At 39.1% G+C, this 72089-nt stretch overlaps 1 protein-coding gene across 2 annotated transcripts; it reads right to left on the reverse strand.

The window, feature by feature from the left end:
• Positions 1–9137: 9137 nt before the first annotated feature.
• On the reverse strand, positions 9138–50000 carry ANKRD50 (ankyrin repeat domain containing 50). 2 transcript variants are annotated; one of them, XM_071555557.1, is made up of 5 exons: positions 49838–50000; positions 47781–49040; positions 26308–26537; positions 14419–17966; positions 9138–12134 (listed from the first exon to the last, which is right to left on the reverse strand). In XM_071555557.1, exons 2-4 carry the CDS (start codon positions 48257–48259, stop codon positions 14422–14424), a joined length of 4254 nt encoding a protein of 1417 aa, XP_071411658.1. In that variant the 5' UTR covers positions 48260–49040; positions 49838–50000; the 3' UTR covers positions 9138–12134; positions 14419–14421. The 2 variants fall into 2 exon arrangements, with proteins under 2 accessions (XP_071411658.1, XP_071411659.1); XM_071555558.1 differs by lacking the exon at positions 47781–49040.
• Positions 50001–72089: the final 22089 nt, after the last annotated feature.

Here is a 72089-nt window from a genome sequence, read left to right on the forward strand (position 1 = left end):
AAGAGAGCAGAGCAACGAGCAACTGGAATATGCCTGTTCATACTTCCAAGTCATTGGATCAAATAAAACAAGCTAAAAGGAAGCAAAACCCCACACCATGGAAAACCTGGGACATGGTAGATTTAAGAAGTCTGCATGGTGAAAAGACAGGAAAATTAAAGTCAGGTGAAGATTAAACTTTTGATGTTTGAAGACTTTGGGCTGAACATCTGAAAGCTACCCTGACCCAGAAATCTAAAGGGGAGGAAACTGCATCAAATCAGCTAAAAAAAATGCTGACTGGTCATCTTAAGCCCTGCATTTTTATGCCTGCCTTTTACTTCTGTAAGATTTATTTTAAAACTCTGAAGTAAAAAAATTGTAAAAGAAAATGCTTCTATGAGTTCAAACTTTGCAGAAAATTAAAATTGGAGTAGTCTCTGCATCTTCTTCCTGCTGAACAATTTAAATTTAGATGAATTGCCACTATTTTCACATATTTATTGTAATATATAACATACGTAGTATATCTCCATATAATTACTACAAAAAAGACCAAGACACTCATCTTTGCTGGTCCCAAATGCCTCATTAGAGCAGTTAGAAAAGAAGCTTTTTCTTGTTTGGAGGTAAAGATAGAGGGAAGAAAACCTCACAGAGCTTTGCCAGTGAGCTTGGTCCTGCATTTGGCAGTCAAGTCTGCGAAAGGGAGGATGGATGTGTCCTGCAGAGTGTGCCAGTGACTGCACTAGATAATCACAGAGCTAATGGGGAACATGTTCAGAAACCAGCTTGCACTACAACAAAGAAATTAATCACAATTTGTTGGCACAAGCCCAGTTTCTCTGGGTCTGTAATGACTGCAGTTATATCAGACTCTCAGACTCATCAGCATCTCTAGTAATCAAAATACTGTACTGGAAGCATAATTTCATGGGGCCAAACTTCCATTAGATGTAAGATCCATGAAAAGAGAGCATATGTGTGTGTGTGTGTATATATATATATATATATACACACACACACACATATATATACATATATATGTATATATACGTATATATACATATATATACACACACACACACACACACACACACACACACACACACGTGTATATATATATGTTAAAAAAAAGCAGCAGCAATTTGCCAGCCATGTCATTAAGGAAGCTGCAAAGCCAAACGAACATAAATACAGGATGGGGAGAAGACTGTTATCATGCCTTGGGATTGGGATACAGCACAAGCTTAGCACTGTGCCACAGCCAGGGACTAGTTCATGATAACAGTCAGAGCATATTTAATCTCTTAAACATAAGCATCTTTTATTCTCCTTAAACCCAGCTTGAGTACTGGATGGGTCCAAGAGCAGGAGAGGATTGTGGCAAGAGACCCTGCAGTCAGTTTTTCATTTGTCCCTTAGGATGAAAGAAGAACATGTGAGTCATTCTCTGGTACAATGGAAAAGTCTGAATCCCCCTGCATCTATTTAATGCCAAGGACTGACCAAAGAGTATTCTATTGTGATTTGTCACAGATAAAATATGATTGTGAAGTATTTTTTCATGGGTTTTGAAGTCAGCAATAAAATACTGCTCTTTCAATGGAATTTCAGTTACAGAACTCCTATATTATTGCCTAGTAATAAAGCAATTCTGTCAATAAGTTATAAATGAATGACATTCTTTCTGTACCTATACAATGAACAATGAAATACTGAAGGACAGTGACAGAGTCATTCTTGTGAGCTTAACTTTATTGTTGTCTGGGTCTTTTCAAACTCACGTTTTGAGTCTTTATATTTCATAAGCTGCTATTGCAGCAATAAAAACAGAGATAGGGAAAACATTTGGGAGTTATGACTGCATTTTTACACATGATACTGCATTATTCTTTCCAAGCTGCTGCAGTCTAGTGGGAGGAAAGGGGCTCATGGTTTTGCTCCTCTTATTTTATTAAATTTTTTTAAGCAATATGGAGATTCTTGCTGTGTGAAGTAGTTTTCCTTTTTAGTCAGCCTGTTCCACGTTCATAAAGATCCTTCACCCACTGCCAGCCAATGCAGTAACAGTTTGTGATGCAGTATTCCATCATGCTCCATTTGGATTACCCCAAAGTAAACTAATTCTCACTTTGCAGTAAACTTCAGTCCGAACAGGTATTTGGGGATTAAAGTGGTTGTGGAAAATGAGCAGATATGTTGTTCTGAAATCTCCTAAACAATCTAGTGCTAGAGGGGAAGTTCTGCCAAGAAGCTGGTAACTACCTATCTCAGAAAGAAAGTGGAGACAGGCACTGTGATAATCATAGCACACACCTCCTGCTGGAAACTCATTTTGCTTGTGAGGCACTAAAACATGGATGAAACTGAGAAAAAAAAAGACACACTGCAAAGCCTACAGAAGATGGAGGCAGCAGCTCTTCACATCAGGCCACCAGGGTCTGAGAGGGGCTCACCACTGCAGGCACCTGGTGCTGCTCCATTACCCCGAGATCAACACAGCAAGGACTGATGGCTTCCACTTGGTCACATAAACCGAATTGGAAGGCACAGAGTTGGTGCAGATAGGAAGGGCATATTGGCTCAGGCACAGAGCTGAACCAACAGGTCTCCTCTGCTTCAAAGGACAGCTTGGGATCATTGCCTGGAGGCAGCTCCATCCAACAATGGGCAGGAGACAGAGTGCAAGACAGTGGAATATAAACACTGTTCGCTTGTCCTGGCCCATCTTGCTGCTGCTTTCCTACCTGCCCCACAGCACTTGTGAGTGTTTCTCTGATGTGGCACAGAGACCTGCAAAACGCAGCACAGAGGCAGTCAAACATCTTTGCACAGCAGCAATGCTACAGCTAGAAGGGCCCTGGCGATGGGCTGAGATGCGTGGAGTCTTTCCACTTGGTCCTGTCTCTGAGGTTGCTGTGAGAGCTCATGAGCAGCCCTGGCCTCAGCTGTCTCCTCCTGCCTGCTCAGTGCCTGTATTAATTCACCCTGTAGGAGCCAGAACAGGTCAGGAAAAGCCAGTGTTGCCCTGGGGCTAATAAACTTGCTGGCCTGTGTGTGGATGTTTGCACATGGCATTCCCACACAGATCCTGAAGTACTAACGTTTGAGGGAGTGTACTTGGAGACTCCCTTATTAATCTTGACTAACAGAGAACGAACTGTGTCATAAGCTGACTGCATTTCATATTTAGAAAGAGATTCAAGGCCTTTGAATAGCCCTGAACATATTCCCAGGGAGCCAACCCTGTCTGCAGTGATCAGTCAGGGAGGTGAGTTGGGAGTTATCCCTGGGAAGGCTGCTCTGCTCCAGCGCTGGATGCAGTGACCACACTGCAGTCCCAGCAGCGCTGCACACAACCTATTGCTGGTCTTAATTGCACAACAGACTTAGGCAAACCATCTCCAAAACAGAAGAAATACACTTAAATAGCCTTATGTAATTTCAAACTAATGAATGCATGGATTAAAGTCCTCCTCTGAGGGGAGTGGTCACACTGTGCTAGCCTGTTTTCTACCTTAGGGCTATGGCAGCACCCTGATATCCAAACAATGTCCTCAGATCAGCCGCTCCCACGCAGGGGATAGTCCAGACTGCATTAGAAGGAAGATGAACACATTCCATCACTAACTTGATCTTCAACTCAGATCTTCCTCTTCAGGACCTCTTCTGTCAGTCTCAGCAATGTCTTGGATTATCTTCTCTCACAAGGTAAAACTCCCATACCTTACATTCTGGGCTAAATCCATCCAAAGTCAAGGTTCAACAATTCTTCTAGGATGGTTTCTTGCTATGCCACCTTGCTCTGAAGTGGTAGCCCTTCCTCTGACATATTAAAAATGAGCCACTTGTGTGCTTCTTAAGGCTTTGATTCCCACTTTCATTTGTCAAGAAAGGGCAGTTCACAATGGAACTGGGTGTTCAAACAAGGTATTCCGTGCTGTCCCTTGGGCAGTAACAAACATCCATGTAAAGATCAAGCCTCTCTCTTCCACATCCATCCTCTGTCCATCTCCACAATCTGCACCACCTCACCCCCTAATTAGGATATCTAAATGAGAACAGAGCAGATTTAATTGAGACTGGTTTTGCCATGTGAGGCACAGCACCCACAGCCTAGCAGTCCTGCCAGAGTGGGAATGCTGAAGGAGCCAAGGAATACTTTGACCATGGTGTTATCTAAGTGTGGAAACCTGTTCCATTTCTCAAGCAGTAGATTAGGAGTATGGGGAATATCACGTTTAAAGCAGTCTGACACTACTTGGCAACTTCTAGTCACTGTCTATGTGATCTGTGAAAATCACAGAGTTAAATGAAAACAGATTGAAAAGACAAACACAGTCATTACTTCTGCAGGGTAAATGCTTGATCCTGGGAATACAGTTTGGCAAACAGAACTTAGGAAATGCAAGAGGGAATACATCTGCTAGATTAATTTTCCCTTTTCACCCAGTTCTGGCTGTGCTGAACGGTGGCAGTGCTGGGAAGCATGATGGAAATACGCTCTTGCACCTGTGCTCCCCTTTATACCCACTTTTAATTTGGAAAACACTAATTGTTGAGAGTATGCATTCCTTATTACCAGCATCTGATGGCTTTGACTAACAGCTGGAGAGACGATGAATCAATATTCAAGTTTGTTCATGTTGCTAATAAGGAAAGAATAACTCTGATGTTCTTGGGACTGTCTTGTCTCTATGCAAAAAGACCTGTCAAGTCTTTTGCGTGGATCTGGGGCAGAGCAATGTTTTTTCTTGTTTGTTGCAAAACAGGTTTTCAGCAGATGTAGCAAAGTTCTTTTGCCTCAAATAATATCTTTACTTTCTGCATTGTATAATGCTAATACCAACTGCTCTGCATTTATTCCAGACCAAATTTTGTTTGACATTTAGAGCGCTGGTATAAATCTACTTTGGGCTTAAAAATTTTGTTCAGTAGCTGATTGTCCAGTGATCTTAACCTTCAAGAAAAAATATTAGATACTATGTATAAATGACAGTGTGGTTTTTCCATCTCAGCCACTTGTTCCTGGCCAATTTAGTTAATATTGACAAACACAGAAAATATTAATGATAAAGACACTGTCTCTAGGTTTGGCAAACCCTGAGCCACAAACAGCTGGAATGCATTTAGAAGAAAAATCATTGAAAATTTACCCTGAACAAATAGGATACTTTTCTAGTCACATCTGATATTGGCCGTTGCTAATGATAAGATTGCTGGGCTGGATGAATTTCTGTTGTGTCCTGAAATGGCTGTTCTTAAATCCATCATCCCATCTTGGCAAAGGGGAAAGACTTACCCTTTATAGAAACAGGTTTCATGTAAATGAGCCAGCAGTGTAAGCCAAAAAGCACTTTAATATCAATTTAGGCACAGATTTTGCTACCTTTCCTCAGGTGAAGGCAAGCACACTGTTCAAGTACTGCTATGGAAATTGATGTGACTGCTCAAGGAGGCAGTCTCGACCCCATGTAAATAAGAATGTCCCTGAATATTTCTGTTCACTCATTTCACATGTTACAAAAGTAATTAGCAAGAGCATTTCAAAAACAACTACATCCAGTCCTCTGGTAGGAAATCTCAGCAGAAGACAAGTAGAGTGAATTAACTCTGGTGTTACCAGGGCAAACATTGCAACAGTCAGAGCAAATGTGCTTCAGCTTCATTCCTCGTGTGCAATGAACACCTTCTGAGGACAAATGAGGACTCTTAATTATGCACCTTCTAATCATCTCAAGATTTGTTTCAGCAATAGAAAGTTTTCGGATATGTCAATCAGTGAGTTGCATTTTGAAGACTTCTGGGATGCCATGAACCTTTCCTCGTTTTCTCTCCTGCAACCAGATCTTGTACATCACTGGTTCTGGAGCCTTTTGCTCCTGCCTTCCCAAAAAGTACAGCTGGAAGGATAAACACAGAACTTGGTCCCATCCAGCTTCTGAAAAAAATCTCTGCTTTTAAAATTGTGCCTGTAAAAGGATCTTGTCTCTCTATACCATGAATACCATCAAATGATAGCCTTCAGAAACAGGCATCTCCATTAAGGCACAAGGGAGATATTAAATGTTAGCAGAGACAGAAACATTCATGTTGCTTTATCTTCCATTCAACTCAGAGTATTATATTAGCAGAAAACTGGCACCAGGACATGAGGGATTCATGCTCAGGATTGTTTCTCACGAAGTCCTCACCTGTCAACCAGGCTGCTGGATAAGCCTATTTTTTTTTTCAAGAGGGCTTTTGAAAGCTCTGGTTGCAGCAGCAAAAATGAGCACAACTTACACACAGAGCTTGGCAAGCTGTCCCACGTGCCACGCTGCTCAGCAGAGGCCAGATGCAACGAGGTGATCCTCTGCCCAACCCCACAGGAATCTGCTTGCTGAGGAGCCTCCAAACTGGAGCTGTCTCCTCTCTGCCACAGATCAAACAGCCAGCCAAGAGCTGGAGCTGCAGGCACCCAGCTGCATGCACTGCCTCCAGCGAGTTATCCTGCAAATGCAGAAAAAACAACTAAAAATAAGCAGGAGATGAGTTAATGCCAGGCAACAGGTTATTCAAGGCAGCAGAGTTGCCTAGCACTGGGAGAGACCCAGGGACTTTTTCCTGATGTTGTTTTTAGCCTGTGAAGCGACTGACAGGGCACATGTATCTTTATCTCAATATTCCTCATCTTTTCTGTAAAATGCTCTGGGATTCACTGGCAAAAAGTAACGCCTATGAGAGCAATATGGAAAAACAGCAAGGTAACTATTACATTATTATTAAAGCAGAGTAAGACTGGAATGTTTTGTTCTTGGGGAAAATGCAATGGTAAACTGAATAGCCAGTATAATGGAAGATGACAGAATAAAAAATAATAAAGATCCATTCTGCAATTTATAGATATATCTTTGAATTTTAAACAGTTTTCCTATGAGGTTGCATAACATTCAACAAGACATAACAAGCACACAAAAGCTTTGCTCACAGCCTTAATTCAGACAGGAGAGAATTTTATTAGTTACCTAATTTTTATTTTTTTTCCCCCTAGGAGTATGAGACTGAAAATAAGTTACACCAAAGAAGTTATAGGTGGAAAAAAAACTCCAACCAACCAAACAAACTCAACAAACCAAGCCTCAACAGCTTATTTTTTTTTACTCCCCAAACTCTCCTCTCTGGAATCTTGTTATTTCCAGAGTATCGACTTCATCTAGAAAACTGTAATGTCATTGGGAAACAGGAGGTTCCTTCACTTGGAGAAAGGCACCAAACATCTTGAAAAGGATTCTTTAAAACTTTCCTGCCCTCCCTGGCAGCTCCAAATAAAACACCCAGTGGTGCAGGGTTGCCTGCCCAGAGATCCAATACCCTCCTGCCATCTGGCTGTTCGCAATTCAGACATAAAGCCTGAATTGGGGATTCAGCAGAAAGAAACCCTTAAACCAGAGGTAATTGCTTTAAAACTGATTCGAACAAGTGACAATTCTTTTTCTGATTAGCCCTATCTAGCACAGCTGTTCCCTTCAGCCTCCTCCCCATCTCCTGTTGTTTCAAGCATACATAAGACCAACAGCTGAAAGCTACCATGGCAATGTCAATCCCCCGTACAAACACCAGAGCAAGCTCTAAGAGGCAGATACTGAAGAGACTGGGGAGTCCAAGATGAACTAATGAGCCACAGAGAAAGAGAAGGAAAAAAGGTCCCAAAGCAAATCACTAAATCCTTTACTGTGTTTTTAATCCATCTGAAAAAAATGACTGCACACCACCTACATTCCTGAAGATGCATGATTTTGTTACAGGAGTCCAACAGAAGCTGTTTTTTTCTAGCTTAAACTCTAGCTGTAATTGTACTTTGGTGCTTTCACAGGTCTAATACAAAATTGCAAGAATAGAAGTGAGAACAGCAAGTCTTTCTGGGACACCAGCAAATTAGATTTACTTGTAAAGTTCAATCTGTTTCTATTACCTACATATACACTTGGAGACTTCTTTAACAAAATGATTTGCCAAGTAGATTTATCAGTCCCATATCCTATTTCTGCAACTCTTTGCAGCATAAAGTGATTAAGATTTTGATCAATGCCAAATTGTCATTGCTATCTCTCAATGGGCTGCCAATTGAAAACCTTTAATTCGCTGTGCCAACCAGCCTCAGCTTTCTTTTGGAAAATACATGTAATACACAAGTCAAATTGTTGTAAAGATCTCACAGAAGATGTGAAGTGCTATTCAAAGTGATTGTTTATATTCCATAGAATAAGAGATTTGAAACAGGTGTTGGACGATTTTATTTAAATATTATTACAGTGATTATCTGAAGAAAATGTCTGTCTCTGAAACATAACTTATTCAAAGACTAAACTGGTGAAAATGATTCTTAGCCTCAATGAAAAATAGCCACTGAATTAATGCATCTCATACTTTGCTGTTTTAGACATAGGGAACTTAACAAAAGAGGGTCAATTATTGCTGTGGGAAACAATAGAAATACACAGAAAACAAGTCAACAACTAATGACAATTTTGTCATTCTCCTAATCTTAGAGATCAGTTGACCCATGGCCACCAACCACTGAAATCTGTGTGAATGAAAATACTTGGAGGTAAATCTGAACCATCATTTGCAGAAGGCACAGCCAAACTCGTTCACACTCAACAACACTCTGCAGAGAAATCAAAGTGTCTTTTTAATCTAAAGCAGAAGCGATATAAGATCACAAGGGCAAAGGGGATTATTGCAATGATCAGAAAACTTTTCTCTCCTACCTTTTCCAATAACAAATTCAAGAAAAACAAGTAGACATCATCAGTAGGAGAGCTTTGGCTTAAACTGAAAATACTATAGGGAAACACTGATCAAGGCAATAATTAACAAAATCCATTTGAAGTGATAAAGAACTTATGCCAACTGAAATAGTGAATTTATTGGCCCTCCTGGTCTTTACAGTACATAATGTTCATTTTAAACAGAAGGATACAGCAAATTTTCTCCTGCAAATGCTCAGGGTCAGAGGAATGAATGCTGAGGTCTGAGGTTTGCTAGCCTGGACTGCTTACTGGACACATACATCATGTTTCATTTATTACTATACAAATATTAATCAAGTTTAATAACCTTTTCCTGAAATGTCCCAGGAAATGAGGTAGAAAAATTAAAACAGTTAGATGTCTGCTGAAAAGCAAATATATTTATTATGCACTTTAATATACACAGGGATTTTCGCTTAATATAATACAAGGAATAAAATAAAAATTTTACAATGTGAAATTCATTCAATGTACATTAAAGGCTATTTACAACCCACTCCAAGAAAAAACAGTCTATCTGCAATCCAAGTTAACTGAGGAGTTCAGACAGGGAATATTAAGCATAACAGACATTTGCATAGCAGAGTAACTGAGGAGGGAAAATACCTTTTTAGTTTTAAAGAAATGGTAACGTTTTCAATACTGATCACAGAGAAGACAAAAATGCATCAATTGTGCCTCTGTATCTCTTAATGCATTTCTCTTCTGATGAGTTTTTCCACATGCACACAGTATTGACATCCATGTCCACAAAACAGTCTTTTTCCCTAGCTCTCCCATGAAGAATTTTAGACATCTTGCAGAAATGACCTCGGAGGGACCAGCAAAATGGGATGAAGAAAAAGAGGATTCATGTTTTATTCAGGTTTTTCAGGCTGTGAGAACTGTCACATTGGCAGAGGGAACTGTGCTGAGTCACAGCTCTGCACCTCCACTCACCTCCACTCCATTGTATGGATACAAAAGAGAAGAGCAGAGGGAACAATGTGGGGAACAGCAACTTTGCTTGGCACACAAAACCCTCACACATGGTGGTGCTAAAAATCACACGCAACAGCAACGTGGAATTACACAGACCTTCTGAGAAAGTGGATGATTTAAAGCAATCCATGCTCTGCTCCAAAGTCATATTCAAAGTGTGGAAGAACTGTCATTCTGAAAACATTTTTTGACAGGTTTACTTTCTGCTGATTTGGGATTTCACCAGCAACTCTTTCAAATGTAAATATTATTCACAAAAAACCCACCAGACTATCTATCTATAAGTTGTGGCCCCTTGTGAAACTGGCCATATTTTTATGTCCTCTGTCCACAAGGTGCAATTAATAACAACACAATAAAATTAAATAAATATAATTCCAATGACAGTCAAGGTCAGTAGAAAACTGTTGGCATTCAGGATCCCATTCTACAGAACAAAACATACATATAATTACTAAGAAAAGTTTTTATTCTTGCACAGTATTGCAAATGTACTATACTTGAGGTTCGGAGCAAGTTTACTGAAAACATTTTGGTACTTTCTCTTTACTGAGCCACTACCCTCTTAAGGCCATTCTGCCAGACTCCTGTTATGTTTATTTTATAATTGTCCCACAGGGACAAGAAATTCAATACATGAAACATTCAAAATAATCAATATTGCTGTGTATCAACTTCTAACATCTAATTTTACTATTTGCTGAATGCCTGACTATAAAAGATTCTTTTTACATTTAGTAACAAGCAAATAAGAATGGTGGTGCAAGATTTAAAAAAACCCAAATGTTTTGATGATTGTTGATCATAATAACCAGATATGGAGCCCTTTCATGCCTCAGAACATGCACTACATCTACATCCAGGGGCCACTTTTTGAAGCCTACAGATCTAATTAATCATCTATGAAAAATAACCTTAGCCCTCTATCATCTTATTTCTGGAATGATCAGAATTAGAGTATGAAAAAGATGAAAACTAAGCCTTTAGAAGAAATACTTGCATACAAAAATAGGCTTATTTTCTAAAGAGCAAGGCTGTGTAATGGCGAATAGTAGAATATAGCTTGCATTTGTATGAGAAAATAACCCATTTGTTTCATTTTATCACTTGCAGAACTGTGCAAGTAAGTTGTGCACATTCAAAGGAAAAACTCACATTGTTCACTTTCACAACAATGACCTTGACTTTGCTCTCTTTCATGTAAGTAAAATTCTTTTGCTGTAAGAGCAGGAAATCAGCTTTCCATTATTTGTAGATGGACTATCCAGACTGCTGATTAACCAAGCTCCAGGTACAGAGACACTCACACTGGCTCTACCTAAGCCACCTGAAGCAGCAACCACATTCATACAAGTTTGTGCTTTAAAGAGTTATTGTCTCAGGACAGAGCTAACTCAGTAATCTCTGTACTCCCCAGGCAACACTGTCACTAACCATGTGCTTTTCCACTGTACTCTGTATATTCCCTCAGCCTCATTAGCAAAGTGTCTATGTTTTCCATGGTTTGTATTACTGACATTCTCAATACAGTCCTTGGAGAAAAGAAAGAGCTGTTTCTACCGTATAAAGATATACATGAAAGCAGGATCAGACCTTTAGCACCTCAGACATACCCATATTAGTTACCTCATTACCGTGACAATAACGGAGGCTATTGAAGACCAAGTGTCCAAGGGAAAATTCTCCTATTGCTTTCAGTGGTCCCAGTCTGCCATCCAGATTTGATGCTGTAGTACCAGAGAGTGGATTTTTGCCTCTTAATAATCCCAAAGACACTGCAGATGGTTGCAGTCCCGACTCCTTTGCTACCACTGAAAAACTATTACACAGACAGAACACACAAGTACAGTATTTATAAAATACTGTTACAAGACTTGTAATTCTGGAAAGAACTTTTTGAAGTACACAGGGAACTGACCATACAGGACAACAATGCAAATGTGACAAACTCTTTGCTTATTTTCTTTGCTTATTACAGAAAAATAAATACAAAAAGCACTGCCTCTCCATACACAGTTCACTGTGGCACATGCACCTCTACCAAGCGATCTGGAATAGGAAATCAGAATTCCTGGTTCTTACCATTTTCAGCTGTGGTCAGGGAAATACAGCATATATCTTTCTGCAATTAAAAAAAGTGCTCATTCTGTGTATTAAATACAAAGTACACAAAATAAAATTTCGAAGCACAGAGGGTTATACTGAGAAGGCAGCCTGAAAATGTAGGCACATTACAGTAATTAAGGTAACTGTACTGTATTAATCACATTCTTGAATTTCTAGGTGGACTAAACAAGCATTGTATGCTTTCATCCCATCCAGCTGATAAATCATTCAGAGCAGAAGGGCTTCTGTTCACAGCATCATGGAACTGGCCTGGAAGGACAAAAGAAAAACACTCAGTTTTGAAATAGACCATAATACAAACAGTATTGTCAGAGAGAGAGCTCTATCATCTCTAATTAAAGTTAAAAGCATACAACAACAACCTGATGATGGAAAGCACTTCCTGCCTAACCCAAATCCCATGATTGATTCCCTGTGCTCTCTGCCATCCAAAGCAGCTACAAGGTCCCCACAGCAGGAGAGCTTCCTGAATAGCACTTGGAAGTGGCAGCCAAGGAAGGAAAACCATTCCTCCGGTGCTCCCGTAGAGTATTTCTGATGGGATTCTCCACAGGTGACTAATTTATTCACCGGTCAGGGAAATTACCATTTCTTTGAGACTTGGCAAAAGAGGAGGCAAATTATAGCCTGTGCCAAGCAACTAATAATCCACACAAAATTGTTTTAAACTTCCATCTTTACAACAAAGATATGAAAAATGGTAAAGAGAAAAAGCAAAAGAAGCCATTTGGTTATTCATACTCTTTTGTTTAGCCATTTGCTAAATGCTATTCTTAACCAAGAACTTCACAAAGAAAACCCCTGAACTTTCAATAACGTACCATTTGTTCCAGATAAAGCTGAACCCAATCTTAAAATTTTATGTTGACTGTTCAGGATTTTTTTTTATATGCTTTTTTATATTTTTAAATCAACAAAGATGGAAAAATTCATTAAAACTATCTTTTCATGACAGGTCGGGTAGATCAACACATCCTAGGTCAGAATGAAACAATGGATTTACAATAAAGTGTAACATGAAAGCAAGCAGTGAACATCAGGTGCAGCTACAGAAGAGTTAGGAAATACAATTCCTAATTATGTGCTTTAATGTTTTATGGAGGCAGGAAAAAAATTACAAGCAAATTTAAATCCTGTCTGGGCATGATGTACAACTGTGGGAATCTCAAATCTTTATTAACTTTTTAGGAAGATTTTGGGCCCATTCTCTCTTAGCTGATGATTCCTTTCTATGCCTGTTCCTGCTGTCCTGCCTCATCACTTCTGCCCCACAGCTCATCTGACCCTTTGCTAATATTTGCATTTTACAAACGTGCAGGCTCTAATACATATGTTTTTGAAACACTTTATTGTTTCAACCATTTGAATTTATCAAAAATGCCAACCCAAACTTAGGGTCCTGCACAAGATTCTAACGCTCTGCAATTCACAAGCGCCCTCAGCTATATTTGCAGTTTTTCCATTAAAGTGAAATAATTTTCCAGGAGATTTTGGGAAAACTCCCGTATATGTGTTTTTGACAGATGAAAACCTCCCATTTCTGGATTCTGCACCACTTCCAATTGTCCTAGAAACACGCAGTCGTTGATGACCTGCAGCACAACTTAGCTGGCAAGAACACTCTTGTTCAAAGGAACAGCAGTTTGAGATGTTCAAAATGCTGCATTTACACATGAAAAATGTTTTCAGAAATAAGCGAATAAGCAATAAGAGATGGGAACACATTTCATAAAGATGCTGCTTTCTCTGAAATTCAAATAGAAAATACATTAATTATTAACGCATTCCAAATACCCTAAAAAAGATAAAACTCAATAGGAAGAGGGAGAAAACTATTTTAGCTGACTCACTGACAGTTCAGATCTAAAAAAGCTACTTATAATTACCTTTTCAGCTTAAAATTCAGCATGGGAGAGAAAGTCAGAAATCTAAATGACCTCCACATATTAAGAACTACAGAATAGTCTGAAAATCTTGCTCTGAGAAAAGCCAGCTCTTTTATAGGAGCGTTACCTTTACAGCAACAAATATAGAACTTTGGAATGGCATTTTAACTTTTTAATTTGTAGATAATCATGCTACTGTGATTTCACCCTTGACATCCACATTCAGAAAAGTGCTTGCTTGTAACTTGTAAGAACCTTCAGGAGCTTCCTGAAAGGTATTTTTGTAAATAATGAAATAATGACTGTATCTGAAAACATCACATATTAGAATTTCCATCTGTCCTTATGTTTGAAAATTCAAAATCAATGCTACATGAAAACTGCTCTTTTATTCATTCACGTATCAAAGACAGTGGGGCACAATTTCAGCAAACTGAATTCAACAGAAAACATGCCAGCAATCCACTTCCTCTACAGCTGATGCTTTTAAATGACAGCAAAACAAATACTGGCCAGGTTAACATTTTAACATTCATGGTTTTCTTTATGAAAGCAATTAAGAAGATAAATGATAATAAAATGTAATTTTAGCATGTTTAGGTGCACATGATGAAATGCATTTGGTTCCTTTGTGACTGGTAAATTACCTTTTATAATGGTGTTTCCTTCTTGTAGTTGAAACTTGGGTCACTACCTTCAATCTGAAGTTTTAAGGCTTGCTTAAGGCTGAGTTCTGTCTCTGCAGGAGGATAACCTTCCAGTACATCCTGATGCCCTCTATCCTGCACTGTTCGTGGGACAGAAACCCTGCCGAGAAAAACCTGATTGCTCTGGAGATGGTAATTGGGATTCGTCATAATCCCATTCCTCTTCTTCTGCTCTCCACTCTGTTGGTGAATTAGGAACTGCTGCTGAGATCGACCAACTTCTTGCTGAGCTGGTGGGACCAAAATTTTGCACTGTGGCTCTGCCGGCATTGATTTAAGTGGCATGCTTGTGCCAGATTTGGCAATGGGTACTCGCTTATCAAACTGAGTCATTTCATATTCTAATACTTTGGGTTGGGAGGAACTACTCTGTTTTATTTTTTTTCCAGCTGATCCAGACTTGCTGGAGTTGTCTGTTTTTCCCCCCTTGTTAGCCTTAGCTGATTTCAAACTAGGTTTTACTTGGCTCCATTCAAACTCACTACTTGGCGAATTATGATTTTGACTTAGGGAGTGAGTTGTGGAAGAAGGAGAAACAATGGACTGCCTGCTTCTGCTGCGGGGCAGGGAATGCTGCTGTATTTGCTCCGTGAACGAGAGGCTGTGGAAACTATCAATGGGCACTGTCTGAGCAGTTGCCGTCGAGGACGTGGTGCGGAGGGAAGAATTTTTGGAACTTTTCAGGGAATTATTTGATAAAGATGACTTTTGACGGTCAACTGTAGAGTCAGGGGACTCAGAAGGAGAACTGAAGGCATGTGCAGGCCCATTAGATAATCCCCGCATACTGGGCTGCATATCTCCACCAGTACTCCCTGAACTATTGGACTTCATTGTTAAGGACTGCATTTTAGAGGAGACTGACTGTAAGGGTTTTTGCTCCATTGTGTGGACTGGAGACGGAGTGCAACCATTCAGAGTCGATGCACCATATTTTTCCAGTAATTTAATAATCTGAGAGTGTCCATTTTTAGCTGCAACTCGCATAGCTGTGCGCCCGAATTGGTCAGCATGATTTGGATCAGCACCATGTTCCAGTAATATCTGGACAACATCAATATGCCCTTCTTGGGCTGCAATGCAGAGTCCAGTAGCACCTTGATTACATGTATGGTCAACCAGAGCTCCATGCTCAATGAGGAGCTGCACTACCTTAACATGACCCTGCCATGCAGCAGACTGCAAAGCAGATCTCTTCTCGTTATCTGCAGCGTTCACATCAGCGTGGTACGTTATCAGCACCTGTACCATCTCCAAATGGCCCTGCCAGCAGGAAACATGGAGTGCTGTTCTTCCTTCAGCATCACTTGCTTCTACGTTTGCACCATTTTCTAAAAAATACTCAGCCATTGTAAGCTGGTTTTCTAATGCTAAGATATAAAGGGTTGGCCGGCCATCAGCATCTTTGTAGTTCACATCTGCTCCATGGCTGAGCAGTAGTTCAACTATATCTCTGTGACCTTCTAAGGCAGCAACTCGGAGAGCATTTCTCCCATCATAGCCTCTCTGATCAATGTTGGACTTATTTTCCAGTAACATCTGCACACAATCATAGTGACCTTCTTGTGCAGCTAATATGAAAGGTATACGTCCATCATTATCGATTTCATTTGTTCTAGCACCTTGTTCTATAAGAGCTTCACATATCAACCTGTGACCTTCAAAAGCTGCCATATGCAAAGGTGTCCAGCCTGCATCGTCTCTATGATTTTCATCTAGCCCCCTGTCCAGCAGAGTCCGTACTACTTCAACATTGCCCTGTGCAGATGCTATGCTCAGAACTGTTCTACCTTCACTATCAATGCTATCAACCGCTGCACCCCAAAATAAGAGAGTATTTACAACTGAAGCATGGCCCATGGAGGCTGCTGCCAGAAGTGGCGTACGACCATTGTTGTCTGTGTGATCAACATCAGCTCCTCCTTCCAGAAGCAGATCAACAACATCTACATGTCCTTCATAGGCAGCCACCAGCAGTGGAGTCATGCCGTCTTTGTCACAATGGTCTACCTCAGCACCGCGGTCGATGAGCAGACTGACCACTGAGGCATGTCCTTTACTGGCTGGCACACAGAGCGCAGCAACAGATAGGGCAGTTCTTCCATCCACGTCCTCGTGGTTCACCTCTGCACCATGATCCAGCAGGTGCTCCACGATCTCTTTATGCCCCATGTACGCAGCTGCAATCAGCGCCGTTCTGCCCTCATTATCAGCTTTATTAACTTCAGCGCCGTGTTGAAGCAGATTCAGCACAATATCTTCGTGTCCCCCCCACGCTGCTGCTCTCAGCGCCGTTCGACTATCAGCATCTGCACAGTCCACTTTGACTCCTGCATAAAGGAGCGCAGATACCACCTCTGTGTGCCCTCCCCACGCCGCAGATCGCAATGCCGTCCAGCCATCGTGATCTGTGTGATTGACATTGGCCCCGCATCCAATCAGGCAATTGACAACCTTGGTGTGTCCCTGCCGAGAAGCCAAGGTAAGTGCTGTTTGCCCATGAGTATCTTCTATCTCTAAATCTGCACCCCTCGAAACCAGCAGGTTGACGACATCGAGGTTGCCACTGTATGCTGCGTTGGCCAAGAGCGTTCTCCCATTGGAATCGCACTGATTTACTGATGCTCCATTGTCCAACAAGGTGCGAATAGAGTCCTCCCTCTCCAGAGCCTGCCGAACAATGCAAGACGTGTGGTCATCTTCGCTGTTGACGTGAGCACCAGCTTTTACCAGCAGCTGTAATACTTCCTGTTCTTTAGGAATTAAGGTGGACAGGGAGTCTTTGACAGGTGTGCCATTCCATATCATCCATAAAGCCAGCTCTGAGGTCTCTAACTGCAAATTTGAATTAATTAGATGCAATGCAAACTCCTGAGCTTCTAATGGTGTTAAATCCTTTGCTCGGCAGGTGTAGCTCATTGCTAGCATTCTGTGTCCCTCAGCTGCATTACATAAGTATTTCTGTGTACAGTGCTTTACATCCAGCAACCATTCTGCAAAACTGTAATGAAACAAGATTTTTGTATTTCCAAGGCCATCGATAAGGACTTTTGACAGGACATCCAATTTGCGTTGAAAGTCTTCCATCGTCAGTGTCATGTTTTTGGTCCACACTGCATGATACAACTCCGTGGTGGTTAAGGGTCTACAGGCTGCAAGAATTACATTAAGAATAGGCTGGACCTTTGCAAACTGTTTTCTCACAAAAAGTCTTTGGCAGAGCCAAAGGTATAGGCCGTTTAACGTTCCTGGAATATCACGGATCTCTCGCAACATAATAAAATTCTCCACAACTCCATCTAGGACACGTTCCAGATATAAAAAGCAACCACTGCTTTTGATGTGAAGCTGATTCAGCATCTCTGCTGTTTCTTTTGTGAGATGTTGTCTCAGGGCTTCTTCCTGGTCTAAACGATGTAGAATGTATTGCTGCACATCTTTCACAATATAAGCCTTTCGAAGGTCATCCAGACTTATTTTTCGAAAACCTATTAAGAGGAAAGAAAGTTATAATTATTTCTGATCCAGTTCTGCTTAACTTGATGTTAAAAAAAAACAAATAAAAGACAGAAATTTCTGGGTGGGGAACACCCACAATACAATATTCTTCCTGTAAACATAGTGAATCAATTATAGAAGCAGAAAACTTTGATAATAGATGCATTTTATCATCATCTACCATAAGATGAAATATATGTTATGAACACAGAAAATACTGAAACTCACTTTGAGTTAGTCACTGTGTGTCTACCTTGGATGATTTTAAATACCTAAGCAAAACTATCAGAACTACAACCAAAATAAGATTATTAAGTATTATTATATTATTAAGGAAATAAACCCTTCCCCAATGTGGTTAACAATAGAATTCCAAATAATTTTCAGCTATTTATATTAAGATAATTATTATGTTAATTACAGAAGAGGTTATTCACACCTGCTACGTATGCATGATGAAATGTATATAAAACACTAACTTGACCACCACAGTTTCTTTTAAAAGATTTTATGATATTAGAGAGACACTAAAAATAGTTTCATACAACTTTAGATCTCTGTTCACCAAAAATCCCCTACTTTTTTCAAGTGAGGACTGAGTTTTAGATAAACACCCTGGTTCTTTGGTAGTTGACTCATTGCATAAGGAAACACATTTTCTCACAGTTGTATGATCTCATTGTTTTTCCAACTTGTTTACTCTTCAGAGGAGAAAGGGAAATTATTTCATACATGCAGACTGTGCCTGTCCCCTCCCCTCTTAAAGCAAAGAACACTATTCTTAGCAGCACGTGCAAAGAATTCCCTACGGCCACTTCAGCGGCCGCAAGATTCTTGGGAATAAGGTGGAATAAAGATGCAGTTTTATGGATACACGGCTATCTCTGCCGCTTGAAACATTTGCTTTGGTAGGGCCAAGGAAAGCATGTGATGAAGACCCACCCTCCAGTGACACATTATATTGTTTGAACGCTGCTTTTCTGGAGGCTATGAGAAAACCACAGAGGTCACAGACACAGTGGCTTCAACAACTGTGTTTCAGGCCAGATCTGTACCTCACTTCTGCAGGGACAGGCTGTAATCCCTTCCTCCAGAGTAGCACACTGCACACATTTTCTTACAGTCAGCTCAGCTAGTCAGGGAAAAAAAAACCACCTTTGCTTTTCAAATGTAAGCAGTTACCAGGCTTCCAAATTATACTAAGGGAAAAGCAACCATAGATCAATGTGGTCAATTCAATTTTGGCCCCATCTCCAGAGAAGAAATCATTTTAAGTGAGCCTCTGAAGAATGTTGCTTCTAGATCTATGTTTTTTTTTATATTTAAACACTCTGTGGATCAAACTGCTCGGTCTGTGAGCTTGTTCTGACAGCAAATTCAGACTGATAACAGAGCTGTTTTTTGTTTCCCAGTGATTTCAACAGAAGTTCTGAATGTCCCATTAAGTTCACTCTTTTAATTGTTTAGTCTACATGAGCACTGGACAAACACAACAGATAAGAAGTGAGAGGCAAACTATGGAAGAGTTACTAAAAATATTTCTGCTTCCCTTATTAATTATGGAAGCATTACAAACTGAACAGAGCTAAACTGATAGAATACCTGAAACAAAATCATGCTTCTTTTCAAAATAAAATCACTGGAGAGGATTTGCGCAGTCAGTTCAGAGGCTAAGACTACACAAATAAGAGTGACTACTTGAATATTTATGAATGAGAAGGCCAGGAGGATGATGGTAATTATTTTGAGGGGGATCTTTCTCCATTCCAGAGTTTTGGGTTTTTTTTGGCTCTCAAAAGAAACATAGAACCATCTTTATCCACCATAATTCACCACAAATTCAAGTAATGTCCTTACCTGACCTCTGGAATGGCATAATTCATTTATTTACTATGTATATTATTAAAATATTCTGTATGTAACTTTGTAAAGCCCTTAATTCTTGCACATAACCCAAATAAAAAACTTTGCTGAGTAAGAACAGACAGTGCCCTGCAATTCTGCAGATCCCAAGCTTCCACTTGAAGTGAAAGGCTGTTTCTAGGTCAGGATCCTTCAGAAGATACGTAAGTGAAAAAATGACATTAAAAACAGGGCATTGCTTGGTGCATGGATTCACAGTCATAAGCATACCTGGAGCTGTAATCAGAGACAAGTGTCCCTTTGCTTGGCTCATGTGCACAGGGAACAGTTCTGTTTTGCTCAGTTTGGAGCAAATATAACCACCCCGTTCACTCACCTTCCTTTGAACTGCTCTGCTTCTCTCAGTACTGATTTGAACCTGTCACTTGGCTGAGGGGGAACAGGCAGAGAGCTCTGAAAACTCATTCTCTTAAGTGTTTAGTCCTAAGTGACCCTGCTCACAAAATCCCCAGCCTCTCGTATTAATCCCATGCCCACATCCTTCCTTCCAATATATACCTGCAAATGTAAGCTATTTCTATTTTTGCATTACTCAAGTGTTTTTTTCCAGTAGTTTCATTTTGCCACAACAAGAAAACCCCTGATGGACTCGCACAACAGCAATTCTGGGATTTCAGCTGATGTTCAGTGTTGCCTGCCTAATGACTACACTTCACCTCCCCTGACTCCCAGCCTTCTCAGGAAAATTTGCAAAGTGATAACTGTTTAAGTGCCTCAGTCCCTGTGTGCTTCAAAAGAAAAAGACTTTCTCATCTTGCAAGTGTTCTTTGAAGACCCAGTTTTCATTTTGCTTCTCCAAATGGGTGGGAAAGTGAACAAAATAATTTTGGATGTGACATAAAAACCTAAGCACTCCAAAATAAAAAGTAAAAAAAGGAAAGGCTTGTGTGTTTGGTTCCCCCCCCTCCCATCTACCTTTAAACAAGATTGTATCATTGCCCAGGGAAATTGTGGATGCTCCACGAATGGAAGTGTTTAAGGTCACTCTGGATGAGGCCCTGAGCACCCTGGTCCAGTGGAAGGTGTCCCTGTCCATGGTTGGGGGGGTTGGAACTATATGGTCTTTAAGGTCATCCAAATCATTCTATGATGCTCTGATCACTTTGTTCTATATTAGGGCTATAAATATTACACTGATCTGTACTTCCCTGAGACATACTAATTATCAAAGCACTTCAGACAAGTAAATACATTTCAGACAACTTCAGAGTACTTTTAAAACTATTTGAGTGGCTGCATGTTTAAGAAAGCTAAAAATTGCTTGAGTTTTTTTGTTGTTTTTTTTTTTTTCCTGCAATATTCCTATATATTCCTTGTAAATGAGAACCTACACTTTATATTGGAAAATAAGTTTGGATACCAAGAAACACAGTACACTCATACAGACTTTCACACATTGCAGGGATGAAATGCTCTTTAAGGGCTGGGATTAAGAAGCTGCCATTGTAACAGACTTTTGGACAGAAATAGGTTGTTAACTTTAACCACTGCACTATGCCATATTATAATAAGCAAGTAACTCAAACAAGGCCTTACAGATTTTTCTGAAGTCTTAAATTCTTTTTGCTAGCTTGAAGAAGGGAAACAAAGCCATGGCTTTTTGCCCCAAATATCTATCTAAATGCAGTCATTTTACATTTCCAAACAAAGATCCTGAAAACTTGCTTTTCAACCCTGCCCCATACAATAAGTCACTTTCATGGATAAGAAGCACCAAAACATTAAGAGAAAGCTCATTTTGTTTCAGATGCATTCCCATGAACTACTTAAGCTCAGCAAAACAGGAGTTGAGTAGACAGAACTTGCAGTCCCACGACCCTGCTTTTTGCATTGTTAAAATTTTTCATACAACACATCACTTTCAACCCAACGAGAGCTCCCAATATAGATTGTCCTAATTTATTACATTTCTGGCAGTTCTGTAAACAAATCAGTTCCAAATGTATTTCTTGGCAAGATCTAGGGCCATTCAAAGGGGGAGAAAAAAAGTATTTTGGCTATAAATACTTTTACAGTATGTCAACCTTCTGAAACTTTAATAATAAAAAATAAGCTATTAAGAAGCAAGTTCCAGTAAATGCTTAAAAATATCCTACTTCCATACCTCTAGATGAATTTATGTAAGTATATTACGAAAGTTTAAAATACATTTTAATATATTTAACCAAATTGTTAACTTTAAAATAATCTAAATGATTACAAACATGGTAATGATTTTGCATTAATAATTTACACTGCTGATCTAACATATACTAAATTAGGTATTTTTGTGGCCACTTATTGACATCTGCTCAAAAAGAATAACTTTTCCAGCAGAGTAAAATGCACCTGGTAACTCAAGCAGCATATTTAGCTTTTAGTGCTTTTGTAGTATATTGTGCATTGCAAATTTCACTGCACCTACTGCTGATGCTACAAGACATTGAGGATGATGTCTGCTGCTCTCACTGGTCCATGTCATTGCACAGAAGTTTATTTAATTAGATTTACAGGTAACAGTTCATTTAAAACAATTTATTCTTATCTCTTTAATTACAAGGCAATTAAGTTCCAAATTCACACAACTTTTTAACTAGGAAATATGAAATTCCCTAGTACAATGCTTTCAAAATGGTAATGAAGAGAAACAGAAATTAAAAGTGTTCTGTTTATTTCCCAAGCTGTTTATATTTTTTTTCCAAAACCCCAACAAATACACTTTTTCAAAGCTTTAATATTATAGAAGCAAATTTTACAACTACAGAAATATATAAAATTTATCTTTTATAGTAAGAATCCAACTCCTATAAAGTCTTCAAAGTAGCATGATGTAATGCAAATAAATTCCACCCTACAATTTAAAATTAGAGGGCAACTTAGATTTTTCACTTTTAATGCAATCTCTCCTGAACTGTTCTCATTTACTTTCTGGAATGGCAACTAATAAGAAAGGCTCAGCTCCAAATCAGGCAACAGCTTTGATTCGAGGACTCGGCAACATGACTGCCTGAGTAGCTTTAATCCTCAGAGTTTTTTGGGTGCAGAGAAGCTGGGTTGTGATTTTTTATTGTATTTCTTTAAAGTTTTGCTTATATTTTTGTTTTTGGAAAGGCTGTAAAGAAAAACAACCCTCCACATCTTATTCAGATCAGAACCAGTAAATACCAGTGATATGAGAAAGACATGTACCCAAGATTTCTAATGAAGAATCAATTTGGGTAAGTATCAGCTCTTAAAAATATCTGACTGCCTGGAACAGAACAATAGATAAAAGGAAGAGCAGAAAATGAATGACACTATCTGGTTTTGCCTATGAACAAGTGGGTGAATGGAACTTAAGCTGCCGCTGAGGCTGAAGCAAACCCTTTCACCTTCACTTTTGACTCTTTTTATTGCAGTTTCCAGAATCCTTCTGGTATTTAACATTAAATTAATGAAAACTACAGCTCCCTGAGATGTGACATCTGCAGGGGTTGTGCCTCACTGATGCATTCATGCCTCATCCATGAGAAGGAATTCTTTGGAAGAATGTCAGTGTTTAATTGAAGGGTATAATCACACCAGATGCCACAGATACTTTAGTTACGTGTGTAGCAAAAGGGAAGAAATTAAGTAAAAATGCCTATTAAAAAAAGCCTCTGTGCTTTTAAAGCATTTGTACATAACCACTTTTGTCTACTCACCTTTGTGCTGTTAATGAGAAATTACTGTTCACTCACACTTACCTAAATAAAATTGCCTGATTTTAAAATGCCTCAAGTTTCACAGCTACTATGACGGACTTTTAAGAAAGGAAATTAGCTTTGTAAGAATGACTACTATGCTTTCAAGATTTAGTCTCGTTTTAGAAGCATTTTAATTAGCTCATTAGCTGAAGCTTAATGAAAATTGGATGTTCTGTGCCATGTTCAGGTTGGAAAGACTGTGTTTAATGCAGCTGCTTGTCTGTCCACACTTGTAGCCAAATGATAACAAATGATGATGTGGGAGACAAGCATGGGTAACTATGGGTGCAAGACAGAATTGTTACATTTGGGGAAAAAGTCATTAGGAAATACAAACAGGCAGGATTGGGAGCTGGTGACAGTGCACATGCAAGCGAAAGCCTTGTCTGTACCCCTCCTTTTTTAACTCACATGGCTGGCTTTTGCTCACTGTGGAGGGTGACCGCAGACTTATGCAGGCAGCATTTTACATTTGGTTCATATTTTTGAGGTTGTCTCTGCAGCCACAAGAGGCAAAACCTTTTTTTTTCCCTCCTCCTCTTTCTTGCCTTTTTTTTTTAATTTTTTTAAATTAATGAAAGCTGAGAATCTGTGTAAGGGATAAAAAATCTGTAGCACACTGTGCTACTACAGAATTTGGGAATTCAGAAGGGCACAGAGCACAATCTGCAGCAGATGCAGACACAACTATTCAATTTTCATAAATAACTCACTAACAGAAGTGAAAGAACAAAGAGGACCAGAATAAACTCCCCTCCTCCTTTTCTCATTCTTAGAGTGTTAGGGATGATTATTCACCACTAGGATGACAGTGGATGAGAAAGACTGGACTCTCTCTTCTATGTCATCACTATTTTTGGCTCAGGACATGCTTACAGAACTCTCATCTGTACTGGACATCCAAAAAAGAGCATCACCAGGACAAGGCCAGTGCAGCAATCCCGGCACCAGTCATCAATAACACTTTGCTGAAATGAAAGCTAAACCTATTTGTCAGAGAGATCTGGAGGAACTTTTCACTGCATGAAAATTTTAAGTGAAACAGATATAAACTTACTGCAAACAAATTAATATTGGTAATAGGTATTTCATATTGTACTCCAAAACTTTTTTAGCAGAAAAAACTACAGATGGGACACATTTTCCTAAACAATCCTAAAAGGATTCCAATCTATCTTACAAAGATATAGTGAAACTGATTTTTTTTTTTTGTTCCAAATACTTACTGTTGATGTTCAACTGTCTGCCCACCAGCTAAACATAAATAGCTTTAAAAACTGGCTCAGCTAAAAGCAAATATTCAAAGAATAGTTTTCCCCAGTAGAAACTTTAATGTTAGTGAACCCTTTTTAGGCTAGAACCAGAAAAGAAATCCACGTTATCTCCAGATGTACAACACAAAGTTGCAACGTTTCTGAAGTTAACAGGAATTTCAGCAATGCTTCTTATATCCTCACTGTACCTTCTGCAAACTTGAACAGTGGCTGCTAGCAGAAAAATCATTCAACAGTGTATTAAATGGGCAGCCATCACACTGGCTGCAATGTCCCATTTTTATTTCATAGTGGCTAAACCACCACTTCCCCCAAATAGACCCTACAATTTCTTCTCAATTTGTGTAGTATCACACACCAACTTCCTTTATGCTATTCATCAAGTCATGCTCTGTGAAAATGAGAAATTAACTCACTGAAATTAAATTTACTTTAAAGGCATATCCATCAGTTCTGCTGATTTTTCCTAACAGGAACTCCATGTGGAAATACACTTAGAAGACAACAACAATTTTTCAGGACTAGTCTGAAACATTATGCGATTCAGTGAAAAGGAAATACAACTGCTGTGAAGAAAGGTTTGTCTGTTTTTCTGGCAATGGCAACATATCTAATCAGCCAAACTCTGACAAAATTATCCTTGTATGAATGTCCAATGAAGCCCTGTGAAGCTACCTCAAAGTTTCTTTCAGTTCTCACATACTCCCAAATACCAGTCTTCATGTCTGCTACTGATTAATACATTACTTCATTCCAAAACACAATTATCCCATTGACCTTTTGCCACTGTGGAAATGAGCAAGCCTATGGGTCTAAGTTCTGTAAATCACATTTTTGTCCTAATTGTATTCTTAATACACACAGACTTCATACATAGGCCTGGAATCCAGTCTAGATATTGCCTTTTATTTAAGATTTCAGAGAATTTCCAGTAACAATGTCATTACAGTGAAGAAATGTTCTCATGACACAGTGAAGTCTGGATGAAGGAGCTGTAAAGAATTTTTTTACTGTGCAACCTTAGCCAAAAGCATGCTCCAAGAATCCACATCTACATTGTTCCTTGCTCCAACTCCACCTTCAGAGATTATTACCCACTTTCTGCAAACACAGGGAGAGATTTTAATGGGAGATGAAAGAAAAACCTTTTGAGGTTGTAAGGAATGGGTGTATCCAGCCGACATACTTCTGTACTTACACATCACCGTCATTGTTTCAAAGCCTTATAAAATGAGCAAAGCAAGAGGAAAACTCAAAGCAGCCCTATTCTCTGCAGGTGCATTGCAAAGACAGAACTCCAAAATATTTGGCTGATTTTTGCCATTTTTTTAGAACCAAGCATGCAGCAGTGCTTTCAACCATCACCCAGGGTCTGGTAAATACAAGGTCCCAGGTAAGGATACCAAGCACTTCCTACACTCTGTACTCACCTGTAAACATTTTTGTAATAGCTTTACTCTGCTTGCGGGCAGAGCAGAGCAGGAGCAGCCAGGGAGGGAAGAACTCAAAGTGGCTTGCTAAAATCTCTGCAATTGTTCCAGACAAACTTGTGGAAGTCTGTTCACCCTCAGAAACGTTACAGCCCTCGTCAACCGAATCCACAAGAATGAAGAGGCTCTGCTGAGGAGGCTTCATTCCCAGGAGAGGGAGCAGAATGCACCTGTTGAGGAAGAGGAAACAAAATCAGTATTTTAAATACATTTAACAATAACAGTAATTCAAGTCGAAGCTATGATCAACTTAAAACGCAAAATTATTTTTTAAATAGTTACTAAAGAAAATACTGAAGCAGACCAAATTAACAGAGACAATTTGAGCAGGTAGTGATTTAATTCCTGTTTGGGCAACATTACTTTTTCACTAACTTAGAATTTACAACAATAGTTTAAAACTATGTAATGGTGTTCAAAGCTAATCAGACAACTTGGAAAAATGTTGCTTCACTCAGAAAGAAGCTATTTGGCCTAAAAGTTTAAGACCTTCACTATTGTTGTCTCTGTCAAAGCTGTTCTTCTTGCTTATCACAAACTAATATTGAACAACAGTTGATCATGAAACAAAAGTCTAAAAGACAAATGAAATACCAAAGCTCAGAGTTCAAGTCTGAACAAATAACAGGTTTACAATGAACAGAACTTCTGCCTTACCATCACAAATAAAATGCAAATTAGCAGCAGACAGACATTTGGTAGTGACTTTGATGTATTACCTTTTATTTATATTGAAGTTGCCCAGCTCCTATTACTGAAAAAGAATTATCTGCATCCTCAAGATAGTAGGAGCTCAAACAACACATCTGGTTGCGTGGCTAAAAATTTCAAATTTGCATCTACTGTTGCCCTCCTTAAGGGTGTTTCTTACAAATATCTGTAACTCCACATTTACAAGTACCTTTAAATAGCTAGTACCTAACCATCATGCATCTATTCAGTTATTTCCATGCTACACTACTGTTCTTTGTGAAACTTCATAGTGACTTAGGCCCGTAAGTTTCATTAAGGTCACTTGAAATACATTTGGCAAGTAAACTTTGATGTTCTGGTACAACGATTTGGAAAATTAAACAAGGTGAGAAAAATGCGTATCTAACACTTGTGTAGATTTGCTATGTCCACATGTCCAGAAGGCATCCACATCAGAAGCATTTTTTGTTTTACTCAACACCATAAGAATCTTTTTTCATTTGTTTTACTGAACAAATTTATCTTCAGAAGACTTTGGTCAACACGTTGTCACCTACCAAGTACTCAAATGGGGATACAGGCAAATCTTGCCTGTTAATGGAAGAACAAAGCCCACTTCAGAAATTATTCCTAAGCCCTGTTAGGGGAAGGTTTGTTATTTTCTGGTTTTCTGACTGGGAAAAATGCAAAATGGAAACAGGAGTGCACCTTTCATGTATGTCTGACAGTAACAGCACAATCTAGCAGAGCAAATGAAAGAGAAATTTCCTCCAAGGTATGAAAAGGAACTATAAAATACCTGTGTTCTCAAAGCATTCATGATTAGATGGATTTTCAAATCCTAACACATCTCTGCTCCTCACCTTAGTTTTTTTTTTTTCAGAAGCACAAGACTACTGAGAATTCTTTGGTACTTCCCCAGGTAGATACCCTTTCAGAAGACACCTGAAGTTCAACTAAAATCACTGTTAACTAAGCTGGGAAGTTAAGCAGCTACCAATTTACAGAACAGGAAATTAAAGCATCCATAAGGTTAAAATTACCTTCCTAAGTGATGCCAATCCCACAACGAAAGGAGGCAGTTGGAACTGACCACATTTTCCAGCCCTTCTCCCACCACAATTCTGCCTTGCCCCCTCAGCTATTTGTGTCAAGGCATTTTCCTCGCAACATTTCTTTTTTTATCAAAACTAATTTTCTTCTCACATAGTTCTCTATATGAAACTACTTTGCCAGAATGAAATGTTACTATAAGAAGAAATGGTATCTTAAATTAAAATCTCCCTTATAATCTGTGTGACCCTCATGAAATGCCTATAAAGTATCTTAGGAGCATCTGAAATTATTCTTATGTCAGTATTTACCTGTTGGGAATACCACCAAGAAAAGGTAACTGGGAGAGTCCCAAATCACTATTTAATTCCTGCAGCCCATAGTAGTGGGCTGTCTTGGGTCAAGTCAAAAGGTTCATCCTGCCTCTAGAAATCTGCTTTCAGCCCTGTTTAAGGAATAATGTAAGCACTGGGCAAGCACTAGACCACATTTTCCCATCACTCTCAGCAACCAGTGCTTCCAGGGACTTTCTGAGTCTGATTCAGCTTTTTCCATTTAACACCCTCTAACTGATTACACTTCCACAGGTTTGTCCAAATCTTCTATGAACTGATTTAAGACTCCAGCATCCACAACATCCTGCAGCTTAGCTACACAGTGCATGAAATAACCTTCCCTTTTGTAGTTTAAACCCTCAAATGTCCTTGTTTCACTTGATATCCTTCAGCTTCTGTACAAAAAGGGACAGTGAGCAGTAATGTCATATTCGCCCTTTCCATGTCATTTGTACCACAGCCTCTCTGAGCCATTCCCTTCCAGGCAGAAGTCTTAGGATATTGATGGTGCTCCATAAAATGCTGTTCCACAGGCCCTTGTCTCCCTGTGCTCTGCTTTTTTCCACTTCACAATATTTGTATTTCTGAATCCTAATATAATTTAAATTCCAGTAGGAAAAATATATGCATATATATTTACACGTATGTAAGAAATGAGGCACAAAGACTTCTCCCAGCTTATAGCAGTATTAATAAAAGTCTGACATTGACAAGACATTGATTGAGCTTTCTCTTTAAGTGGCCTTTGAAACTATTTGATAAACTTCTATTGTTCCTAAACACTTTATATCACAAGTTCAGAGTGGATGCCAAGTGACATCAGTGAAACTTTTCAGGAAGTGCTCTGCTAATTTGCCAGAAGTCACATTATGTGACAGTCAGGAGATCAGGCCTGACAGCCCAAGGTTATGAAAGGCAGGTCCAGCTTGACCAGCCTGATCTCCTCCTATGGCAGGGTGACCCGCTTGGAGGATGAGGGAAGGCTGTGGATGTTGTTTACCCAGACTTTAGTAAAGTCTCTGCCGTTTCCCTCGTCATTCTCCTGGGGCAAGTGCCTGGATGGTCAAGTCCAAAGGAATGTGGTGAATGGAAATAAGTCCAGCCCATGGCCAGGCACAAGTGGTGTTCCCCCAGCTCAGCACTGGGGCCAGTCCTGTTTAGTACCTTCACTGATGACCTGGACAAGGGCACCCTGGGCACCCTCCGTATGTCAGTCTCTTCTCCCAAAACTTGGTTTAGTGGTGGACTTGGCAGAGCTGAGTTAACAATTGGAATTGATGATATCAAAGGTCTTTTCCAACCTAAACAATTCTATGATTCTTTGTTTACCCCTGTAACCTGACTTCATTTCACTCCCCGACTATTTCTTGCTTACATAGGAAAATAATATAAATCAACACAGAATTAACAATGTCTTAAAGTACTTCCCTCAAGGGTGATTCATCTACAGATTGCTGTAACAGATTGCTTAATGTGCAGAGTGCCTCTCAAAGGATTAGAAGTTGATTTTCTTTACCTTCTGAAAGGGTAACAGCTTTATCTTTATAACTTATATTCAATACAGATATAAAACTGGTTATCGCCAAAAACAACAAAAATAACTAGTCAGTAAAAATACAAAATCTCCAGGGAAAACAGCACTATTAGGTATTTTAAATGATGGAATTCATTTTAAAGGCAATATAATGACTTACTTATGCAGAGCAAAGATGTTTTACATTCTCAGCAGCAAATAAGAATTCCTCAGAACAATGAGCCATCCCACAGAATTCTTCAGGAGTGCTACTGATTTGACTGAACCCATGCAAACATGATTTGCCACATATGGAAGGAATATGCACAGGCTATGCTGAAGTTCTGCTTATGATTGTCCTTGAGATTTTTAGATTGGATCCACAAAAACACGAAGACACAACAGAACAAAGTCGAAAGACAGCAGCATTGTCCAAAGGTTGAAAGGAGTCACAGTGGAACACACAGAACTTGCTTAAAAAAACCCCAAAAACAAACAAAACCAAACCAAACACATACATGCCAAATAGTAATTAATGAGTGGCTCTAAGAGCAAAAGAAATTATAAATCCTGGTTTCTCATGAATGTGTTCCTCATATTTGACTGTCTCTGGTGTATAGGAAATTTGGTTATGTCCTCACTTAAACTGTCTGATGGCTGTTAGAGAGTGAATGTAACTTCTCCCTAAAAGGGCTCCCTTTTCTCTACCCAGCTTTTGGCACTTACTGCTGACAAACACACAGAACAAGTGTACAGAACTCATCTCCTAAGCAGGCAAGAAGCAGCAAGGGAAAAAAAATAAAATAAAAACACAATCACCCTCCTGGTTTGTCATGCTCCAAGTGCTGCTACTTTTAGCTAAACATGAAATACTTCAAATTTCATGATGGAAATTACTTATTTGGAAGTCTGCTTTACTACTGCTACTGAGCTCTGTTTCTTTTCCTAATCAGTGTAACAATGCTTTAACAAACTGCCTTTTGAATCACCTTCTCGACACTAGGCTATAGTTCAGCACTTGTATTTCACTTAGAGCTGCCAATGCCAAGAACCACCACTCCAGAGGTCTGCATTGGGGATTTACAAACTCTGCTCTTTCCAAAGACAGTTTGTAAAAAGCAGACAACATCTTTATTCCACACATAGTCTCCTGCTTTTTTGCAAATGTTTCTACACCATATTCCTTGAGGAAATCCACCAGCCATTTGCCACATACCTAATCCCCGCATATTCAATTAGCCTGTTCCCCCCCTTCCTTCTGTAAATAGTAAGGAGTTAACTTTTCCTCCTCATTTTAAACTATGAGATGCTGCAAACATTTTCCTTCAGAGGAAATAATCTCTGTAAACTACAGCTAGGGAGTCAGCTTCAGGATTAATTCTTGAAGTGGGCAAGCCCCCTGCACTCTCCCAAAGGTGGAATGTGACACTGATTCTGCATTTCTCATTGGCAGTGCTGCATGTTAAAAAGACACCACTACAGGACATGACCACAGGAAACAACGTTAAACATCTCAAACTGATTTTTAAGAATGGTGCTAAATGCTCAAAAGTGGTTTTACTGTTGTCAGCTAAGGTTGCCTGTAAGCTTGACTTCAGCTTTATCCACTTCTTTCTGTTTTGGGGAGTTCTGAAATGTTAGGAATTGGCATTCTCCAGTTTGAGTTCACCAGCATCTCCCTGCCAAGATGTCCCCAGGACATAATCTTACCCAAAGACTATCTGCATTTCAAAAAGGAAAGCAATATTCAGGTGAGACAGTTCACATGTAATATTTACAATTAAGTTAATATTAACACCACTTTTCTGAGTCACAAGAAACAGTAGCAGGTGATCACATGGAGTAACAGAAAATAGCTGCAGAGCTCCATGAGGATTGCAATTCCTTGAAACTGAAGCAATTCCTTTAGGATTGTAAGCATATGCTGAAAAAAAAATTATTTGCAATACCCAGTTTTGCTCATTACTAACATGATGCAGCTGATCCGTTGCTATGAGCAAACAAAGTTACAGTGGGTTTTATCTGCATTGTTATTATATTCACAAAAAATTGCCAATAAAACCTCATAAAGCATTCACCTGAAGTGACACAGACAACAAAGTGCTGCCCTCCATATGAGACGTGGATGCCTCACAGAATTTACAAGGAAACTTCACTTGCACATTTGATTTAAAGAATTAATGAAGAGTAAAGTAATGCAGAAATATGCCTATGTATACTGGATGGGTATCTTTGTGTGTATATGTATTTATAAACAAAGAGTTTTAATAACCTTTAGTGTATAAAAAATAGTTCTTCAGACACTTGTCTCAATCTTCAGAAAAGCAAACAAGCATCTTCCTTATTATCAGTGCTTTACAACATGATACATCACAGCCCTTTACACTATAATGTTTAAGACAGTTATTTCCATTAATGTTGTATTGGAAAATACAGAAAATTAAGTACATGGTGAGTCTGTAAATAAACCAACAATATTTAACATGTGCTAGAGTAATTTTTGCTGGCAACATAAGAAGCAGCGGGATTTTTGCCTAAAAATCACACTCTGAGACCTAAGAAAAATCCTAATCACTAAGTGGAAACCTGATGCTGCTTCTTCCAGCTCTAAATCAGGTGAAGCAAAAGCTCCATCTTCCCCAGCCCACTGCTGGGGCAGGCAGGGAAGGAGAAGGCTCCATAGGGCAGATAAGAGCTGGAGGTGCTGCATGACAGGGAAAGGGGACGAATTGTTACACAGGCACTACAGAGGAGCTCAGGCCATTGCAGGATACCTGAGGACAGAGATGCCCAAGGGCACAAATCTATACACAAGAGGGTTTTCACTGCTTCCACTGCTCATGGAATAAACATAAAAGCTTGAAAACTCCTAAGAACAGGAAACAAAACCTGCAAAACTGCAGAGTTTTTTAATCATCTGTACTTGAAAAATTCTCACAACTGACAGCAAATACTCCACGTTGCTTCTCATGAATTTCTAGACACATGTTCATTTGTATATTGTAGTAATCCAGGGTTTGGTTAGCAGGGAGCATAATCCATTAAAGCTGTCTGTCCCCACCACCCTCAGTTCCCAATTTCCATTTAAAAGCATGGAGCCAGTGAAGATAAAGCTGTTAAAGACTGTAGAAGCTTCAGCAAAGACAGACTGACACCAAGAGCTGCATTTTTCTCTTTTGTTTTCCAAACTGCATATGGGGCAGAGGTCGCAAAAAAAGATGAAAAGGTGAATTTAACTTCTAATAAAATTGACAATTCCTGCTGTTCAGCTGATGAAATATCACCCTCTTTCCAAGTAGACTTTCAGAAACTATTCACACAGAAAGGCAAACCAGAGCATCTTCACAAATTGCTTGCAGCACTGTTCATAGAGGAGTGAGAGTTATTTTGTCCTATGACAAGGCATTTACGTTTTAGGGAGGACTTAAGAGTAAACAGTTTGTTTATCTGCCTTATAATGCATTCTGGCTAATGATTAAGAGGGAAACTAATAATCAAATCCAATAGCTGTTTTCTGTACAGTACTTCCCCAACTCTTGGCACTATAGACATGTGCAGTACAGGCCTTTGCTTCCTACTAATCGCTCAGCTGCTCATACTGGTAATAATATCCTGAAAAACACACACACAGGACCCTTGACTAACTGGGAATATTTGAGAAATACAAGGCCGGTGAAGCACAGAACAATTTTACACTTATAAAAGCTGCAAAATAGAACATAAGGCAAAAGTGAAGTGACCCAGTTTGATGTGTGGGCACGACATATCTGATCAGGTTATTGAGGTACCTGTTCTGTAATTTTTCAACATGATAAAGTGTACTGCAATTAATTATGACTTCCTGGCAAAGTGCAATACTGGAATAAAGACACACTCCTGGACTTGAGTATAATATAGATTACTGGTTTTAGTAAATTATTTATTTGCAGGCTGCACAGGACAACAAACTGCCTGTAACAATTCTACCCAACCACGGTTAATCTTAGGAAGGAAAAGGCAGAAAGCAGAAAAGAAAAAGAAATGCCTACCCTGAGAATCACCTATTGGGAAAGCTCGAGGTGAAGTACACAGATGTAAATCAAGGGTCTGGCCTTTTCAGAAGTGGTGAATTGGAAACAGCAGGCAAGTCTTGTGCAACTCAATACCTGATTTTGCAATGTCTTGTAGCAACCTGGATTTTATCTGCAATTGTAAGGCAGACTTGCAGCCCCACCAGGAGAGCACAAAAGCCACCTTCAGGGCATCAGGCCAGACAAAAGCAGAATTTATCGTTGGACCAACACCACTGGTCACACAGAAACAGGCCATGCTGCGCCCTGTGTATTGATTAGAGACCTCCTACTGCCTCATACAAATATATAGGTGATTTTTGTCTATAAAGCAGTGCCTGTGGATCTACCAGTGGATTAACTCAAAACCACAGAAAACAGAAGCCCTAAGAGCAAATATTTTGGTGTAATAGTTGGACTGCCCAGAACAGTTTGCAAACAACTTGGCCACTATAAAGGACAGACAACTGTGGCTGAAAACCATTTACAACTGCTACCACGAGCAGGTTGACTGACTACATTTTAAATGGAATATACTTGCCATCTGTGCTAACATATACAATATGTTCTAAACTACTTGGAGTCTGACATACAAAATCTGTATCCCCGAAGGCAAAGAGCAGGAGAGTACAGAAGACAATGCAAATATTTTTCCTGAACATGTAATAGAAAAAAAGCGCAGCGTATTCTACATAAACTCTCAGTCTGTCTTATAGTGATGGAGAGGTCACCTAGTCCACTTCCTTGTCTACAGCCAGATCAGCTCTACATCTGTTATTCCTGAGAGATAAAAGTCCAGGCATTCCTGAAGATTTCCACCAATCAATACTGTCTCCCTAAGCAATTCATTCCAGTGCTTCAGTATTCCTGTAACTGGGAAGTTTTCTCCTCTTCATTTGCCTAACTTGTACCCATTTTCCTGCAATTCAAACTAGGTACTTGCCCTGTAACTTCTGTCCCATAGGTAGCACACAAATACAAGGAAGCCAGTAGTATCCAAAATTTATAATCATTTCCCTCCACTCAATCAGCCGATGGCATGAAGGAACAGGCTGAGAAAAGGCAGATCTCTGTGAAACCAACTGTGCTGTGTCAGTCTGAAAGTGAACTACCGCTGATTACTGTAAGCACAGTTACTCATCTCTTATTGCACATAGCCAAATATAGTTCTACCTTGCACACAGCCTGTTTGTACAAGTCTCATGCCAGAAAAGCCTTCCTGGAGTCAAGATGACATTTATGGTTATCCCTTATCCACAAGTACTGTGACTCCTACAAACAGAAGTTAGATTGAATTTACCAAAAGCAAACTATGTCATACTGTCCTGGTCGTTTTTCAACTCTTTGTTATCTTCCAGCTGCTTGCAAATAGTCTGTTTGATTATTTGTTCTGGCACTTTTCATTTCAATTGATACTCTTCTAATTTCCCATGCCTTTTTTGTCCCTTTTTAAAGCAAGGCACTAAAGATACAACTTTTTCTTTCAAGTCTGAATTTTCAGCCATCCTGAAAAAGATAACCTGTCCTTTGAAGACAATCAGTAACAGTTTGAAAACATCTCACCTATTCCATGTTGGGTTTCTGTTTGCTTGTTTGTTTGGGTTTTTTTGCCTGGGCTATATTCTTCTTTATTCTCACCTCTTTCTTGCTAGTTTAATTATGTTAGCTGACTGCAAAAGACTCTTTTTTAGGAAACGGCAATATACACAAGCACTGAACAATTTCACTTTCCCACTGCTACCAGTTTTTCCTCTCCAGTGAACAGCAGATCAACACTTGGTGGATATTGTCTTCTTTCTGCTAATATATGTGTGGAGCTGTTTCTTATCGCCAAACAAAATGCATCTCACAAGAAACATGATCAAGGAACCTTGAACTTTCAGTCTTGCCCTCATTTTCACTTTCACATTTAGTAGTTGCTCTACTTTCTTTCTGCCATCTTCCTGCTGGTGTTCAACACATGAACAACAAGGAGCTCAGTTTCACTAAACTGGACATTTAATACACTGCTTTGAGACCTCAGTGTTCATTCCAGTTAATTCCTTTCATTATAATTGTGTTCATGAGATCCTACCCACAAATTGTCTACGGTCACCAGTATCTCCAAGCCCACTGCTTTTAGTTTGCCCTTCCTTCTCCTTCCCTTCTAAACCAAGAATCATAGAATAATTTAGGTTGGAAAAGACCTTTGAGTCCAACCATTAACTCAACACATGCATTTAAGATCATTTCACAGTCACTATCTCCAAAAGAAATCCGTTCTCTCAGCTTATTCTTTCTAATCTGATTGCAGCAAATTCCTTCCCACTAGGTATTTTCTTCTCTTTGACATCAGTAGTATGGTCACTGGCAGACTCCTGATTCTATCGTGCTTTTCCAGCTGATGTTTATCTCCTGCTTGTTTTGTTATTCAAATTTTTCAACGATGTAGACATTATCATCCAAATTCTATGCCTTGGATAATTTCATTTGGTATCTTAAAGCAGCTCAGCTTACTAGAGCTTGCAGATTTGGTGAAGAAAAACACTTGTATTTTAGGAAAGATGGTTTAGAGGTGTGGGAATCTCTCTTAGTTATGAACTACTATACCTGGACAAAGCAGGCAAACTTTTAGATACACAAGATGGTAGGATAGATAGCTGGTAGACAGTTTTAATTACAGTCCATGAAAGATAACACCAACAAACCTTTAAGAAGGGCCACATGCAAAACTATGTATATGTGTGGTATATATATTCTATATCTCTTTTTATATATACATATATATATTTAATCACAGATTTTTCAGTGGTTTTAATTCCTTTAGTTTATTCTAGAATTTCAAGCAAGCACTCTATGTATAAAACAAGCTCCTTTTATAAAAAAAAAACATACCAGTTTTACAAGTTATCCTGACAGATCTTTTAGAGCATTAAACTTAATCTTGAGTTCATACTAATATTTCCAGTTCTGCTTGTTCACTCCTTACCTTTTTTCCATTAGTATAATGACACCTAAGGCATTTGATTACTCCCTTACTCATCTTCTGCTTTGTCCATCCATGACCTACATGACTAACCCTACTTCCCCTCTTCCTCCACCCCCAGTTTTTGAGCTGTGTGTCTTAAGCTGCTGTTATTTATATTTACCACTGGAATTTGTCATCCACCATGTGTTGTTTCAAAGCTCTTTTAATAGGGTCAAAAATCAATGCTTTTCTTTCTATTAAGCATGAATTAAGTTTTCACTGTTTGTTTCCACAAATCTACCTCTTTCCTTTAAAAAAGGTCAGAGAAAGTACACTTTACATCAAATGCACGAGATGAAAGCTACAAATCAGACTCGCTGAAAACTATTATTAGTAGAAATGAGAGAATTGATTAAACTGCACCTTCTTTTCCACCCATGTAAAGTTAGTAACTTACTTTATAATATTTCATATTGTGGTTGAAATGCAGTATGTACCACAATAAGAAAACTACAAAGTTTATATATGTAATGTATTAAAATTACAAAGTTAGTTTAAAATCATTTATGGAACGAAAGGTATAGACATGTGAAAGAAATATAGTCTTTTCAGCTTTCCTTATTAACCACTTGGTTCCTTAGTCATATAAAAACTAATATTTTTTTGTTAAACAAAAATGTAGCTGCTTCTATGAGCAGTGTTATCTGAATACATTGGTACACAACTGAATTGCAATTCTTGTAGCTTTATAGGCATTTGAATTTGTAGGTATTATTCTGCGTTTTGGAGATAGACAAAACCCCACTTCTTTTCTCTGTCTTGATTTATGCAGTGCATAAACACAACAAGGAACAGGTACTGCTTTCCAGGTACATGATTGTGTTTGATGACATGAGAGAAATGCTAACCATAGAAAGAAACAAAAAAATCCCAGATGAGACAGGCAGAAAACCGCACTGAATCCACTCAACTGTAGCTTTTGTCAGGCTGTATACCAGTTTACTGTCCAGCCAGCCCTATGCTCTAGTATTCCATGACCATATAACAGAATACAATAGATTGATGCACACGATACAAAAGTCACCATTATTATTGCAGTTCAGTCAGGTAATCTCCAAATTAATTAATTTTTCCTGCGCATTTGATTTCAAATGGGAAAAAAACCCAACATTAGTGATTGGGAAGCAAGAAGAAGAGGTGCTGCAATGACTGTTTCTTCCAAACAGGGTGTTCTGGCATTCCCTGTCTGGAGGAACCAGGCTAAACAGCAGACATTTTGAAATCTTGATCATTCCCTAATCAAGTTGCTCTATACCCACCTATCTCATTCCTTACATGTCATCACAAAGCACCCCACACTTCCAACTGTTGAACTGATTGCAGGATGAGGCTGTCCAACCTCATTCTGAGAAAATCCCCTGCACAAATATCAGATGAAAAACTGTTAGATTTTACCTTCCTAGTCAAACACTTAAGACAGCTTCCCTACTATGTTTGTGTTACCATGTATCTTTTTCCATCTTATTTTGTCAAGTAAAATAGACTATCCTAACCTTTAATTGCACTGTCTCAGTTGAAGAGGCAACAGATGGAGCAGCTCTCCTGTGTCCCACTCAAAATTATTCTCCCATACTCCCCAAAGTAGAATCCACAGCATATGTTCCTTATGCATCACTCTGGGGCTATATTAGTTATCTTGTGGTTTGGGTTTTTTTCTCCCCCAGCCCCAAGCTGATACAATTTCTCTGTTTTGACTCCAATCTCCAACTGATTCTTTCTGTATCTTCTCCATAATTTACTTTCAAAAAATGCTGTTGAGTTAGCACCTCATGTGAACCTGACTCTTGGATCTTACAGCAGTGAAGCATTTAGCTTTGGAGCTGATTCTACACCTTCATATTGAGTAAGATCTGTTTTTAGTCTTAACTGCAATAGAGCAAGTGACAGAAACTACATTTTCCTCTCTCCCCATCACCAATTTATATGTAAAATGTTTACTGTGGACGACAACTTTATCATAATTTAAAATAGAAGAAAGTACTAAAGAAAAAAGTATGGAAACATAGAATGATGTGTGTTGGTGTGCTGTTCACTGATCAAGTTTCCATCTGTTAGACTGGGCAGAGTTGATACTCCTTTGCTAATTTAGGGGTATTTCAAAATCAGACAGGACACAATTTCTCTTATCACGGATCAGACGCACTTTACCTACAGAGATTTTTTTCCAATGTCCTGAACACTGCTTTAGAAAAGTGTAGAAAAGGAATACAGCTTGTTGTATCATGCTCACTATCACTGCAGAAGAGCTCCTGTAGTTAAAATAAAACCAAGACTTGTTAACTGCTCTAAAATGGAAATCATGCTGTAATCTCGTTCTTAACAGTTTTTCCTCATGAGGTTCGTTCTTTCCTGCCTGTTAATGTCATCTCTATACTGCTGGTATTTTCTTCAGCTAACCTAGAACTTCTGAACAGTTTTCTGTTTCTTCAAGGACAACACCATGATGCTGCAAACGACCTTGAGTATGATGCTGCCATGTCCCTTTCTTTCTCTCAGGTAGTAAGATACCATGGATCTTTAGCCCACCATCTTACATCTGTGCAGCCAGAAGCCCATCTCCCCTTCTTCACACGAACAGCAGTATTGCCCACTCTTCTTAGTACATGACAAAGAAAAAAAAAACAACAAGGAAAAGATAACCATTGATAGTGCCTATGATTCATTCAGGTTGGTTCCTTTATTGCCATTCTTCCTTAGTTTAAACATCATCCACAACTGAGCCAAAAGTCTGATGGGTTTCTATCTACGTGATTTTTTGGTCCTCGTTTTTCGTGAAGGTATTTGAAAACATGTAGCATAAAGAGGGCATTGATTGCAATTGGTTTACCCCTTTCACTTCACCAGTTATGTAACTGTCCCCAGTTGCCTTCTTTTCATTATCTTGTTTTCAGTTTCTTCTTTAATGCTATCTCATCACACTTTGATGCCATCAAGCATACCAGGAACCTACTCACTTCCATTCTTTGCAGCACCTTTGAACATCGTCACACAACTCAACCCTTGTGTCTACAATTATTTTCTTGCCTTTTTTGCCTGATTATTTCTTTCTGAGCAGTAATTCTTCAATCATGGAGTGTCTTTGCATTAACTATTCAAAGCATTCCTGCTCCTAAACAAAGACAGATTTCTCACCATTCCCAGTGTATTGCAGACATCATCAGACAGAAGAAACTGAAACCTCTTCAAGTCATTGTTTCACTAACACTTTTGGGAGGCAGTATTTCAATACTATCTTCTCCCAGTATATAAGATACACTAAGTCCTTTCTACTTCACAATCCGCCAAATCCTTTCCATTTTTTCATTGAAAAGGGAAAAAGGAAAAGAAATTTAAACCCTTGAACAAGCTATGAACATGAGCACAGAAAACTGAAGGGAAGGGAAATAATTAACAAGTAAGAATTGCTATGAAGGTCCATCTAACTAAACAGCTTATAGGAAAACCTGTAAGGTTTAAGCCTGAGCCACGTTGATTAAAGGCAAAATGTTAATGCCTATAGAAGTAGAAGACAAAAAGGTCTATGTAAGTTGTCATTATTAAAATGCCTTGGGGAAACTTTCTTATGGTAATTTAATCTGAAAAGGTTAAAACCTTAAATGGTATTATGTTCAGTCTGTATGCTGAGCTTCCATACAATGAAAGAGGAACATACAACTTGCTCTTGCAGAAACACTGACTGCTGCTATGTGACCCGTTAACTCCACAGGTTTAAGGGAAAAGCCTAAAGAGAAACATGCCACAAAGTACTTAAGCTCCAGGCAATGCTCAACTTTCTAACAGTCTGGAGAACACCAGAACAGAGTTTTTTCTATGAAACCCAGCATCAGTTAAAAGTCTAAAGCCCCAGTTGCACATTATGTGTAAATACTCGGAATAAGAAACTCCAGGAGAATCAAGATACCCTCATATGAGTAAATTTACCTTCTGCAATTCCACTTTCACTGAGCTGGAATTACAGGCTGAGTTGGCAGATTCTTTTTAACCCCCTGTGCATGCCCTTACAGAAAGTTTCTCATCTCACCCATGAATTAGGGCATGACTTTCAGCTGGTGTCCTGCCTCTATGATTTTTGAGTATGAAATAAATCATAAATAAACGAAGTAACTTGCTTTTAACTGAAACGAGATCTTTTGTAACCTGAAAATGGTTATGACTCTACTAAAAGGAGAATTCAATCTTGTACCAGATCAAGCTCCCTGGGCTAGGATCCAAATAGCTTCAGGATTCCAGTCAAGCATAAGTGAAACATGTAGCAATGGACAAAATTCTGGGAAAGTACAGAAGTAACATGTTGCCTATTTACACATCTAAAACATTGGTAAGAAAAAGTCCCTTTAAAAGTTCCCTTTTTTTCAGCTAACGGAATTTTTATGCCACATTCTTAGGTGTGACCTCTGAGGAAGTAACACGTTGAAATTATTTAATTTGAAGATGAAACGAGAGAATAAAGTCATATTCAAAGATGCAAAAGGCTGTCCCAAAAAGAAAAGAAAGAATCTATTCTCCATGTCTCTGGAGAATACAAGCTTAGATTACAGCAGGAAAAAGCTAGTCAAGTTAGTCATACGGATTTTTTTTTCTCTAAGAATTGTGACGTATAAGGGCAGAAGAAGCCAACATCTCTCAAAACCAGAGTCAGTTTCTTCTGCCTAGAGAAGGAGGTGCTGGGCTTGATTTTCTTGAGGTCCACTTCTAACCTTCTCAAAGTTCCAATCAGTCACTTGCACATTTGAACTTTACATGTGGTAAATGAATAAACACACTGGAGGTTTAACAACTTTCTTATTTAAAGGGTCTTGTAAATTAACTCATGCATTCAGAACTTTCTTAGTAAGAAACAGGATACAGTCAGTCCTTGGCTTTGTTTCTACCATTTAGGGCTCTACAAAGTTAAGAGAGTCTTCTAACAAGATCTGTATTCACACCCTTCCTGTAACCACTGCAAAGCTACAGCCACCAAGACTGAACTGGAGCTGTGGGAAGCAGAGGGAAAGGCTCTTAGCAGCCCTTGCCAAGAGAAAAGATATTGAAAAGAAGATACAGATCACTTCCAGACAGTCTGAGACCTGGGTGAGAAAAAATGAGACATTTATTACCTATAAAAGATTAATACTGAACTACTAACATCTTAGAGAGTAAATTGACTGAAATCCCATCAGCTTTAGTTTCCAGTAGCTCAAGCTAAGGCATCTCTGACTGTGTCAAATATGCTGTCTCTCACTGTTATCTTTTCACAGGGGTCTCAGAACGTGGATGCTGCAAACTGCAGCAGAAACATGTACTGTGGTTAACTCCCTAGCAAAGAAAACTCAAAGTGTGCTGGGTAAAATATTAAAACCCCATTAAAGTCAGAATACTCTAATTCATCTCGAAGTTACTCCAAAACACACTTAAATTTTTGCAATTAAGAATAAGCTACTCCAAAACAGTGAAAAGCTTACCAGATAATTGTTCAATAAAGCCCACACAATCAATTATCAATTTAATTATATTACTGACTTCAAAGATGGTACAAGGAGTTCTAAAAATGAACAGCTTCTTCACACTTCATCTGTTATCATACATAACTCAATGTCTAAAACTGTTCCTTTATCTGTGCTTAATAAACAGAAAGAAAAATGGCATTTCAATACTGCAGATTGAAAGTCCCTGGACAAGTCACAGAACATTTGCTGAACAAATCTGTGTTTTCCCACAGTCACACAAACAACCCAAAATTTGAATTAAAACTTGTTTTTCCACATCATTTGGAGAAGAGAAAAAGCTCTGTCACCTACAACTTTCTGGTGATACACAACTCTTGGGGGAAATAGGTAAGAAAAAAGGAAAAAAATTAACTCGGTAGCATGGAAAGCCAATACAGGTGAAGGGCCAGAGGGGAGGAAATGCTCGTTAGTGCTGGCTGACACTCATAGGCTTTTACTCTGAATTCTGCTGTTCATGAGGTTTCAATCATATTGCCAAAGACAAAACACCAAACAAGCAGAAGTAACTTTACATAGATAACAGCTATTGGCACAAGAGCTGTTGCACTTCAACGCTGTCCAAATGAGTGACTCATACAGGGCTTTTGAATTTAATCAAAATAAACCCCTGCTTCAAACCTGCAGTCGGCAGAAAACCTTACATGACCTCTCACACTTTTTACAATCAAGTCTACAGATATTTGTATATTCTAGAGAACTGTAAAAGTGGTTTGCTTTTTGTATCACTCAACATTATTGGTCACATTCCATTACAAGGATTACTGTTGTCCATGCAGACATAGGAGCTATATCAGATATCTCATCAGCTTCACAGAGCACTACAGAGTGAAGAAACTGCAACATAAAAAATCATTTACTGCCATTATTTTTAAGTTTTACTGTGGATGCTTCTTGCCACCTTGCCCAGCTTGGTTAACTCTCTGGGATTTCCCTTTCCAAATAAAAGTAGGAGAGATTGGTAATTAGAAATAAAAGCTGTTATAGTCTGGGAACCATTACCATGAATTTTGTATCAGCACACACAAAATCTGGTGTCTTTTCTGCAAAATAAAAAAAGGACATTAAAGCTCTGGGGCATAGCTTCCCTAGATTCATTCTTGGTAGGAAGGATGAAACAGATGCTTGAGAAAATTTCTGTGAAGTTCTTACACAATCACAGATTTGTTCCACAGGTTTTCTGTTTCTTTTACGGTTTTATTTCTTTTACATTCGTTTCTTGGGTCTACTAATCAGGGACATCTACTTGCATGGGAATGTGATTTTAGCAATGTAAATAAGTGGCAATCTGAATTCATGGCTTCATTTTTTCCTCCAGTAAAAATCACTTTGATCAGACCCTCTTTCATTAAAGTAATTCTATTAGAAATACTTTAGTAATAAAATGTTAGGATACTTCACAAGTAAAAACCACTTGGAAATCACTGACCCAAATTCAGTATCTGAGAAATATGGGAAAAGTCTCACAAGATTTAAAGGTCCCTGAAAAGACATGCAGAGGATGAAAAAAACTTGACCTGTGACTGAGAGCAAAGTAGCTCCTTCTTCACCAACCTGCTGAGACATGTGGAAATTCACCATTTTTTGGCAATTTATTAAATTCAGCAATACAGCCTGACAAAATTCAAATACTTCTTGAAGTTTGTACTAGACTAACACACACTAAAGGTGAGTTTACTGCAAGTTAAGAAACATGTTATTTAACCCACATGTTCCATCTCTAAATTCTCTGAAATTGAACCAGGAGCTCTGGTCATAGGTATCTTTCAAACTCAAGAGCAATGGCTGCAAAACAAACCAGCTCTGCAAGATAAAATATGCCACTTTCTGGGCTGTGAATTAACACAGCCTGCCATCAATAATCAGAACTACAGCACAACACATGGGAATTATATGCCTTTCCCTACTGTCTGAAGGTGTTTAATGTCATCTCCTCTGTCTGAAAAACGTAAACCAGAGCATTAGGGAAATGCCTTTCTACAGCCTAGTTTACACAAATAGCAGTATTATCCACAGTTTATACCAGAATTCCTTATGTCCTCATGGCCTTGCATAACTTGTATCTGCCTGTATACCTACCAATCACTGGAAGTATAAACTTGCTGCAGCGAAACCAAAACAACCCTAGAGACAGTACTGCAAAATGTTACTTGGATTTTAACTTTTCTCTATGAATAGGAAAGAAGAGGCTGATAGATCTTTTGAATTAAATTCTCTCAGCTTAACACATCATTTCTTCTTAACCTTTTGTAACAATCTTTGGCTTCCCTTCTGCTTCACTTTCACCTCCAATTTGAATGTGAGGCTTCAGCATCCTCCCTTACATTTCGGATTTCTTTCTGCTCCAGTACTGGGGGCCTGAGAAAAGAAGTGCCTCAGAAGCAGCACCGTAAGTAACTGTTCTTTCTCTCAGCTGTCAGTGCAGCAACAAACATTTATTAAATATATTTGTAAAGTTCAGCCCTTCCAGGTCTTCAGATCTGCAAAATCTGTCCCTGAAAGAATTTCTGGGGCACGTTAAGTTTATAAATGCATAAGAAATTTTTAAGATAAGACATTTAAATAGGAGAAACGTGTTAACTCTCCAAGTCATCACTTGCACATGCATCACTATGACCATCAGGATAGTTTAAAATCTATTTAAAAACATTCTTCAGGAAAAGATTTCACAATTTTAACTAACAAACTTTATATTGTTTAGAAACTGGCATGTCAGAAGACATTAGGAAGCTTTTCTTTCTTACTATTTCCAGGACAATTAGCATAAAAATAGAGTGGTGTAATCTTGTTTAGCATTTATGAACAGAAGTCTTTCCATTTTAGGCCATGAATACATGGCTGGGCCTGGAGCAGCCGTGAACAGTCTTTAAAATCTTAAAAATCTTTCTCCTCTTCTACTGAATAAACTAAAATAAGCTAAAAATCGATGGAGCATTGAGAGAAGAGCTTTATGCTGTTTCAGTGCCTTTATACAATGCAAAAGGCAATCAGCTGTTAGGTTTTCCTAGAACACATTTCGTATTAAAACTTTCACTTAACATGAACACATCAGAAGACTGAAGTGCTCAGCAGCAAGTCTTAGAAACCATAAACATCCTAACTTTTATTTTTGTTCAGTACTTCTTGCATGTTCGATACATTAACAAAAGCTCAATTAACAAATGATGGAGGTATTTGGTTGTAGGAAGGGGGCTGCCAAGTTCCTCTTGTTTGTGGACAGAGATTGTATCATACAGCAGAACAAGCTGGTGGTACTGCTGTCAACAGCCAACTCCTGGTCCCCTGCCACAGTGCTGAAAACTTATATTCCCAGTACAGCACCTTGTCTCCAACACCTCATCTCCCTTAAATCTGAAATATGAGAATGAAGACCATCTACCACAGCTGCTTTTGAGAGCCGGAGATCAGGGTAAGTGGGCAGCAAGGGAATACATGAAGGGTCAAAAAAAAGAAATCTCCCTTGACTGAAGTTGTTGTACTACACCGTAAGTATTTTTACTGTTAACTGTTCACAACCACTGCTGCAAAATGTGAGTATGAAAAGAGTATTACTGGATATTGTGTCATTTTTCCAGTACCAAATCATTGTATATTGACCTAAATACTCACTCAGACCATCATTAAACCTTGTATCCATAAAAATCCTCCTAAAAAGCTGAGTCTGGCTCAAAAGTATCTTCTGTATTTTCTATTTCTAGGTTACATTTTTGTCTAAAGACATTTACCTAGCTTGTTTTCTGTGGAGCAAGACAATCAGAAAACAGAGAAAGGATTCCAGAACTTGCCTAAATTAGTAAGATTTCCTTGTAATAGACTTTTAAACGTAAACAGGCTCTTACTCACCAGATTAATCCACTTTCATGATTTTAAAAGACTGCCTAAAGCTAGATGGCCAGTCTGCTATTCCATTTATAGACACTTAATTGCACCCAGTTTTTACTCATTAGAAATTAAGAGGGCTTAATGCTTCTGAAATTAGGGCCTTAATAGGTGTTAGAAGTTGCACATTCACTTAACAACAAACAAAAAAATCCAGAACTTGGTTTAGACTATTTGTTTTAAGACACTACACTGAGAACAATGCAGACATGCATCCTGTTTATTCAGTGGGCAAGAACATAACAGCCATCAGAAGTAGAAGGCTCTGCTCTTCTACACCACCATGTCAATAAGAGCAAGCACTACATTTCAACCTTAGTTCTTGTTTTCCTGGTCTTAATGGTCAGGAAAAGAAAAAATGAGAAGGAATTATTTTATACTGCAAACATCAGTCAATAACGTCTCATGTTCCACATAAAGTTACATCACTACACAACACTAAAAAATTTGTTTACTATTCCAGAAAAAAGTTTTATACTGACAACACAACCAGCTGAAGCTTTGTTGATGAAGAAAGCCTTATCCTTTATGAATTTTCCTTCATTGTGAGCCCAAGGGATAAAGACTGATAGAGACACACGTGAACAGGCTGTGCTCAAGACTGTACTTTGTTCTATGCACATACACACTGTTATATACACATATCCTTATGCTTACAGAAACAAAATTATCAATGACATAGACTTTGGTTTGTTAGGGAGCACTAATTAAAAAAATATTTTTTTTCCATTCAGCTTAGATAGCTGACAAACCTTCTAAGGGGCAGGGTGAGCCTTCTCATTCAGTTTCTGATCCACTCAACACTTTGAAGTACTAATAAAATAAGTAGCAATAAAGATTTGACAATCTGTGCATATTGTGAGAAGTAACATAAGGAGTTAATTGACATTTTCCTACCACATATTTTTAGACAAACAGAAAACTGATGTGCTGGATCAGACCCAGAGATCCATTAGCCCAGTTTCCTCTTAGACAGAGCATGTTATTGGAAGCTTTTCCAAGGGTCCTATAAGGTCTGTTTCAGGTCTGTGAAGGACAACTGCCCACCTTTATGGCACATGAAGGCCACAGACTAGATATTTTCCACTCTGAAGTCAATGACTTTAAAGTCTTTCCAAAAAACCAGTTACAACTGAAGATATTAATATACAAATGTAAATAAATTCACTATTAGTAATAAATTTTGTTTTAAAAGTAAATATTTATTTATGTCAGCTATAACTACAAAGTTAGGTTTTTCCATGGTAGGTCTGCAAGCTCTGACAGAGATAACAAGACAAGAAACAAACACCTTTTAAACTATCTGCATCTTAGACTCACTTGAAGGAAGATCTAAACAGCAGATTTTTGTTTGGTTTATTTGGGGTTTATTTTTGATTGGGTTGTGTTTTTTGTTTTTACCTTTTAAATGCTTCAGCAGGGTTCCTCTCACATTCCCCGGGTTGCAAGAGACTTTGAATAGCAGGATCTCTTAGTTTGTCCTCATATCCCTGGATCAGTCCACTGCGGCAGATTTGTGTGACTAAACCCCTAATAAAGCCTCCAACACAGAGTGTGTCAGAGTCTTGGGCCCTGCAGAAGTGGAAGGCTAGAGCCTGGCGATGTAAGCCTCTTTGGAGGTTTGCAGGTGAGCTTGGCCACAGTAACTCAGTACAGAGGGCTGTCTTCCCACTACCGGGTCCTCCTACCAACAATACACCCCAGGCAGCTCCTTTTCCAGAGACAACACCGGTATTATTCCCAGAATTCGCTACAAGAGATGGTTTGTTGGCAGCGCTACCACCGCAGTTAGCTTTCTCCTGAAGGCAGTGCTGAAGCTTGTGGAAAACCCACTCCCTGCAGTAGAACTGCTTTCCCTGGAGCAAGCTTGTTTGAGCCATTTTACAAAGCTTCTTCTCTTGGATGTGTCATAAGCAGCAGCACATCTTCAGAACCTCAGAGCAGGGAGACAGGCATTCATCTCGCACAGAACTTGACAAGAGGTTACTGAGATCAGTTAACCTTCCTCGTAAAACTTAACAGCCTCTTTGCAGGAAGGGTGTCACTCCATTTGTATGCTTTGTTATGAACAGCACGGCACAATCACAGCTCAGCTGACATCGTGAAGCGCTGTCTGGTACCAGAGCTCTGCAACACTTCTCGTATGGCTCACAAGTTCACACAGCTCCATGGCTGCATCTGTATTTTACACGGTAGTGCGTGTTCCCAGTGTACAGGGGAGACAATACATCTGGAAAAACTGAGAGAAAGCCAACTTTGCAGTGTACACTAAATGCCTTTCAACTCTAGGCATTAATCTCCCTGGATATACATCCAGAAAAAGCTGTCCATAATAAAATGTTCCTTCTGGGAATTCTATAAAGAAAGTGATTTTTCTTCAGAATACTGTATACACACCACAAATGTGCTAAGTACCACTGACTAAAACAGCCAGTTTGGACAGTGAGCTTTGCAGGCTTCATACATCTGGGAGAGTGTCTGGGAAGTGCTTCAGATTATAGTTTCTTATGCAGTATAGACAACAGGGGAAAAAATGTTTACAGCTTCTTATTTCAATACATTCATAAGTGTCTTCTGCAGGAACTTGGGATTGTTACTGAACCTGTTCTCAGGTATCTCAATCGCAAGATGTCAGAAGAGACAACATCTTCCCCTAGAGCTCTGAAATAAAGGAGACAGCACTTTTAACCCTACGTGCAAGTCATAATTCAGTCAGCTGCAAACGCAGACAACAAAGAGTAAAGTCAAAGGCTCTTATTCCTTATTTTTACTGAAGCCGCAAAATTAAACCAAAAAGAGATGTTTTAAAGAAAATTTGTTCTTAGGAGTTGCGATTAGCCACATGCAAAAAACCCAATAAGACAAACAATGAACAGATATGACAGTGGCTTCAAAATCACATTATCTCCGGAGAAGAACTGAATATATCCTTTCATCTTAGAAACGTTCTTCCTAATGAGGCTCCATCACCGAATCCTCTCCTCATTCCATTTCCCCACTGCCGGCTGCGGGCGTTTCTCGGGAGTTTGTGTGGCAGGGCAGCGCTGCTCCCCGCACACTTCTTTGTTCGCGGCAGCCGAGCGCCGGCAGCCCCGGGGTCACGGCGTGACAGACACCCAGTGCCACCGCCCCGCCCGCCCCGCGGCACCCCCGCGCCCCGCACCGGCCCCTCCATCCCGGGCTGGGCTGGAGCCCCGCGCCCCGAGCCCTCCCGGCCGCGCACACGGCTCAGGAGCCGCTCGGCAGCGCGACCACCTCCCCCTGGGAAAACCCCCGAGCAGCTGGGGAACCTTCCCCAGCCCTCCCCTGCCGCTCGCCCCCCGGCGCGGCGCCACACGCCCTGTCCCCGCCGCCCTCCCCCGAGCACACACCCGGGTGCCCGCGGGCACCCCCCAAGCCCCGGGGCCGGTGCCAGCCCCGCCCGGGCAGGGGCCTCCCCACCACCGCCGCTCGCTCACCTCCGCCGCCGCCGCCTCGGCACGGCGGCTCCTCCAGACGGCTCCGCTCCCCGCTGCCCGCGCCCCTCCTCTTCCTCCTCCCGGCCCCTGGGCTCCCGCCCCCGGGCGCCGCCGTGCCAGGGCCGCGGCCACCCCGCTCCGCAGCTGCCTCAGCCCGCCCGGTGCTCTCTCCCTGCCCGGCGCCTCCCTCGCTCCCCGCTCCGCCCGCCCCGGGCCCGCCCCGGCCCGCCCCTTTCCCCTCGGGCGGCGGGGACATCTGTGGCGAAGCCGCGCGAGGCGGAGGGAGACGGGCGGCTCCCCGTGGCCGCCGCCCCGGGCTTTGTGCGGCCCCCGCGGGCCGCCCGCCCGCTCCCCCCGGCGCCCTCCCGGCGCGGCCCTGCAGGGGGCGGCAGCGCCCCCTCGGCCGGGCGGGGCCGGGGCTGTGGGGCCGGACGCTCGGGTACCGTCCCTGCCACCTCCACAGCGCTAAAAGTTGAAGGTAAAACCTTCTGGCTGAAGGCGATCCCGCAGTTACCCCAGCCCCCGGGGCACAGGCCCTCACATTAAACCAATTTTTATTTTTTTTTATTTTTTAAACTTAGCACAGACCTAATAGGACAGAGGGCACACAGCCGCCCCAAGTAGTTGTGCCAATTCTGAACCTTCACCTCCACTTCAGCTCACCAGCCCCTTCCTTCTGGGCGTGCACAGAGCCAAAAACCATGTTTCCAATACTGTGAAAGCTCCAAGGGCTCCATGGGAGCATCCCACGCCCTTCTCTTACAGCACCATAAAGCCCAGAGCTTTACAGTTTGTGGGGCCCTACAAACCCTTGGAAATGTGGACCTTAAAAGGGAAGGAAACAAGGTGAAACTTGCTGCTGGACAACTTTTAACATGGATGAAACCAGCGTGGAACTTGCCCCAGGACACCTTTAGGAGGCTGGTGTGAAGCCCCCTCCACCCACGACAACTCTCCTTTTATTTTGTCTTGTGACAGCGAGGGAAATATTTTCATTAAAATTTGCTGCCCTCAGAGCAGGCTTCGTTGCTTTTCCATTAGCTGTTGGATCAAGGTCTTTATGATTGCTAAATAGCACCTTCATTTTAGCACAGCCCTATATAGTTTCATATACCACGTAATTAAAGTATTGTGGAGTACACACTGAATATATCCATAGGATACAACAGAGTGATTTAGGGCTCTCCAAGGAGCGTCCTGGGATTCTTTGTAGGAGCAAAATGAAAAATTGAATAAATTCAGTTGGTGTGCTGAAGAGCTTAGAAAAACAAGTCTGTCTGCTTCTGAAAACCAGTAGAACAAGTTTGAAGAACCTTTGGAAGCAGTGAATTACAAATTCGTAAAGCAATTGGAAGTGGGGGAGAAACAGAAATAAGATCACTACTAAGAAAAAATTGTGTGATTGTTTTGGTTTGGGGTTTTTTTAACCTTTCTTACTTGGTTGTGTTTTTTTTTACCATACACCTCAGGCAAATAATCTTCTCTACACTTTTTTTTTCCCACTTGCACCACCCTTCCATTTCAAAATGTTGTGGAAACTCAGGACTTTCAAAACTAATGCTAATACAAGTTCAAGAGACTTTGAACTGTAAAATGTTTTCTTTTTTCTTTTTTTTTTTTTAAAACAGTAAGGAATAGAGACAGATAATGTTTGGAGTAATGGGTTTACAGCTCTGGTCTGGTGAGCAGGCTGGAGAGAAAACAGAGGTTGACGGAAAAAAATTATAAAAAATCCACAAGAAACAATTTCAGATTCAACACATTAAGAAACAGATCTTATGCACAAACATTGTACTGGTAAATGATCCAGGGGAAAAAAAATTAGACAATTATGAAATGCAGTGAAACCTCTGTCTTTCTGATGACAAAGACACGAATGAAAACCAAATTCATATGGAAAGGTGCCGTCAGATTTCACAACAGAAGGTACTGAAGCAGGTGGAGTAGCATGGTTTGCTACAATGAGATATTTAAATGTAGTAACGATGAAGTTATGGATAATAACTGTGAAAATACCTTTCCATTCTAATACATAAATACTACAACCAAACAGATGACAGTAATTTGTTCTTAGCATGGTACAGAGGACACACAATAACCAGCCCCCTAAAACTAATCTGTGGGCATTGCATCTAAGCAAAGCTTCCCTTCAGGATATCTCTTTTTCATCTAACATGAGAAGTATGAGGTACTTGTGGGAATGACAAAAGGAGGAACAGAAGTAGGAAAAAAGTGTGGCTGGCCTACAGGACAATTAGGTAAAATATTGCAAAGTCCAAAGTATGACCTTTCCAAAAAAGTTCTATGTACAACATAAAGGAGAAGATTGGGAGTGTCCTTGCACTGACCCCCCAAATTACTACTAGGAAGCAAAAGCATATAGACACTTTCAGTGATAAATACTTTTCTAAAAACAGACAAAAACAAAATGAAAAAAAAATCCTAAAAACAAGTCCAAAAGGTTAAAAACATGAGCTTGTCATGAAGAGTCACAGCTGTTTAGGTTGGGATCTTTCATCTGCACACAAAACACTTAAGACCCTGAAGTCAACCTTCAAAAGCAAAGGAGGCATTCTGTTATCAAGTTTATTTGCATAGTACCTCCTATACCTAACATGACAGCTTAGATGACATCATCCTAGTGAATTATTATAGCTAAGGGTCAGATATTTCTGATACAATTGTGCAATGTTGTAGTTAATGAGACAATCTCAGGATAAGAACCAAACCTTATTTTGTGGTTTTGTGTAACTTAGTTTGACATACATAGCAAACAAGCCATGATCTAATGGGCTGCAACCTTGCAGGCTACAAGACTGACAGATAAGGCTTAAAAGAGACATAAAGAAGATGAAACAAAGCAAAATGTCCTATCTGACCCCCTCCCCCCACTCTCTACTTTTAGTTTCAGTGGTCTGAAGCTATAAGAACCTTCCTACTTAACCTGAGCCATGTTGAGACACCTGGTTTTAAAATGATGGGAGATTTGTGTCATGCACAATTTTACATTCAGTTTTATGCTTGTTTAAATAACAGTTAAGACTAAGAAAAGAAGAAACTTTTAGTAAGAAGATTGCACAAGAAGTTGTATAGCGTTATGAGGTCTACACCAACACTGAAAAACCTGAGTGGGGTGGGTTAAACAAAGATCTTTTATGCTTTCCAAATGCTTTGTCATGTCTTTTGCAGAGCATTAGGAAAGACTACTATGTGTTTTTCAATTATTTTAACAGTTTCAATATGATATTATTTGGATATGAAAGTAGGGAATCCTGACGGACAAGGAAACATAACAGATTACAATGAGAAGGGCACCAAGAGACAGATACTTATAGACTGATACAAAACCCGAGCCATATAAACAAAATCTGAGCATATATAAATTTTGTTTGCTTTGTGTGTAGTTTGTAGCACTATTACCAGTTTGCCTCTTTTTTGTTTCATGACTCAGACCCTCTGTGGGTCCTGTGGTTGGGGTGCACGCACATTCCAGCCAGTTCGGAGCCAGCTCTGCACGGAAAGGGAGCGGAGCTGCAAATCCTTGCAAGCTTGTAATGTCTTTGGTAAAGCTTTTGGTAGGCAGTGATTCACATCCAAAAATAAATGTTTTGCAAGGGTGGGCCTGAGTCAATTATCTACTTAAATGCGTAGTAGTTGTTTTAACAACTTTTGTAACTTTTAAGTCACTGATTTTCATGCATAATTATATATTAATTCAGATACTTTCATTCTCTGACAGGTAAAATTAGTGAGGTTGATGGTAGATAAAGATAATGCAGACTTAGGATAACATAAGAACATTAACATTAAAAAAAATAATTTCCCAAGCAAATATTGGAAGTCTTATCACATGAAGTATTTAGGCAAAGGCTTTCACTGACACTAATGCTTCAAAAAATCCACCTGGGACAAGATGCACTTTCATCTCAGGCCAGTCAGAATAAGCTGCCACCAAAAAAATCACCTGAAGTCCTGTACGTGGACAGCCCGTGTTCAGCCTGGAGTCTATTGCCATGTTTGTGGATCCCTTTGGGCAGCGCTGCTACTCCACTGGTTGATTTCAGCCTGAGGAGATGCCTGGGGTTGCTCTGTCCCATGCACAGAGCTCTGCACCTCTCCTTGTAGAGCTTCACATGGTTGCTGCCAGTCTAGTTCTGAAATTCAGCAAGCTGCCTCTGGACTAAGTGTGCTGTTTATCATACCAGAGACATCTCCTGTGTAGCACAGTGCCCTCCTTGACTTGCACTCTGTGTCACCATCAAGGAAAACATTGGCTCCCAGCATCAATCTTGGAGCCCCCCACTGGCTGCCACACTGATATATGCACTACTAGCTGTTCTCTGAACCAAGCCGTGCAGCCAGTCTTGAATCCTCCTGGTCATCCATTGCTCCAGGCCATAATCCCTTAGCTCCTAAATGACGCTACAGGGGTTGTCAAAGACCTCACAATGGTCTGATTAGTTCATATTCGCCATTTGCTGTTCCTCCAGAGAGTCAGTTGGTTGTGCTGGTCACTTTGTTACATGAGAATGCATTCCAAGAGAATGAAGTCCTCAGGAACTGAGGTGAGACTGACCATCTCATCCCTGCATCCTCCTTCTTGCCTTTTTTAAAGAGGAACATAATGCAGGTTGTTTTTGGGCTTTGGTGGCTTTTTTTTCCTTACTTATCAGGATCTTCCCTTGTCCTTGTGATCTTCAATAAATGAAAGCAATAGTGTTCTTTTACATAAGAATATAGCTAGGAAGTATAATAGTTCCTTTCAGCTCTTTCCTCACCCTTCCTCATTACCCAGTAATTCGGGTAGGAGTGCTATCTATCCCATCTATTGAAACTGGATCTCTGTGAACAAAGGACACAAGAATGATTGAGTTGAAGCAAAATTAAACAAAAGATCTGGGATAGGATCATGTGGTGGCTGGAACACTTGGCCAGGAGTGGAGGGAGCTGTATTCTCATTCTCCCTGAAAAAGAAATAGTTCCCATTTACAGCCTGACCGCATTAATTTCTAGGTCATTACAGAACTGCCACCACAACATATTCTAGTTGCATTTTTGTAGAAAAGTGTCTACCATGCTTTGAATTAGAAAAGGCAATTATCTGTTCCTTGACAAACAGGGGCCAAGGTCTGTCCTGTAGCCATAGAAAAAGGGAGAGGTTTGCATCCACATATCCTCATCCTTTGCACAAAAAATACATGTGTATTGAATACCCAGCAGTGATGGATATTAATTTTGTTGGTTTAAAATGGACTGAAGACAAACTCAAAAGACTGCTTCCCCCCATTTGTATCACACATAATTATAATTGTGATTATATCTACTACTATATGGTACTGTCATCCTGTTAGTACAATTGCTCATCACTGCTACACTGTCAAAAACCCCACCACTTCTCCCAATGCCTATTCAAAATAGGAGACCAGTTTAAATGCTCCGAATTGCTTCTGGAGCGACTTTTTCGTGCTCTATCTTGATGTGAGAGCACCACCTTCCCAATGTAGGCACTAAAATTGCACACTAAATTTAGTTGATAGACTTAGGGACACTTTTATGCCTCTTGAGCAAAACTCCAGGCTTTGGCTTTCAAGATTTGCTGCAGCATTTATATATATATTTATATGTGTATATCAATCTATATGTACACAGACACACAAATATGCATCTGCACAGAACTAGAAAGATACAAGTCTTCTGATTAATAATTGATGCTCAACTTCTGATAGTTACTGGACGTGGGTTTAGCTGGGTGTCTGGAAAATGCATTGCAATTTTTAGGCAGCTAAACAAAACAAAACAACAAACCCCAAACAACTCCTTTTAGCTTCTAAGAAATGCATGTTGGTGTAATACTCTGGACTGCTGTAGTCTGTCCAGCCTGTATGCCCATTCTAATCTTGAATATCACTGTGTATACAAGAACATGAATGTACTTCGCCTTCCTCCTACCTTGAAGTAGCTTGTTACCCAGTATTTGTGCAATATGAATTATGGTATAACATCACCACTCCTTTTAATAACAATTGACAATGCACAAGGCCAGACAAAATTAACACTAAAGTATAATATTCTTGAAACCCGGTGCTGCAGTTGATAACTAGTTCTGTTGGATGAAAACATATTATCTCTTTCTTCGGAAGGGAAGAATTTAAATGCTGTTAAATGTTGTCATGAAAATGTCTATGGAGTGGAAATAGAAAAATCCACAGCAGAAGCAATAAGAGAAAACTAAATCATGAAAGTGACTTTTCATGCGAGTTGCTCCAGAAGTATATTCAATATCATTCTTAGACCAGGTGTGAAGAAATTGTTATATTCTTAGGCAACTGATTCTTATGTGAATATTCAAAATAGCTACAATAACATAAAACTTCGTGCTGGCACAGGATCTTATATAAACTCAGTAGAATCTAACAAAATATTTGATTTATGTGAGAAATGAATTAGGTGTAAAATTTGGGAAACTTTATGTAGAAATAGTTTAACTACATCTATATATATATTCGTCATGGAACCTCACTGTTTTCATCTGTTTTTGTTACAGGCAGTATCTGAATGCTTGCCCTGACCTGCTCTGTGATCTTGTGCAACTCAAGTCACCTTACCTGCTTCTATTTCTCCATCAGTACAATAGTAAATCTTTCCTATCTCCTTTCTTATGCCTGGTCAAATGGGGCAAGCTAAAGCAAGATTTGCCAAAATATGTTGTACCCCTTCAATAACATAAGATAGCCATAAACTTGCTCTAACTAGCTAAGTGTGACTGATGTGTTAATGAATCAGAATAAACTCTTCAGGCTAAATCAGAAGTAATAAATAATCAAAATGCTTTTTTGCTCTTACAAAGTTCAGCCATAAGCCTGTAGTAGCTGAAAAGCTTTTATGCAAGAAGTCACACTGATAAAGAGTCAATTTAAATAATTTTCTCTCCATCTAGTTTACCCTGTCTCAAGACAGTTTCATGTTATTTGTAAAGTCATGCATTTTAAACACTATACTGCAATCCTTAGGTAGGCAGGCTGCCCATTTCACAGAACCCCCCAGGTCAGGAAGCATTTACTGTTGCCCTTCTGCAGTTCTTCTGAATTTGTGAGGGCTCTGGAAATCATCATCGTAGAAGCGAAAAAATGGCAGGATTAAATTTTGCCTTTAAACAAACTTCACCTGAATAGGGAGCAGCCTGCTCCCTCTGAAGCCAGAGCATTGCATTACCTGCAAGATTGCTACATCTATCAAATGCAAATTTGCTTTTATCTATACACTCAGCTTGCAGAGTTATCAGCATTTTGGAAATAATATAGAATGCAATCATGTCCATCTTTATTCCTTAGCATAAGGCATGCTTAAAATAGAAAATACAAATCCTCCTTTCTTAGGAGACTTGTAACTTAATAAATAGAAATAATCAGCATATCCCTAAATAAAATTGCAATTTAAACTGTATTTTTTTACAGACTGAGGCCACTAAACTGTTGTAGACACTCAGAAAATAAAATTATTCATGACAAATCATAATCAACAGGGGTAAATATAAAAGATTTTTAGTCTGTTTCTCTGCATCTATGAAGCCACTTGATTAGTCCCCTTCTAACACATTTCTAAACACAGGGAAAATACATAGTGAGATGATGAATTTTTAGCACTTATTTTGGTAAGTTTGCTTAGAGTAATTGCAGATCTTCTAAATCTAGAAGAGGCAGCTAAAAATATTCTTAGAAAAGTCCCATTAGACTTTGAAAATAAAATGAGAAAGACAAATTAATGTTGATTGAAAAACAGCATGTGCATTTTGTGTGGAAGTGGATTTAGTTTGGTCATGAGTATCGTCTGATGAGCAGAATTCATTATTTTCCCCTAAATAAGAAAATCACTCTGTTTTTCATTGTCCAGACTATCTATTCGAATGGATTTTAAAAGTCCAAACTAATTCCTTTTAAAGGGAATGAAAAGGAAAGAATCAAGTTTCCTCATGCAACACTGTAAAAAACCTCAAAACTTTAGAAACACTTCAATCAAAGCTACTAACTTTTCCACTTGCTGTTTTCCAACATGAAAAAAAATTGGTGGTTTATGGGCTAAAATTTAGTTTGGTGTGTCATAGCAGTAAAATCAGTTATTTCTGCACCTACCAAACACATAAGCCACACGGGTTACTCACACTTTGCAAGCTAAAGGTACTTCATGAGAGATTCAGAAAGATCATAAAGTTGATTTGGAGCAGATACTGCCTTTGGATTTAAATAGTATTGGTAAAAACCCACATACCCCCTGCTCTCCAAAGGTCAGTGTCTGCAGATAAGCAGCGAACACACACATAGCACTGTAGTATGGAATAGAAAATCTGGGCAATTTCCATCTACAGAAGCAACAAAACCTTCTTTTCTGTGCCTGTGATGTGTGCCATAAGCCACTGCAACATAAATAGTGGTAGTAGTAATACCAGGAACAGCAACAGCTTCCACAAATTCCCTTTCTTCTTTTCTTTTTCTTCTTTTCTTTTTTTTTTCTTTTCTTTTCTTTTCTTTTCTTTTCTTTTCTTTTCTTTTCTTTTCTTTTCTTTTCTTTTCTTTTCTTTTCTTTTCTTTTCTTTTCTTTTCTTTTCTTTTCTCTTTTCTTTTCCATTTCTTTTCTTTTCTTTCTTTTCTCTTTTCTCTTTTTTCTTTCTTTTTTCTTTCTTTTTTCTCTTTCTTTCTTTTCTCTTTTCTCTTTTTTCTTTCTTTTTTCTCTTTCTTTCTTTCTTTCTTTCTTTCTTTCTTTCTTTCTTTCTTTCTTTCTTTCTTTCTTTCTTTCTTTCTTTCTTTCTTTCTTTCTTTCTTTTCTTTTCTTGTAATTGGCATAAAATTCTTCTTAATGGACAGATACAGACTTTTCCAAAGGAGTTTGCACTTTAGAACCTGGAAAATAAATGTGGTGATAGCCTTGAGAGAGTTCTTCAGCAGCATTGATTGTGATGATCCATTCCTGAATATCTTACTTTTATTCACTATTTTCCTCACTATTAACTTCTCTCCTACCATTCAACTTGCATTACCCAATACCCCTTTCTGCATTGCATTAGCTCACTCTAGAAATCCACACTGAAGTCAAAATCTAGGACACATCTTAAGATCAAAGGGTTTGGGTACAGGCTGTTTTCCATGCATGTGTCATCTTCACAAAATCCTGTTAACACTCTTATGATGCAGACAATTAAAATGGAACCTTGTGAAAAGAGGTAAGGCTTGGCTTACCCACCAGATAGTTTATTAGGTTGTCTTTTGGCTATGCATTAGACTGCCCCAAAGAGTTAAAGGATATTTAGAGATAGAGCAAGACTCACTTTATTATTTTAGCTTTCTCTCAAAGACAAGTCTCATAAGAAAGGTCTAAAATACAAATAGAGTTGAGGTTAAAAGAGAAAAAGAACATTAATTTTGTGATACAGTTCCTCTGGAAAAACAAGCAAACAAAAAGGTCTGTTGTTGAAAATGGTGTATTCAGCTAAACAGATTTACCAATCTGACCTATTAATGCAATCATTTGGATCAGAAAAGATCTTTAAGATCATTAAGTGCAACCATTATTCACTTCCGTATAGGTGAAGTCTTGTGATCCTGAACCTGCAGGAAGACTGGAAAAAAGCACAAAGTCCATTTTATTACATAGTCATAAGCAGCAGACAAAAGGCCATAGATAAATTGTCTTAGCTGGCTCTTCTGAGTCTCAGCAAAACCACTTCAGTATTGTAGTACTGGATATACTTGGAAACATTATGAGGTGGCACATAGGACCTTGAAGCTGAGGATTTAGCAGAGGAAAAAAGTAATATAAGGATTTAAATGGATTAAGAGGGTGATGGGACCCAGGCAGAAGGAGGTGGAGATAACTTTAGCTGACTAGTAAATGAGAAGAGGGAGTGATGATAAATGGAGTCCTGAAGCCTCCACAGATTAAATTATCTGGATGGGAGTCAGGTGTGAATGGGGAGGTGAATGGACTAAAGGGATTTTTGTATTTGGTGGTATAAGTAAAATTCTCCTTCAGGTGGCATAGGCAGTGGTGGAAATGCTCAGAGCGGTGGCTCTTCAAATACATATTATCTAAGGCCTGGGGAATAATTCTTAGTGTGAGAAGAGAAGGAACCTTTAGTGTCTCACTAGAGACTCACTGAAGTGAGACAGAAGGGCAGCAGAAAAATCAACCTTGACATACATAGGAAAAAGTCATTAGTCACCATGGCAAAGACAATCTTACTACAAAGGAGAGGATTGAAAGTAGTCTGAAAAAAACCTGAGGAAGCTGCCTGTGCAGCAGATAAACACACACCATAAATCAGTATGTATCCATGCCATCAACAGATTTTCAATGCCATTGCTCAGAGTCTCATTTTAAAATACTTTTGCTACTGTTTGCAGATCAACCTGTACTTCTCAAGTGGTAAGAAGTAATTTGGTGGCTGGGACTCCACCATCATATCTGCTGTGTTTTGCTGCAGTTTTTAGCAACTCTTCATTTTCTTCCCCTTTGACCAGTAATCAAGAGGTTAATCACTATTACAATAAATCAAAACAAACTGATTAAAGCCAGGTTTATCCAGAGCTCTGTCAGGTTTTGACAGAAAAAAATAAGAAATAAACTCAATGATTTTCTAATTAAGAATGATGAATTGTAGGCCTATATGAAGTTACTACATTAACACTCCATATTAAGACACTCATTAGTGTCATTGCCATAATAGAAAAACAATTGTTTCCCTCTTTTGACAAGTGTTCCAGATCTCAAAACTCACTAAAAGTCAAATAGAGGCTTTCTACTTTACAACAGCTTCTAAGGAAAGCCAGTAGTTAAATTGCTGTTTCCAAGGAATTTTAGACTCATCTGTGTTTTCTTTTGCACTTTATTCACAGCATTAAATTCAGTGGAAGAGGATTAAGTGTTTTACTACTAATTCAGCATCTTATTACTGGAGGTAATAGCATTCATGTGTATCAACAGCTTTATAATCCTATTGACATAAACCAAAGTCAGATGTGAGCAGTGTACAAGTGTGGTGGTGACCACAGTGCTTGTCCAAGCAAGACTCTATTCTCCCATTTATATAAAAATATTTTTTTCAATGATTTCTTACTTACATTTTCTACCTGTTTGTGCCATACACCTTAACCATGTGCATGGGCTGGTTATGTTCTTTAGTGTTTTGTATTCTCAGCAGAGGGTTACAACCACTAAATCCCCTACTGGCTTAAGTAGCTTGCGTGATTTTTCTAAACCCTCCTCAAGATCCACCCACACTGTGAAAAGTAATTCCCTCCAAATGAAATCAAATTATATTTAATCGGGAAATTTAATTATGCCACAGCAATAGGTATTTTTTGAATGCCATAGATTAGGCGGCTTAATCAGATGCTCAGGAGGTAGGTGGTTGGTATTAATAAGGCAAAATTTGTTTGCAGTGTATGTACAGACAATTCTCAAAACTGCCAGCCAAAGCAGAAAGAAAGGATTTGCCTTGGTGCTTTTAATGAGAAGTAGATTAGTAGAAGTTGTGCAGTTAAAACAAAACAAAACTAAAACAGCCACCACTTTAAGCCAAGCAGGAGTGCAAAAGCAGCATTCATTTTTAATAAATACAGCATCACCGACTGCTGACTGACAGCTTCAATGTTATCTCATTATAATTGTATAATAATTAGTTGGGTAATTTGGCTTTCGGAGGAGCATTATGAACTATATCAGAATTGTAATCAACTCAGGAGATCATATTCCTCAATACACTGAATCCACAGCTTGCTTTCAAACACAGCTTTTAGGAGGGAGCAGGGATAATGAGTGCAAGTGGAGTCATGAAAATGCAATGCAAGCACTTTAGGAGCCTCGACTCAGATTTCCCTTTGCTTCTGGCCGAGCTGGAACTGTTTCCAGTGCCACAATGGGACAAGACCCCAGAATAAGGGCATTCCCTGTCTGGAAAGCAGCATGCAGTCAGAGGAAGGAGATGGCCCCAGATGCTGCAGTGAGAGTGAAGCAGCAGCAGACCTTGTGGGTATGGAGTCGTAGGAGAGAGTGTGTGTATATAATTATATTCTTGTTCTGATTATATAGCCAGATGACTCAAACACGTGTTGCTGCTGTTCCTAGGAGCATAGAAAATTTGGACCACACCAGTTGCCACAAAAATATATAATAGCTGTCATCACACTGGTTTGTAAGCAAGGCACAGTGTCACCTTCAGGAAAACCTATTTCATTAATAATGTCAATGTGACATTTTCATTTAATCCTAATGACTGCATAATTGTTAATTATTGTCACTACAGAAGCAAAATCCCAGGGAAGCTGGAATCTCAGTCATATCATTCTTCACAGTTGCCAGGTATTTTTGGATTACTTTACCCAGAAAAAAAAATAATTTCACCATTATTTTTGAGGAAAAGTCATCATTAATATAGAAAACCTGAAACAGACATTGAAGATTCTTCTATGTCAGAATTATAAACAGCATTTCTTTCAAAAATATTATGACAACTCACTTTATTCAAATCACACCTTCAAGTTGTCAATATATTGAGCACACACGTCAAATAATGTTGTTCAACATTGGACTAAGTCCTGCTGGGTTAATAATTAAGCATGATCCTCATTGTCAGTGAGTTGCAAATTTATATTCTATTACTAATAACATCTATGCTAATTTAAATCTTCTTTCTCCTATTTAAGCTTTTAGTACTTCAAATATTTAATTTAAATTAGTGAAATGAAACCAATTTTTTATTTTAATCAAATTGTTTTTTCAGATTATTTGACTAAGCTCATTGCAATTAGAAAAGCTGCCATTTAGCAAGTCGAGGGAGAAAATTCCAAATTGTCAAATTGTGATCCCCACAGTATGGTTTTTTCAGAATTAGTTTTTCAAAATTATAGGATACTTTGAGAGGAAGGATTTCAGATGCATTTCAAATGTGTCAATATTTGCATCCATTATTGGCTTTACTCTTTTTACAGCATTAAAAAAATTCTGTATTTGGAGGAGAAGGTAAAGCAGAAGGGATTTTTAACTCCCAGTATTTTTCCCACACTGAAGAAATGAGCAAGATTACAGAGAACAAAAATAAACGTGGATGAAAAATAGGTTAAGCTATATGTACTGTGCTCAGTGAGGGGATCTGGAAATATATAAAGACCATAAATGCTGTTTTTTAATGAAGGTTTCATATAAAAATTGGCCTGTTTGTGGTGTTAATTATGAAGAATGGCAGCATTAGCCTGAAGGAAACTTAACCTGTTTCAAACTTCCACTGATGTATTTTAGATGTAGATTTGTACCAGAGCAAGGTATGTGCCTACAGACACTTAGCATGTGCTTATCTACCACACAGGTATCTGTCTGCTGATGAGAATCCAGGTTATTCAACAAAGGATACTGTGGATGACTTAGACACCTATTAAAAGTTTGATCCTTAAATTGCTTTTGTTTTGGTATTCAGTATGTGCAACTATTCAGATTTGTACATATTAAATATACTCATATGTAAAACACTGAGTCTTCATTGGCATGTATAGCCCTTTAAAACTCCACTTAATATCAATTTTGTTTTGTCATGACCTATTTACAACACAAATAGGAAAACTTTACAAACTACTTGGTAAAGAAAAAAGGATTATTAACTAGCAATTTTTGGTTAAGAATGAGTATCCCTTCCCATACCCACATCTAAGTGAAACTGAGAAATGTTTCTGAACTAATACTTAGTGAACACCAGCACACCTTTTTAAAATAGTTGCTGATAAATGCATTTATCTGTGGAAAATGCTATGTGTACACCCTCTGCAGAAAGGCAATGTGCAGCAGTGCAACACCCAGAATAAAGACATCTTTAAGATACACAGGACTAGAAGTGCTGTGATTACTGTTAAGGGTCTAGGCAAGCATTTTGAGGAGTTATAGAGATGCCAGACACAGGAATATTTGGAAAGGTTTTTATGGTCATAAGATGACAAACAGATATGCTGTGCTACAAAGGTGTCTGAGCAAGCTCAGTGTACCAAGGCTTATTGATGTACTGAAGGTCTTTACAGTCAGAAAATTGTCAGGGGAGAATAGTTAGGAAACCTTGATAGGGAAATTTAAAGTCTATCCTAAATGACGTGAGTGGGTTAGCAAAGCTTCCTTCTAGAGGTGAAACCCCAGTGGTTAGTAGCAAGAAACAAGGTCCCAGAATGGAGGAATTTAATTACATCATCAACTATGCGCTCTCTAAAAAGTTCTGGGACATAAAAGATGGTATAGCAAAAAAGAGGGCAGGATAAGCTTTAATTAAACCCAGAGCATAGAGCTGACCCTCTAAATCAATCATTATTTCTTGGAGGCAAGGACAAGTGCAGAGCTCTGCAAATGTGTGAAGAGAATTTTGGGTAACAGCCCTTCAGATTTCTCAGAGGAAAATGCTTTGACAGATGCCGAGTGGGACTATTTCTCCTTATGGTGAACCCACAGGCAAAAAAAAAATACTTCATGTCTAAAAGAAAAGTCTAAAAGAAATCTTAATGTGTAAGGCTTAGAATTTATTTTTTCCCCATGTTTGGAGTGAGGTGTTGGAACGAAAACAGACTGATAGTCTGATTCAGGTAAAATGCAAGACACCACTTTGGTCAATTTAGGACAGATTTCTTCCCCTGCAGAGACTAATTTTCTTGCTCATGTTACATACTTAGCCACAATTCAAGCATTTGTCCAACCTCCCTGCAGTTTAAACACACACACAGACGCACACACACAGACGCACACACACAGACACACACACACACAGACGCACACACACACAGACACACACACACACAGACACACACACACAGACACACACACAGACGTGCACACACACACTCTTCATGCAGTTTACATCCATAAACATGAGCAGAAACCTGTTTCCTGGATTATAGCCAAGGATCTTAGTCCACTTTTGGGGTAAGTGTCTGAAATGGAAGTCTGCCAGAGGATGAGAAAGCATGCTCACTATCTTTATGCAAAAATCATATCTGAACAGAGTTCTTAATGATAAGCCATCACTGGCTCTGTGCAGGCAAGCTGACAAAAAGCATTTATTTTTAAACTCAGAAACAACAGGTTCTTGGCCGTGACATCTGTAAATGTCTGTCATTTAAATGGTGAGAAAGGAAACACCGTGAAGGCTTGTTGTTTGCTAGTCAAGGCTTTATGTCTCCTTGTTTCTTGTAGTTATATTTCTATTCAGTATTTTTTGTGAGCCTTGTACTTGCATAATGTGACAACACCACAAGCAGAAGTAACCAGTGGTCCATGACTTGAGGACACCAGCTGTGAAAGGAACAGACTCTGGATGGGGAAGCAGATGAGACTAAGACAAGACAAAATAGTTCTGGTGATGACAGCAGGAGACTGGACAGATCCTGTGAGATACATATATCCTAAATCTATCAGAGTTGGATGGTTAAGGATGTAGAAATGAGAATAATGCTGACGTTCAGTGAATGCAACAGAACTAGGACAAAAATACGTTCAAGATTTCAAATCCACTGTGATCAGAATGCAAAGATCTTTATACCTCTTTGCAGATCTCGTGAAAAACAGCTCCACCTGTGAACAGCATCAGTCCTCTCAGACAGTTATCTCTGCTCCTCTAGGATGCAAAAAAAAGTTGTTTGGTGTTTTCTGAACAGACTGTAGGGGATCAGAGAGATAAAACCATTAGTTATCCACACATGCACTTCAGTTGGGAATGGCTATAAAAATGTGTACATTTAAAATCTTGCTGGCTCTGCACAAATGTGCATGGTCATTCTTGAACAGGAAGTATTCTGGGCATGTAAAGTGCTTAGACACATTCTTAAAAAAATTGTCTACCCATAGAGAAGTGAAGTTTCTCACTGACGGGAGTCCTGTTCCATGCAAATAGCTGTGTCCAAGAAAAAAAAATCACCATTTCTTTATCTGTTGGTAAAAAGGTAAATTTAAGGTTTTATATGTAGTATCTGACATGGTATAGCAGTATGGCAATATTTACTCACAATTTCTTTGTTGACTTTTATGTCTGGTTGGCTACTCAGCATTCAAGTGTATACTTAGTTTTCGAAAAGGAGGAATTATTTGACTGGACATAGATTTAAGGTTAGAAGACAGTTTTTTCAAAAAAGCATGCTATGACTGTTCTAATTGGGGGGGGGGGAAAGTAATTGGGAAACCAGTCAACTGCTTCTAGGACGTGCTAAAATCTTCTTTTTGCTGGGGGAAAAGGCTTTGAATCAAACATCTGGAAACAAATCAGACAAAATTCTTGCAGCTTTGAAGCAAAATGCATCATCAGAATGGAAGGCAGGAGAGAAACTGAAACCTCAGAAGGAGTTGCCCTGTTCCAGTCATCAAAACCTCATGCAGTTAATTTGTCCCAGTTGTTTTGGTCTGCAACAACAGTGAGAGTAACCCACAGTGAGGAATCCCTACACATAGCCATAGATAACCTAACATCTTAGTTACAATGATGCATCTTTGAGATCTGCATTTCTCCTTATCTGATGGCATAGATATTCTTGCACCTGCTAACATTCACAAACATTTCCCAGTCTCTTGAAAAAAGTATTTTCTTTTAAGGCTGTTTTCACTGTAGGAGTGGAACTGTCACCTTTGGTCAGAGCTGGGATGCACTGGATTGCTGTGAAGCAGCTTTAGCAAATGTGTATGTTAGTAAACATAGTTCTTTTCAAGACAAACAGCAAAACATACTCTCCAGTTCCAATGTAAATAAAAAATAAAACATACTCCTGTTTCACAGTAAATAAAGTATCCGAGGCTAAAGCTAAATAGAATTCTGTAATATCAAACAACCCTCCACGGAAGACAAACAGGAACATTTAAAAGGACATTAGTTCAAGAATTTCTACATTTTCTCATTTCGAAAATTAAAATGTAAGATAATTAATTTGCTCTGAAATGATTTGTTAATATGGCTTAGTGTCTTGTTGAGGGGTTCCTAAGATAAATATCCTTAGATCCTTACCTTTTGAGGCTTTGAAGATTGTAGTTAAATCTTCCGATTACTTCCCTCCCCCCCCAGCAAAGAACTGAATCCCCTTGTCATGGTGAAGCATTTGAATCAAGCCTCTCTTATAACTATTAGATTTTAACAGCATCATTAGAAATGACAGATTTTTTAAAAAAATATTTGCCAAAGTTTAATTCTAATAAGTGTATCATGTAATGACATTATGTGAAATGCAACAGTAAAATGACCTTGCCAAATCATTTTAAGTATGTTAGCTGTAGTAAGTCTGGCTTTACTATTATGGTTATATCCAGTAGTTTTTAAGGAGTAAAGGATGGGTGAAGACTACTTCCTGCCAAGAAAAAGCTCTTTCTTCCTAAGGAAAAGCCCTAAATGAGTAGGAGTTCATAGAAATAATTACTCTATTCTGCCTTGACCCTTGCATAACATGGGGCAAAAGAACATTGGACTAAATAATTTAAAAAAATCTTTTCTTTCCATTTATTTTAATGTCTACAATCTTCATTTCTACTAGCCTGGGCATTATGAGTTAACTTACAGGGACAGGTGATTTAATACTATTATATGGTACAAATTCCTTTTCCAGGATGAAAGGAATCCCCAAGGAATAATGGAAAATTCCCTTCCTTCTTTCTATTTGTCCTGTCTGTTCCTGCAACAAGATAAAGTTTCACTTTTCGAAAGTATCTCTGGGAATACCTGTGAACACATAAGAAATTAATTAATGTTAGACACTCATATATTCTTTAGGAATTATGTATTTCCAGCATTTGAGCTATTTTGTATTTTCCTGGGGCATATTAGAAGGCCCACTGGAAAAGTAATCCAGGAAAAGTGTTTTGGGATTCAGAAAAACCCAACCAAAAACCCAAACAAAAAAAAGCAGAGAATGGATTTTCTTCTCAATCTACAAAAGCCAGTCTTGAACATAACTAAGGCACTTAAAGTTTGATTTTAATAATCTTTCTGGCAATAAATTGTATTATATACTACAGGTGGTTCCAGTAAAGTGAAGTATTATATAGTCAGTTGTCACAATAAGCTGTTAGGCATTACACCTACCTCAAATGTAGAGTAAATGAAGAAAAAGAATATTAAATATAAGAATTTGAATAGTTACAACAAAGTGCAAGTTAATCAGTTTGGCTTTTTCACTGACAGCATATATATGTAATGGATAGAATGGATTTTCAGATGTCCTTATCTGAGTGGCCCATGGGAAAGGACCAAATTAAACATCTAGTACGTTATAGTTCTCACGTTTTGTCAGTCAGTATGTCAAAGAAAATAGTGTTTATGTTTCTAAACCTGGAATTTGAAAAAAAGTTGTTATTTTACAAGTTGGAATTTTGCCCTAGGTAATAAATTAAGAGCCATGAACTGTTTCAAGCTGTGTTGTGGTACTTTGCAGGAGCACATTAAAAGCAATGAGGATACTTGAATGTTTCTTTTTAAATAATAGGAAAAAAAAAGGGGGAGGGTCAATAAAAAATTAGGAATATCTCAATGGTTTGCATTTTTGCATCATATTGAAAAACTGCCTGACAAATCACATTCTCAATCCATTTTCAAATACTCTCTAGAAGGTTAGAATGGTTAACTCATGGAAATTGCCTCCTGTACTTGAATAAACCAGACGCAGGTATATTACTGACTTATTTCAAAAGAATTTGGAGTTTTCATCTTACCTAACCTTTCCTAAATATTATGTAGAATTTAAAAGATACAAAAGAATCCCAAGTGCAATTGGCAAAATTTCCTTTGCTTTTTAGTTACCTACTTGCTCTGGCATTGCTGTGAGACATTTTGTGCTCTTCCTTTTTCAGAATTGCCTGGCTGAAATATCAATGATTAGGCTCTTTTTAAGTGAGCATTTGCTCCTTAGCAATTATTCAGGAGACAGGAACTATTCCTTATTGAAATTACTACCTTTTTGTTACAAAAAAATTGCTCTCCTTCCTCAAAAAGAAAAAAAAACACATGAAAAATAGTCACATTTTTTCAAAAATCCTAACTGGCAGGCTGAAGAGGACAGATTATTTGTCATATATGGCATTGCTTCTGATCCTTTGGCTGCCTGAACCCAATCTGTGAAATCAGAGAATTAGCATAAATTACTACAATTGCATCTCAGAGGACAGCAGGAGGTAGGATGTGCTCCTTGCCCAGCCCTGCTTTCAGGGCAGTGGCCAAAGTGAGGGAAGCACACAAGGAGGCAAAGCACTCGTTTATGCCACTTGTGTGCACTGTCAGATCCTGGGAAGGATGAACCCTTGAGTTGTTGCAGCTCTGCATGCTCAAAGGAGAGTCAGCCCTTCCCTGACAGTCCCAGAAAGCATCATGCATCTCTTTTCTAATTGAGATATTCTAGGCTGGGAGAGGTGCCATTAGCTGAAGACAGGCTCGTTTTGTAGGTCCAGGTAGATGAGATAAGCATCTCAGTGCTCATTTCTCACTCTCCCAGTTTCCCCCAGCCTGTGGTTTCCCCTGTGCCCCTGCAGTGTTTTTTGGTGATGTCATGCTGGGTGCCTTCCCAGGCCTTCTGCAGAGGGGTGCAGAGGCAACATTTGGGTGACTGGGTGCTGGTGGGAGGCTCCAAATATGCACCTATATCACAGGAGTCACTGGCCACTACTCTGTTGACTTCAGTCTTCCTTTGATTTGGTTCCCTCAAATTCAAATTGGAAGCAGCTTTCCATATGCTAACATACCACGCAGAAAGGGAGATCTTCCAGGGGAAGGACTGGTGGCAAAGTGCAGTCATTCTAACCAAAACATGTGAGGAATGAGGTAATATGGGCTATTCCTCCCACTCCTCACAGGATTTCATCAGAACTGCAGCCAGCAGAAGCCATTCATCTCGGGCTGCAGTGCTCTTGGAAGGTACTCCAAAGAGTGGGAAATTCATTTACAGAAGAATTAAAGCCTTTTTCAAACCTCAGCACTCTCCAGTCCAAGCTCTTCTGGCAGCCTTTTCTTCCTAGAGCTACACAACTAGAATAAGCTCAGATGTTTTTCCCTGATAAATGCAAAGGGAGATACTAATTCATATTTTTTCATAGTTTTCTCATCTATTGCAATAGAATCATTTACCATAGGTATGGGTACAAGAAAGCAAATAAAATTGATGTCCACTGGTTCACCTCCTAGTGAATGAAGAAAGAGTTAAGTCATGGCTGGGGTGCTATGGCAGGAATGCACAATTTTGACCTTCCACTTAATAGAAAATCCAGGTCAATGACAACCAGTCATTTGGCCCTTTGCTTCACCATTTGCAGAAAACAATATAGCAGCTTTCAAAGTCCTATTTTAAGTATTGAGCATCCCTTATATGCAGTTTAGTTCATCTGACATGATTATAAAGTCACAGAATGGTTTGGGTTGGAAGGGACCTGAAAGATCATCTCCTTCCAACCCTCCTGCCATCAGCAGGAACACTTTCCACTAGACCAGGTTGCTCAGAGCCCCATCCAACCTGCCCTTGAACACCTCCAGAGAAGGGGCATCTGCAGCTTCTCTGGGCAACCTGTGGCAGGGCCTCATCACCCTCAGAGGGAAGAATTCCTTCCTAATCTCTAATCTAAACCTACTGTCTTTCATCTTAAAGCCATTCCACCTTGTCCTATCACTACATACCCTTGTAAAAGGTCCCTCTCCAGCTCTCTTGGAGCCCCCTCAGGCACAGGAAGGTGCTCTAAGGTCACCTCAAATCCTTCGCCTCTCCAGGCCGAACAGCCGCAGGTCTCTCAGCCTGTCCTCATATGGGAGGTGCTTCAGCCCCTCTATCGCCTTCATGGCCTCCTCTGTACCCACTCCAACTGGTCCATGATGTCTGGCAACTATTTTTCATTTACCTACTGCCAACAGGACAAACGCTGCATAGAGAGTTAAATGGGTTCACTTATGTGTCATACCTCAATAAGTGCAGAGTACTGAGTAAGAGAACTGCTGCAGGGCTAAGTGTGCAGCTCTTTCTAAAGCTCTTTTTTATCCCATACACACCCTCTCTTACTCCTATACAACACTGAGTCAGCTCCTCTGCATGAAAGAGTTCATGCTTTATTTACAGAAACAACATCCCAAAATTTTATGAGTTCCAGGTTTAATACTTGTGCTTTCAAAACCACAAAGTATTTTAATTTCTAAATCTCCATGGCTCCTTTTCATAAAGTGTTCCTGATGATGTCCCATTGATAGTGTTTTGTGTTAGGAACATCTTGAAAGAAAACAGTATTTGCAATACACTCTCTGCATGTTTTTGTCTTTGTACTAATCAACCATCTGCACTCACAATCTAGATATTTTCTCTCTCAAATTCTTTTATTGTGTCTTATGGTTTATTCAGATAAGCAAATTATGACATTCACCTCTGAATCCTGGTTCTTTTTTAGGAGACTTACCAAAACCTTACACCTACATAAGGTTTTAAATAATTATTGGTTTGATTCACGAGTTCATGACATCCGTAGATAATTACTTCATAAAGGAATTTATAGCAATAAGATGTTCTCCATTAGCAAACACAAGTCAAAGGGAAACAAAACAAAACACACACAGAATGAAAAGATCTTAAAGCTACATATTTTCCAGACAGAAGATTGGAAGATCTCCAGTGGAATCTTGATTTAATTCAAGCACTGGAGACTGCACAAGTTACGTTGCTATTTCTCTCTTCATACAAAGTAAAGTCTTCAGCCTGACCTTGGAAAAAAACATCTAAAGAGGCTTTTGTCCTGTAGAACACAAATAAACAAGATTTCATATGTTGTGATTATTTTTCTCATTAGTCAGTCTTGCATTTAAAAATAATCAACAAAGCCATAACTTTTCCTTTGATGCTTTGGAGTAAGAGAAGTAACGATATCAACAATATTTTGATCTTGTACTTGTCAACATTAGTCTTTATGTGATTTGAATTTGCCTTCAGCATGCTCCAAGGTCCAAAGAGTCACTACTACAAACTTCAGAGTTCAAGCAATGTATGGATTCCAGAAAACTCTTCCTCATGCCAGTAAAAAACGGAATTTTTCCAAAGAAGCAAGTGGCACATGGCTATTGCCTTGAAAGATCTGTATGGTTTCAAGTGAAAAAATTGGACTGTAGGATTTATCACCTTGAACACCAGGAAAACTTTACTCTGATAGGAGCTTGTTTAAAAGTTTTGTTTGTTTGTTTGTTTGTTTTTTTAAGGAGCCACTCTAATTTAGGAAGTCAGGCATTTGTTCCTCATAAAACCTTCAC

This window comes from Pithys albifrons, chromosome 5 (genome assembly GCF_047495875.1).
Source record: "Pithys albifrons albifrons isolate INPA30051 chromosome 5, PitAlb_v1, whole genome shotgun sequence".
In the NCBI taxonomy this organism is placed as follows: Eukaryota; Metazoa; Chordata; class Aves; order Passeriformes; family Thamnophilidae; genus Pithys; species Pithys albifrons.

Excerpts from the sequence above, each read along its gene's own strand:
- ANKRD50 (XM_071555557.1), bottom strand. The coding sequence starts at position 48,259 with ATGGCTCAAACAAGCTTGCTCCAGGGAAAGCAGTTCTACTGCAGGGAG. Across the intron at positions 26,538-47,780 it reads CCTGCTGAAGCATTTAAAAG|GTGCATTCTGCTCCCTCTCC; the intron begins GTAAAAACAAAA and ends CTTCCTCAACAG. Across the intron at positions 17,967-26,307 it reads TATTACAAAAATGTTTACAG|GTTTTCGAAAAATAAGTCTG; the intron begins GTGAGTACAGAG and ends TCCTCTTAATAG.